Here is a 72,089-nt window from a genome sequence, read left to right as displayed (position 1 = left end):
CGCGGTTCACAGGAAGGCACCAACTTCCATACCTTCCACCTCCGAGGAGCTGGAGGGCGAACAGACCCCCGAGGATGATGAAGAAGACTTCCTCGCTCCCCGAACCTTCATTTCCCCCGAAGAATCAGATGCAATGAAATTAACAATTTAATAACTAGAGCAAGCTATTTTGATCGATCATCTCCTAGATCGGAAGGTATACATGGGAACGAGATTAACCCTCGAACTTAGGAAAAAACTCATGCAATTTCTTATTAATAACATCGATTGATTTGCTTGATCCCATTTAGATATGACAGGGATCCCGCCAGAAATAACCACCCATCGACTAAGTGTCGACCCCAGGTTAAAACCGATGAAGCAAAAAAATAGACCTCAGTCTGAGGTAAAACACGCATTCATCAAGGACGAGGTAACATAACTCCTCAAAATAGGGTCTATTGGGAAGGTAAAATATCCTGAATGGTTGGCCAATATAGTGGTAGTTCCCAAAAAGGGGAATAAGTTAAGAATGTGCCTAGATTATAAAGACTTAAATAGAGCGTGCCCCAAAGATTCATTCTCGTTGCCCAATATCGACCGCTTGATCGATGTCACTGCCGGCCACAAGATCCTCACTTTTCTCGGTGCCTACTCTGGGTATAATCAAATTCAGATGAACCCCGAGGATAGGAAAAAGACCTCGTTCATCACGAAGTACGGTACGTACTTTTACAATGTGATGCCCTTCGGGCTAAAATATGCGGGAGCCACGTACCAACGCCTAGTTAATAAGATGTTCGAATATCAAATAGGCAAATCCATGGAAGTTTACATTGATGATATACTAGTTAAGTCCATGTGCGCAGAGGACCATTTGACTCATTAGCAGGAGACATTTGACATTCTCAGAAGCTACAACATGAAACTAGATCCCGAGAACTGTGCCTTCGGAGTGGGTTCGGGTAAATTCTTAGGCTTTATTGTGTCAAATAGGGGGATCGAGATCAACCCGGACAAAATCAAATTCATCGAAGAAATCACGGTGGTAAATAACGTGAAGGCCGTGCAATGACTGACCGGGTGGATAGATGCCTTGGGCCAATTTATATTGAGGTCATCAGGCAGTAGTCATCATTTCTTCTCCTTACTCAAAAAGAAAAACAGCTTTGAATGGACTCCGGAGTGCCAATGTGCCTTAGAGGAGTTGAAGCGATATCTAACAAGCCCACCTTTACTCCACACCCCAAAGGAGGATGAAATGTTGTATTTGTACCTAGCCATGTCCGAGGTAGCGGTAAGTGGTGTACTGGTTCGAGAAGAACAAGGTACACAATTCCCTATTTATTATGTAAGTCGGACCCTGGGAGATGCCGAAACCAGGTATCTGCACCTAGAAAAATTAGCTCTTGCATTGATAATCACATCTAAAAAATAAAGCCTTATTTTCAATGCTATCGAATTTTTGTTTTAATGACATATCCTCTTCTAAGCATATTGCATAAGCCCGACTTATCGGGCTGACAGACCAAGTGGGCCATCGAACTCGGGGGGTACGATAACGAGTATCAACCGCGAACGGCTATAAAATCCCAAAATTTAGCTGATTTCGTTGCCGACTTTACGCCATCCCTCGTGCCCGAGGTAGAAAAAGAACTTCTACTAAGAACGTTCACATCTTTAGGGGTATGGACCTTGTTCACTGACGATGCCTCGAATGTGAAAGGGTCATGGCTCGGCATAATTCTGAAGCCACCTACGGGCGGCATAATTAGGCAATCTATAAAAACTGCAAGGTTGACTAACAATGAAGTCGAGTATGAGGCTATCATCGTAGGAGATAGGATGCAAAGATACTTAGACAAAATTCAAGTCACATTGAACTGCTTCAAAGAATGGACTCTGGTCCATATACCTCGAGAGCAGAATAGCGAGGTCGATGAACTTGCAAACCTGGGATCATCTGTCGAGGAAGATGACATACTCCCCGGGGCTGTTGTTCAGCTATCCAAGTCACTGATTGAAGAAGGCCATACCAAGATCAACTCCACTAGCCTGACATGGGATCGGAGAAATAAATATATCGACTATTTGGAAAGTGGGAAGCTACCCGCGGACCAAAAAGAGTTGAGGGCCCTATGAACCAAATCAGCCCGGTTCTCGCAAGACGAAAATGGAACTCTATATAGAAGAACCTTTGATGGGCCCCTAGCGGTATACTTGGGATCGGGGGACATAGATTACTTACTCCGAGAAATCCACGAGGGCACCTACAGAAATCACTCCGATGCCGATTCCTTAGTCCGAAATGTGATCAGAGCAGGCTACTATTGGGACATCATAGGGAAGGATACCAAAGATTTCATCCGAAAATGCGACAAATGCCAAAGATTTGCACCAATGATTCACCAACCCGGTGAACAGCTACATTCATTTTTGTAGCCATGGACATTCATGAAGTGCGGGATAGACATCGTCGAACCCCTACCAACGACACCAGGTAAAGCTAGATTTATTTCATTTATGACTGACTACTTCTCAAAATGGGTGGAAGCGCAGGCCTTCGAGAAGATAAGAGAAAACAAAGTCATTAACTTCATCTGGGACCATATCAAGTGTCGATACGGGATTCCCTCCGAGATAACATGCTATAACAGGAAGCAGTTCATCGGAAGCAAAGTAATAAAGTTCCTCGAGGACAATAAAATCAAAAGGATCCTGTCGACACCTTACCACCCATGCGCAAACGGTCAGGCCAAGTCCACAAATATGACCATCATTCAAAACTTGAAAAAGAAGTTAGAAAATACAAAAGGAAAGTGGAGAGAAATGTTACCCGAGGTACTATGGGCATATTGACCAACTCCAAAATCGAGCAAGGGAGAGACGCCTTTCTCTCTGGTGTATGGAACCGAGGATTTGATACCGATCGAGGTCGGGGAACAGAGTGCCAGATTTTGACATGCCACCGAGAGCTCAAACAATGAGGCCATCACTGCAACCCTCGAGCTATTAGATGAAAAGCGAGAAGCTTCACTAGCCCGAATGGCCGTCCAAAAATAAAGAATCGAAAGGTACTATAACAGGAGAACAAATCTCCGACATTTCGGAGTCGAGGATTTAGTCTTAAGGAAATTCACCCTAAAAACTCAAAACCCTAATGAAAGGAAGTTAGGCCCGAGGTAGGAAGGACCGTACCGCGTCCTCGGAGTGATCGACAAAGGGTCTAACAAGCTCATACCATGGAAGGCGAACAACTTCCAAGCAATTGGAGCATATCAATGCTAAAACTCTATTACTATGGAAGATACTGAAACATCCTCCGACTCAAAGACCTTAGGTTTAAAGTACGCATTGCACTCTTTTCCTTCGAGCAGATTTTATCCAAAAAAGGGTTTTACCGGCAAGCTTTTTACCGGCAAGGTTTTTAACGAGGCTACATTTATATGCTACCTAAGGAAGACTCAACAAGTATTTAAGGCTTCTCTCCAATCACCCTCAAATACTAGAGGGCATCCCCCCGGGAGATCGCCTCGCCGGAGAGATCAGAATAAGCCAAAGAGGGTCTTGATAGGAAGATGATGTATCGGGTCAAATGGTCAAATGAATCGTGTCTGCATAGAATAATCAAACCCTCGATGACGAAAACTATGTATACTTATGCCAAATAATCAAGGAATATTTTTTCCATCAAAACACTTTGTGCTTCAAAAAGGTTTGCTATTTTCACAATAAACGACCCCAGGGCCAAAAATTTCCTGAACACTCGAAAATTGACACTAAAATCTCGATGCCATAAGATCTCTGGGCTGGAAACTTCATGTTCATGAGCCCTCAATGAGGCAACATCAGGTTTACAAGGAACGGCTCCAGAGCCAAAAACTTTCGATGTCCTGGGGATTGTCGCCAACTGTCACCTCATCGAGCTATCAAAAACTCGAGGCCATAAGAACCCAAGCAGGCAGCCTCGAGCCTAAACACCCTCAATGTGGTAGTTCTAGAAAATGTAAGACCTCCATAAGGCATTATCAATAGTTCAGGTAGAAGGTATTGTACATGCTTGCTCGGTCGAGTTACTCTGGTTGAGCGTCGGTTGCGCTCGCCGAGGTTGGGGCGTGACATGATGCTCCTATTGTTGAATCAGTTTTAGTAATATGGAAGTTTCTTGATGTGTTTCCAGTAGACCTACCTAACATGACATTCAATAGGGATAGTGATTTCGACATTGATTTAGCACCGGCCATGTAGCCTCTCTCAATTCGTCCATATCATATGGATCCAACAGAGTTGAAGGAATTATAGGAACAATTGTAAGAGGTGTTAGGTAAGGAACTCATCAGGCCTAGTGTTACACCTTGGGTGTGTCGGTGTTGTTAGTTAAAAAGAATGATGTGTCTATGAGAATATATATTGACTATCGGCAGTTGACAAGGTGACCATCAAGAACAAGTATCCGCTGACGCACATTGATGATTTCTTCGATTAACTTCAGGGTGCCAGGGTGATCTCGAAGATTGACTTGTGATCGGGGTATCACCAGTTGAAGATTAGGGCTTCAAAAATCCCTAAGACTGCTTTCCGGACTCATTATGAGATTTATGAGTTTTTAGTGATGTTGTTTGGTTTGACTAATGACCCATAAGTTTTCATGTACTTTATGAATAGTATTTTCTAGCTTTATTTGGATTCTTTTGTTACTGTGTTCAGTGATGATATATTGGTGTATTCCCATAGTAAGGAGGAGCATGAGCAACATTTTAGGATCGTGCTCCATATATTGAGGGAGAAGAAGTTATATGCTAAACTTGCGACCACTACAGAGGCTCATTACAAAACTTGGTGCCGGTATTATACCTCATATCAAATAAACCTCTTCCAAACCTTCACAACGCTGCTAATGATGAATAAAAGATGTTGCGACTTGTAACCACTTATCGAATCAACAAGTCGTGGAGTTCTCTCTCTCGATAAGAACCATTGCCAAATTTTGAACAAGCTAATGACATTATTCATCCAAGCATACCTTATCTGAATCGTACTCTGCAAATTCAAGGTCCAATAACATCATCTATCCTAGTACATGCTGCTTGACTGACATGACATATCAATGTCATCTAGAACCTCATATGATGTGATCTATGTGTCAAACAAGCAAAAGCTCGGATATAACCAAGGATGGAAAGATAATACAAATAAGAGAACAATCCAACAAATTCTACAAACATAACAACAGAAGCATAACACCATGAATACATCCAACAAGGGAGAAACAAAACACATGAAATAAGCACAAGCAATCATATCCCAACGTACTACTATTGCGTTGTGCAATCCAATCCCACATTATACCATTATAGTGTGCAACTCAATCCAACACAACATCGTTGCACTGCACATGAAATAAGCGCAAGGAGTCATATCCCAACATACTACTATTGCGTTGTGCAACTCAATCTCACATTATACCATTACAGTGTGCAACTCAATCCAACACAACATCGTTGCAGTGCACAACCCAATCCAAACATAACAATCCATATGGGGATAGTCATTAAGCCAAAATTCTCATGGTCACCAAAAACACGTGTATCAACATCTAGAAAGAAAAGTGTATACACGTAATCATAAGGACACAGATAGCATAATTCACTATGAAAAGGAAAGCACAACTACAATGTGATAAGAAAATTAACATCTCATGAGCTATATTGCTCATATGTCACCACAATGCATAATAAGTGCCACAACAAGTGTGTGAATAATAAAGAAACCCACAACCCATCGTAGCATAAGAGAAGATCACATAACACAGATCAAGGCATGAAGAACATTCATTCTACCCAATGACACACCTATAGTAAATATTGCGTACGAATATGCAAATCTGATCTGGTGTAGAATGCACACTTAGATTAGGCCTACTAATAGGCCCCCGTACCATGTCAACCCATTCCAAAATAGGTAAATAGCCTTTTATAGGTCCACAGTGACCTATCCATAACACATACAATCAGCGTTCTAGTCCTTAACACATTTCATAATCCGGAACCAAAGGAATAGTAAGCCTCTGAGAGCATCCAATCTTTAAACCTCAAGAATACAAGAATTTTTGTACCTGATCTCTAACTCCCCACTTAAATTACTGACACATCATGCATACACAATCCCATCATGCAAAATACTTCCATAAGTCTTGCGCATGAAGTAGTAAAATCTGAACATCAATGGTTAGCAACTCCACGATTTGTATGGTACTAGTTAAGCATCTGCAAATCAATACATAGTGTATCTTCCACAACAAATACCCTTCTAAAGCAATAAAATATAATGCTAGCATTCTCTTAAATAAATGAATCTCCCTTAATGAACAACTGAAAGATCCACCAGCACGTCCCTATCTTACGACTCTTCAACACATCGGGACAATAGCCAAATATTTATAGCTCATGGCATCCCATCTGCAACATCACAAGCTATCAGTGTACAACTAATATCAAGTACCCAACATTGTGTATGAATCAAAGATAATGCAACTAGAGATTTAGGCTTCAAAGTAAAACAATTTCACATGGTAAGGAAAGAAAGACTAGAAGTTTTCTAGATTCCCTTATCCTCTCGAAGATAGGTATAGACGTCATCATACTGATCTACAAGACTCTACTAGACAGTTTCTCATGACTCATTGAAACTATAAACCTAGAGCTCTAATACCAACTCATCATGATCCAAAATTCAACCAAGTCATTATGACACCTAACTCAAACTGCTAGGTAAACCAATCATCAGATGATACAACAATAACGAGAGATAATCAATAAATAATAAAAAATATTGCAAAATTCAATAAACTCTCTCAAGGATTGGTAGTAGAAGTTTGAGAGACTAAGAATAAGAATACAACTTTGGTTTGAGGAAAGATACATCGTCTGTTTGAAATTTACATAAGCAGAAATTTAAGTCCTAAACTATCATAAATAAGAGGTAGCTTGAATCTGTAATATAAGTATGTCTTCAATTCTAGGTTTTGTCTTTCACATCTACTCAGTTCAAGAATCTGCACGCAATGTGCAGAAGTTTAGTATCAGCACAACTAATCAAATTTACTCAATAAGTATCTTGACTAACCTCTGTAAAATAGTGGCGATGTTTTTGAAGTGAAAAGATACTCCTTTTTTTTATAACATGTGAAACTCAATAATATGTATATTATAGAGAAGTGCCGAAACAACAGTCACTTAATAAGGAATATCAATAACAAAAGTGCACAAGTTGGGTAAAGGTAATAAAAAAGCTTTCTAATTAAATAGATCAAGTAAATACCTTGCACCAACTCCGCACACAAGGAGACATACACCATGTAGTGTGTGATCAAATACTCATATATAACAATAATCCAATTTCCTATCAATTGCTAAACATCATATTTATAAGTCAAATATTTTAATGTATGAGGATAACTTTCTTTTTACATTAATCTGACACTCTCCAAGTGTCCAACAACGCAGGCAAAAGTCCCATACACGTGTAAAATGTATCAACTAGCATATGAAGAGGATATGTGTGAATAAAACATGTAAAAATGCATGAATATTATTACGACCCAAACCAAAAGACCGCGACGGACACCCCGACCTTACTTGTCGAGCACCAACCTAACATATTCCTAACCAAACTATCATTCGTAATTGGGCCAAAAGGGCCATCATCAGATAACTTGAACATGCCATAAATAATACTCGACAAAGGACAACCCAAAAAAAATGAAAGAAACATCTATACACATTACATTTTTCTACAAGCCTAAGGAGTACATAAACATCATAAGGCTGGGACAGGACCTCGCCATACCTCATAAATATATGTACATAAGTATAATGACTCAAAAGCAACTCCGAAGAAATTGGAGTGCAACACCACCTTCAACTGAGCTGGTACCTACTAGAAGGACCAACAACCTATCTATCTTGAGATGTGGGCATAAAATACAATGTCCCCATACAAAAGGGACGTCAGTACGAATAAAATACCAAGTATGGAAGGAATATAATAATAAAAGGAGATATATGATTGTAAAAGAAAAATAAGAAACTTAACCTTGGCTCGATTTTACCATAGATGGCCATGATATCCATGAATGCAGTATATACGCGCATATAGTACCATCATCTTAAAAATACATATACGTGCATATATCACCTTCAAGCCTCTCTGAGAATCATCATCATAATATCGACTTGATCAGGGCCACGTCTATAGCATCATCGTATCATATATATATATATATATATATATATATATATATATATATATATATATATATATGTGTGTGTGTGTGTGTGTGTATGTGTGTGTGTGTGTGTGAGCATGTGTGTGTGCGTGTGTGTGTGTATATAACGCAATCGAAGCCACACACAGACTCATAGTATCATTCTATATGTGCATCTACAAGAGCCATAAAGAGTCATCATGAACTTATATAATGTCGTTACACCTTAGAACAATGTAATGAGATTGGCATCATTATCGTTATATGACTCTATAAAACTTATAAATTATAAGAATAGACTTTCTGGAGACAATTCTATTTGATCAAGAATCAATATAGAGGTTTCTAGCTAGTAAGAGTGGAGTCGTTATGGCATGGTGTCTCGTTTACGTTTTTTTCATATAGATCATTCCGATAAAAGAAGAGTAAGCCTTATCATACCTTTGCATTCTTCTCTCCAATCATCAACCAAGCTCAATTAGATATTTGTGCGTCTACAATGAGCAAAACGACTTCGTTGTCATCATATAATCTTAGTAAGTCTCAAATTTCCACAACAATATTCTAAAAGAAAATGGACAGCACCTCCTCTATTTATTCTACATCCTATAAGCGATTAAAAGTGACCAAATAGCCCAAACAATAGCAATACGATTCATAATGAGCTTTCTAATTGCTTTAATAACTATTTTGAGTGCCAAGCTTGATTTACGACAAAAAAATATAATCTGAATCCAATTTCATTTCCATGAATTTGCCTACAATGTATATAACATCCTACTTATGCTTACCATATCATTTTTAGCTCAAACATCATAAGAATAATCTTCAAAAATATTCCAAACTAGCACCTTAACCTTTATTGTCAATCTCTTGTTTTACATGTTTTATTCTTCAATCAACTTTCTTATCACATAGATAATCTTAACAACAACAACCATAATATAATCAAATTATTTCTCACAATTTTCAGCCTAACAAACCATATATATAGCCTCAACACAACCCACAAAAATGATTACAATTCTTTATGTCAAGTCAATTACTATCTTGTAGATTTTCACTCAACCAATTCAACCAACACATGATTAACCTTAAATACAACCAAGCATATGATTTACTTACTTCGGCAGTAGATACAACTTGAAATCCCTAGCTGGTAGGTCATAATAACCCTCAATCACACCACAACACTATAGGGGGTGGTTTGGTAGGATGTATAAGAATAATGCGGAATAAGGTGTATTAGTAATGTATGGATTAGTAATGCATGTGTTAGTAATGCAAGCATTAGTTGTGCATATGTTATTTCTTATCCACTGTTTGCTGTGGTGTATTAAAATTATAATGCATTTCATAATTTTTAAGAAAAATAGTTGTTTACAAAAATGCCCTCCATATTCTCTAGCTTTAAAGGACTTTAAGGACAATTTTGCCTGTAAACATACTAATGCATGCATTAATAGCCTTGGTATTATTAATGCTATGATTTTCTATGCATTACTAATGCATAGTATAATACCAAGTATGATGTATAACTAATACAAGTATTAGTTATACACATGTTAAAAAAGTGTACCAAGCAAGGTACTAGTAATGCATAGATCTAATGCTTGCATTATCTTTTCTAATGCCTCCTACCAAACAACCCCTAGGAGTGTTATCCCTCACCACACCTAACATTTGATGTTTAAATATAGTGTAATCACTCCGGAGTCATCCTTGAACCTTTGGAATCTATTTACGAGGGTTTGGAGGAGTGTATGGATGAAGTTGAGTGGAAAAATGAGCAAGAATGGATGTCCTAATCATTTTTAAAATAATGTAGTCGACCACTACCTAAGTAGGTCCCATAGGGGATTCTTGCACAGTCTTGTGGAAATTCTAATTGTGTTAGAAACTAGAATCGTGGATATTAAATATGGTAGGTGGGTAAATCTAAGTATATTGATAGAAAAGTTGAGTGACAACAAACCCAATTTCAGTTAATTTATGAACGCAGCATGCAATAACTTTTGCCGACTTTTGTTTTACAACTTTCTTGACTTCAAAACATAACATAAAAATATTATATAATTCAAGTACCTTAAAACACAACCTCCATAGCCTATTAAATATTCCTAGTTTTCCCCAAAAGTCCGGGTTATAACCTCTTTGATTCTTTTTGCCTCTAACCCCCACGATACTCTTATAACATCTGTTTTAACTCATCATTATCTTTGTAAAGGTCCTTAAAAGTTCCAGCTTATATTGATTAACTTAAGACATATTTCAATATTAAAGTACGTTGTGTAACATTCTTTCCCCTTTGGGAGCATTTGTACTTGAATGTTAATTCTTAGAGACTTGTGAAAATTCTGCCGGAGTCTCCTCTATACACTGGACTAGATCCAACTTGTACGCAGCCAGAAAACATACTTTACATGCCACACATGGGGAATGTCTATAACTAGCAACATTTGGCCTTACAGGAGCAATAATAAGTACCTTAAATAAAAAATAAGAGCTCACCTCGCGTCCTTCTAGTTTGAACCAGGTTGTGCTGTAATATATCATCTCAAGCCATATCTTCAGTTTGAAATCGGTGGGAGTATTTATATTTCAACTCCTATGCAGCCGACTTCCTATGTCATTTCTTCGATGGTCTTATTTTTCCATAATATCTTCATGGAGGTTACCTTTTCGGTCCATAACCTAAAGATCTATCGATCTAAGATAGCCGTTGGAATCTCCATATAGGATAGATACATTATAATATGAATATCATCTACTAGGACAACCCGAGAAGGGTCTCTAATGCGCTTTTGTAGCATTGATAATGAAATGACTCTAACTCTGGAGGCAATTCAAGCTCATAAGCTACTCTACCTATCCATTGAATAACTTTGTAATCCCCTTTATATCCCAGAAGAATCTTGCCCTTCTTACCTGATCTCATGATGCCTTTCATATGCAATATATTTAGGAATAGCAAGTCGTCTATGACTTTCCATAAGTTCGTACTTTAAGAATTATTAATCGATAAACTTGGCCATCGTACACTATTTGTTCTAAAGCTTTTATAAACAAATACAATCCTAACCCTGGCTCTCATAGTTCTCTCTTTACCTCTCTTAAGATTAGTTATCAACTTGGTACTTGTAACATTGCAATTCAACCCTTCTATCGCACCTTGTATAGAGATATATACTTCTACTCCTCTTGATGAGTGACTGATTTAGGATAGGCTTTAATCTCTCAACCTCGTATTCTAGTCTCCTAACTTATCCATGTGTTGTAAAAACTTATACTTGAGTATCATCTTAGCTCACTCACATTCTTGATCTTTTAAATTGTGGTACTTCTGTAAAAGCTAGCACATTTCTAATTTTAGCGTAGCTTTTCCTAACAGATACTTTTGAACTGAACATTCAACCCGGAGAGTCGTTCATCCATGTTATACTTTATAGTTTACGATCATATTTGAAATATCGACTACATGGTGTCGCTCATCTCAAATCATGTCTTCTTATTTCTGTAGTATTCTAAATTACAATGTTGTTGTCATATGTGTTCTATAATTGAATGGTAAACATCATTTTCCCTCGCCTGGTAATGCCTCGGGTCCTACAACAATGGGGGAACATATTTAGCATGTCATCTCCATTTCATCTGTTGTTATCTCTAAGGTTGGTACTCTTTTAACTGGCTTTATCATAAAGATGTTATAGAATATGTTCATTGTACTATCTTTATTATACTTCTGCGATTAAGTGTGATTCTGCAATGTTCTGATGCACGATCTCTATAATCATTATTTACCGTGAAAATGGTAATAACAAATTTTGTTAATGGGACTCTAAAAATACGTGATCTTTTTTTATGCTATTTGTTAGATGTGATGACCTTTTTTCTATGTTCCAAAGCCTTAAAACCTCTTTTAGCATCATCTCGATTTGCGTGCACTATCCGGGTGCATAGCCGGAAAGCCATTATGTGGAAATCTGTGAAAAATGATGAATTACTTTAAAATTAATTTAAGTTGACTTCTATCCACATTTCAGGTAAACAGACCTAGACCAGTGATTTAACGGTCTCGGAGGGTCCGTAGGAAAATATGGGACTTGGGCGTATGCTCAGAATCGAATTCCGAGGTCCCAAGCCCGAGAAATAAATTTTTTTAAAGAAAATTATTTTTTGTAATATTCTGAGTTTTTGGAAATGAAATGTGTTTAAAACTTGATGGTTTCGGGCCCGTATTTCGGTTACGGAATCCGGTACAATTCTTATATGTGATTTAAGATGTGTCCGTGAAATTTGGTAAGAAACGGAAGTCGTTTGAGGTGATTCGGACCCTTACTTGTGAAGATTGATACTTTGAAAGTTTTGAGATTTTTCTTAGATTTCTATGCTAAATTCGTTGTTTAAGAGGTTATTTTGGAGATTTGATCACACGGATAAGTTCATATAATATTTTTGAGTTAATATGCATGTTTGGTTTGGAGCCCTGAGGGCTCGGGTGAGTTTCGGATGGGTTTCGGAAGGTTTTGAACTTAGAAAAAATTGCATGTTTGTGCTGTCTCAGGTGCACATAGGGTTTGTTCTTCACATTTTCATGGTTCCACTCGCGAACGCTAAGGCAATTTTCCTCAGGTGCTAGTTTATTCTTCGTGAACGCGGAGCTTGGGACACGAACGCGAGGCTGTGGGGGAGTACCCTTCGCGAACGCATAAGGTTAAAGGCCTGGGGGAGGGTTTCACATTTGTTCTATGAGAACGTGGCCATCTGACCACGAACGTGAAGGATCTAGGAGCTGATGCTCCGTGAACGTGAGCTGTGGAACATGAACACGATGATCAGCTAGGCCTGACCCATCGCGAATGCGATGAAGGCCTACGCAGTGATTTTTAAACAGTAAAAGAACATACGAGATTTAACCCAAATTTCATAACTTCTTCTTCCAAACTCCAAATTGGGTGATTTTTGAAAGAGAACATCACCAAAACTCCATAGGTATGTAATCGTAGACTCATTTTCTTCAATTTCCATTAACACCCATTAGATTTCTAGGCCTAAGTCATGTTTTAAGTGTAGAAAATTAGGGATTTGGGTAGAGTTAGGGGTTTTTGTATAATTGGGATTTAGACCTCGTTTTTGGTCGGATTTTGGAACTAATTACATATTCGGGCTTGTGGGTGAATGGGTGATCGGGTTTTGGTCCAAACCTCGTGTTTTGACCAAGCGGGCCCGAGGTTGATTTTTGACATTTTGGGAAGAATGATAGGAAATCTATAATTAAGCATTGGCTATGAATTCTTTAGAATTTATTGTTGTTGTTAAATCAATTTGGACTAGATATGAGTTGTTTGGAGGTAAATTCTAATGGAAAAGTGGTGTTTGAGGCTTGAGTTGGCCGTGGAAGTTCGAGGTAAGTGTTTGGTTTAACCTTAGCTTGAAGGATTAGGAATTGTATCTTATTTGCTATGTGTTAATTGTGGAGTACGACTTATAGGCATGGTGATGAGTATCTATACGTCGGTGTCAAGCATGCCCGTGAGTCTTGTATTGTAATTTTTATGACTCCGTTGTGGTTTATTCGTGCTTCATATGAGGATTACATTATTGTTCCCTTGCCGGGATGTTGTTGTGATATTATTGTTCCCTTGCCGGGATGTTGTTGTCATATTATTGTTCCCTTGCAGGGATGTTGTTGTTATATTATTGTTCCCTTACTGAGATTCTTTTGTGATTAATGTTGATAAATGAAATGGGAGTGGGTTGCACACATGCAATGGTAATATATGGAATGGGAGAGGGTTGCACGCCTGCAATGGTGATATATGAAATGGGAGCGGGTTGCACGACGGCAATGGTAATATATGAAATGGGAGCAGGTTGCATGCTTCCAACGGTACTATAAGAAATGGGAGAGGGTTCCATGCCTGCAACGGTATCATATGAAATGGGATCGAGTTGCACGCCTGCAACGGTATTACATGTGTACTTGATTCTTAATTTCTTATCTTTTGCTGGTAATTTATTTATGGCGTTCCTTACATTTCTCTACTGTTATTTGTTACTTCCCGCAGCATGTTTCCCTGCCCAACTTTAACTATAATTTATCTACTTTTATTTGCGCTGTATATGGTTTAACTACATAGGTTTATTTGGTAGTCTGGTCCTAGCCTCGTCACTACTCTGCCGAGGTTAGGCTAGGCACTTACCAGCACATGAGGTCGGTTGTGCTGATACTACACTCTGCGTTGTGTGTAGATACTAATACCGGAGCATTTGGACCACAGTGAGGGTGTTGTCTTCAGTCCACGCAGGCGACCCAAGGTAGTCCTATAGACGTTCGCGGGCTTGGCGTCTCCTCCTATCTTTTCTCTTACTGTTTTTACTTATTCAGAGACAGACATATGTATTTTATTCAGACCTTGTTTGTAGTATTGTTAGACCGCCTGTGAAGCTGTGACTCCAGTTCTGGGTAGTCTTGTTTAAACAATTGTATTGGTTATACTTAGTAGATTTATTGTCTTTCTTCTGCTTGTCATAAATTCCACTGTCTTTAAATTATTGCTTGTAATTGTTAAAGGATTTAAAATGGAAAAAAGGTAAATTGTTCAAACAGTCGGCTTGTCTAGCTCACATTAGTAGGCGCTATCATGATTCCCGAGGGCAGGAAATCTTGGTCGTGACAAGTTGGTATCAGAGCTCTAGGTTACATGGGTCTCACAGTTTACAGACAAGCTTAGTAGAGCCTAAGGGATCGGTACTGAGACATTTGTATTTATCCCCCAGAGGCTACAAAGATAGGAAAAACTTCACATTTATTCCTTCTTGTTGTGCGGTTTGGTTTCTCAATGCTTATTGAATTTCTACTCTGTTATTTCACATATGGCGAGAACACGCGCTTCCTCATCCACTGACCAGTAGCTCGAGCCCCCAGTAGCAGCTCCTACGAGTGGCAGAGGGCGAGGCCGAGGCCGTGCTAGAGGACGAGGTAGGGACAGAGCTCAGCCCAGAGCAACAACACCAGTCGCGGAGCCTCAGTTTGACTTTGATGATGAGGTTCCAGCCAAGGCAGTTTCGTTGGGCCCAGCTCGGGTCCTATAGGGGTTTATTGCTACCCCAGTACTCCAGGATGCTCTAGTCCATCTAGTGTGACTTATGGAGAGTGTAACCCGGGCAGACTTGCTTCTTGTAGCACCAGCTGTCTCTTAGGATGGAGGAGGAACCTAGACTCTTGCTACTCGCACTCTGGAGCAGATGGCCCCCAGTTTTAGACTCTAGCAGCTCAGCCAGTTAGAGCAGTTCAGTTGGGTGTGGTAGCTCAGACCGGTGATGGAGCAGCTATGTCTGCCGACACTTTGTGGAGATTGGATAGGTTCACCAAGTTCTTCACTACTACTTTCAGCGGTGCATCTTCTGAGGATCCCCGGGATTTTCTAGACAACTATCATGAGGTTCTCAGGAACATGGGGATAGTGGAGACATATGGGGTCGACTTTGCTACTTTCCACTTATTTGGATCCGCCAAGACTTAGTGGAGAGATTATTGTTTGGGTAGACCAGCCGGATCGCTAGCTTTGACTTAGGAGCAGTTTACTCAGCTATTCCTAGAGAATTTTCTCCCCATCACTCAGAGAGAGGCCTATCGGAGGTAGTTTGAGCATCTCCACCAGGGTTCTATGACCGTTACTTAGTGTGAGACCAGATTCATCGACTTGGTCCGTCATGCTCTTATCATACTTCCCACCAAGAGAGAGAGGGGGTGAGGAGGTTCATTGAGGGACTTATTCAGCCGATTCGACTTCATATGGATAGGGAGACAGGGAGTGAGATTTCCTTTCAGGAGGCAGCTAATATGGCCAAGAGAGTGGAGATGGTTCTTTCGTAGGGAGGTGGTTAGGGGTCCGACAAGTGGCCTCGTCATTCAGGCATATTCAGTGGCACCTCGTTTGGAGGCAGGGATTCATATGGTAGAGGCCATCCTCCTAAGACTTTTCATTCAACACTTCAGGTTTCTCATGGTGCTTTAGGTGGCCGTGGTTCTCACATGCAGTATTTTGATCAATAGTCATACAGTACACCACAAGCTCTTATTAGTGCACCACCGCTTCAGAGTTTTCAGGGTCGCCAGCCCTAGCAGTCGAGGGCTTGTTTTACTTGTGGCGACATGAGGCACATTGCTAAATATTTCCCTCGAGCACCGAGCAGTTCTTAGCAGTAGGGTTCCCTTCATGTGGTACAGGCACCAGGCATTCCACCGCCTGCTCCGCCAGCTAGGGGTGGGGGTAGAAGTGCTAGAGGTGGAGGTAGAGGTATTATAGTTGGAGGTCAGGCAGCTAGAGGTGGAGGCCAACCAGTAGCAGGCCGTCCTACAGATGTAGTTCAGGGTGGTGGGGCCCAGCCCCAATGTTATTCTCTTCCAGCCAGGCCTAAGGCTGAGGCTTGCGATGTAGTTATCATAGGTACGGTTCTGGTTTGTAGTAGGGATGCTTCAGTGCTATTTGATCCATGGTATACATACACTTATGTGTCATCTTTTTTTGAGCCATATTTGGTCATGCCTAGTAATTCTTTGAATGCTCATATTTATGTGTCTACACCAGTGGATGATTCTATTGTAGTAGATCGTGTTCATCGCTCTTGTGTTGTTGCGATTGGGGGTCTTAAGACCCGAGTAGACTTATTACTACTTGACATGGTTGATTTCGATGTCATATTGGGATGGACTGGTTATCACCTTACCACGCTATCTTGGACTATTATGTCTGTCACACCTCCTCTTTCCTAGCCCCGGAAGGGTATAAGGAATTTTTTTCAATTTAAGTGACAATCGAAATGGGATTATTTGATTTAAAATTCATAGTCGCCACTTGGGATAATTTACGGTGTCCTAAGTCACCGGTTCAAATCCCGAATCGAGGAAAAAATTGACTTTATTTTACTATCCGCGAACACAGAAATCCGGGTAAGAAATTCTGTTAATCCGGGAGAAGGTGTTAGGCATTCCTGGGTTCCATGGTTTTAGCACGGTCGCTCAACTGTTATTATTAGCCTATTATCTGATTTTAAAACATGTTTTAGCCTATGTTTGATCTTAAATTATTAACCGCTTTTAATCATTTTAAGAAGATTCAACGCTATTTAAAACACGCCTTGGACCACACCACATGAAATGCACCCACGGTCCACGACATATTTTTTCTAACGTTGTTGAGATTTGGATTTGGGTCACATGAAATGCACACCCGAGTTTAAGGAAATTAATTTTTAAAATAGCGCGCCTAAAGCAACTACGCATTTTCAAATTTGCAAGGGCCATGGACAATTCAACTAAATGGCACACCTCGATTTCTAAAGGATTAACATATTAATTAGGCGAGGGCCATGCATTTGAGATTTTATTTGGCACGACAGTCCTCAATTTTAATTTTAAAGGGAATTCAAGCTAAACTTTTGAGGGCCATAACTGTGTCTTACTTAATACGGCACACCTCCAATCTACTTTTAAAAGCCTAACTAATTAATTAAGAATGATTTATAATTATTCTAAACCAGAACCCAAACTTAATTCATTTAAGCAAACGGACTACCATTAAACGAAGTCCGGTCCATTTCAAAGCCTGGGCCTAAAGTGAAGCCCTATAGCCTATCAAAGTTGCAAGGCTACCGAATTGCTGATTTCACAATGGCTTAAACTAAGCCCAAAAGGAGCCCAACTCTGAGGGCATACCATCGTCGCAAAGCTGAGACTCAGGATCGAGTCCTTTCAATAGCAAAATGTATACATTCGAATTCGTGATTGAAGCTGACCCCATATCGATTTTTACCGAAAATAAACCAAACAGAGTAAGAGGTGAAGCACCACTAAACCCTAACACCCTTTTAAAGAAAATCAATTCTTGAATTCAGGTGCTCTAATGATACCAATTTCACAGTATGACACTTTGACTCAAAAGCCCAAACTGACTTAAAACCATAACAGGAGAGTCTGAATTTCAATTAAAACTCATAGGTCCCAGATAGATTGATACTGTACAACCATGATCCTAAATAACAAATTCAGTAACTTAAAATCCAAACAAACCTATAGGATCATATATTGACTTGGAAGCCATTCACTCCTTACTTCATGAAATAGAATACTACATGATCTTTCAAATAGCAACACTCAAAACTGGATAAACTTCAACATGAAAGTTTCTGATTTCGGACTTAGGGACATCAACCTAAAAACGAATTCGAGAAAATTTACACAATAATACTGGTTTCATCAGACCAGAAAAGACCTGAAACATGCTCAAATTTGCTGAAATATCTATTACACCAATTCTCTACCACTTATACATGTGATCGGACACTTGAAATTCAGTTTAACAAAGCAAATGGAACAGAGCACTTGTCCAACACCATAACAAAAATCTAAAACTGCAGTAAACAAAAAGTAAACAATTCATATGAAACTATGTAGATTGATCTTCAAATGCTAACAAACTCAGCTATATTTTCAACCAAACTCCATGCTTTTCATACATGAAACCATGTTTATAACCTCACATGTCATTCAATGGTTCAAAGGCATACCTGTAAATGAGAAAGGAAATAAAGAAGTGCAGAATCAGTGGATAGCAGCAGAAAAAAAGAACCCAAGATCAATAGTAAAACAGTACCAAAAACCAAACGAAGCTCAAAACCAGTTTTTAAATCCTAAAGCTCAAAACCATTTTTTACTCAAATGCAAGAATCTATAGTTTTCAGGGGTTTTAATTAATAGGGAAGATCAAAAATCCAGAAATCAAGCTAAATTGGAGCAGTTTTAAACCAAGAATGCAAGGAATTCAGTGTTGTTTCAGAATTATCTCCAAACTTAGCCGTTTTTGTTTTTTCATGATTTTTATCTCTCAATTCTCCCCTTGAACCTCAAGTAAGGATGACTTTATAAGCAAGCTTCTAGGGCTACAGAAATAAGCTCATTTTTTGCACTTAAGATCTTTTGCAGTTTTGGTTTTTGCTCAAGTACCCTCACTTAAAAAAATAAGTTTTCCAAAATAACCCCAATCCCCAACTTCCTAGAGGTTTCCCAAGTATGTTAGGAGAGATTCCCTCACCTAGATTTCCTAATTTACCCCTTAAGACTCCTGTTTTTACCTTAAGAAATCTCATGGGTCAAATTCCCATTTACTTAAACCCCAAAATGAATGGGCTGTTCTTTTGAACATTGGTTGAAATTGAACCTAGGGGCCAATCTACAATTGATCCAACTAGATTCTGAGTTTACCAAGAGCAGAAAGTAAACACTTGTTTGGAAATTAAAGTTTAACTACACGACTGATTAATTACATAAACAAGCTAAGAGTGAATTAGGTTATTAAATTGAGACAACCTAAATAAATTAACTTATGAGACTAAAACAAAAGCAAAATCAAAGGTTCAAGCATGCTATTAACAAAATCAGAGAATAGACCTTTAAACCCCGACAAAAAAACTGAACGACAAAACGAACGCAAAAATTAATCTAGAGGAAAAACCTAAGCTCAGAAACTTGCTCAAATTTCAGTCTACTTCAAGAAAGATGAGAAGAAAAGAAGAGGAGTAGGACGTGAATCAAAAGTGAATAGAATAAAAGGACAAGGAAAGCTTTCTAACTAAACTAGACCACAACGCTGGACTCCCTGATTTAACACAATCAGTGTTAGTCACTTGTTCTTTGTTAAGAACAAATGACCAACACTGCTTATGCCATATTAGACTCGAAAATCTTGAAACCTCAGATGCTTGTGGTCATGCAAGCCATAGAATAAAAGGCAGAGCGATTTGGCTTTTATGACTTCGAACTTTGATTCGAGATTCGAAGGGATTGAGAGGGATTCGAGTGGAGCTATGTTGGGATTTGGAGAGAGGAGGGTGAGAGGGCTCAAGGGTATTATTTTTGGGTGGATTAAGGCAGTGTGAGGCGACGCCGTCGGCAGAGATAATGGAGGTTTCAAGGGCGGCAGGCTGTAGGGTTAAAGATGAAGGAGATGAAGTGAAGGGGTGATTGGAACTGACTTGTCTCTGAGGGAATTTGGAAAGTCTTAAATGACAATGGAGAGGCATTTTAGGCCGTTGGATGAAATGAGATGAAAGGCCAGGATTTATTGAAGCTATATTGAACTCAAAACGACACCGTTCTACCCCTATACTACGTCGTTCCTAGGTCTTGATGACTGACAACTTGGACTGGGTAACACAACAGATTATAGGACAATTCGACGGGTTAATGGACGGGTAATGAGTAAAATGATTTGGACTGGGGGGAAATTGAACTAAAAGCAGCCCAAACAGACTTTCTCTTTTTTCACTTTCCTTCCTTTTCAATTTTAAACCTTTTTTTTTCAAATTAAAATAAAACCTAAATTCAATCCTAAACCAAATTATCCCACCAAATTAGATTAATTACTGAACGTAATATTTACAAAAAAATAATTAATTACCAAATTCAAAGTTAAAAGGTTAAAAATGCAAAATGAGTCATTTTTTTGTGATTTTTTTCCTATTATTGTAACAAAACTAAATTATTAATTAATTTAAAAATGCAAAATTAAATCCTAAATGCAAATGCAATTTATTGTCTTGTATTTTCATGAATTAAATGAAATAAACGTGCACAGACAAATGCAAGCAATTAACAAAAAACAATTCTTCAAAATCCATGAATTTGCAAACAATGGGAAAAATTTATTTTGTTTGAATTTATGAAAATAATTCATATAGGGCAAAAATCACGTGCTCACAGCTGCCCCTCTTTTCCTGAAGACACGAAGAGTTTTTGTGCAAAGATAAAGTGAGCGGATACGAGCGATTTTTGCCTGTTTGAATACTCCATGCGAAGCATTTTTAAAAAATTTGACTGCACTCTGCTTCCGAGGTTGCCTACATATCCTAGGCTATAATGGAATCAGGTCAGTGTAGTTCGGAAAGTTTCGGTAGCTGGGACTACTATGAAGCTGGGTTATCACTATTGTTGCTGCTGCTACTGCTTGCTGAACTCCTTATTACACCAACACAAAGTAAAAGGAGCTAGACTAATTATGATCTATGCATTACAAGAATCCTATCTATATCTTCAAAATTGATCTTGCAGTTCTTGTTGCTCTGTTGACTCGTACTTTCCAGGTGAAATTCCTTTATTGCTGACTTGAATTGTAATCTGAGATGCTTTCCCTTTTTCTCCAGGCGGGTGCCTGATTGTCGAACTTGAACCGTTTTCCTTTGACCGCTGTTGCCTTCCCTCTGTTCTCTAGGTGGGTTCCTGATTGCTGAGCTTGAATTATCTTCCTTTCCTACGAAACTTGCCTTATTCTCCCTTTGTTCTCTAAGTGGGCTCCTGATTGCCGAACTTCCTTTGAATATTGTTGCTTCCCTTTAGTCTCTAGGTGGTCTCCTGATTACCAACACTTGAACTGCTTCCCTTCGTTCTTCAGGTGGGCTCATGATTACCAACACCTGAATTGCTGCTTCCCTTTGTTCTCCAGGTGGCTCCTGATTTCCAACACTTGAACTGCTTCCCTTCGTTCTCCAGGTGGGCTCCTGATTACCAACACTTGAATTGCTGCTTCCCTTCGTTCTCCAGGTGGGCTCCTGATTACCAACACTTGAATTGCTTCACTTCGTTCTTCAGGTGGGATCCTGATTACCATCATTTGAATTGATACTTCCCTTCGTTCTTCAGGTGGGCTCCTAATTACCAACACTTGTACTGCTGCTTCCCTTCATTCTCCAGGCGGGCTCCTGATTGCCAACACTTCAACTGCTTTGAATGTTACTGCTTTCCCTTCGTTTTCAAGGTGGGCTCCTGATTACCAAAACTTGAATTGCTGCTTCCCTTCGTTCTCCTGATTACCAACACTTGAACTGCTACTTCCCTTCGTTATCCAGGCGGGCTTCTGATTGCCAACACTTGAACTTCTACTTCCCTTCGTTCTCCAGGCGGGCTCCTGATTGCCAACACTTGAACTGCTTTGAATGTTGCTGCTTTCCCTTTGTTTTCCAGGTGGGCTCCTGATTACCAATACTTGCGCTGACTCCTCTGAAACTGCTACTTGTGAATCTGATTACAACAAAACAAAAGAAATTTTTCTGCCCCAGTTTGATATCGGGAACATCTGTGAGTGTTAATCGAATCATAGTATCCAAAAGCTCTAAGAATTTAAAAGCTAAATCCTATTATCCAGGAGGGTCCTAAACACTCCTAGTGAAATGACCATTTTAAAGTTAAATTATATCTTCTAAAGGCATGACTTCTGCTAAATCTTGTTATCTAAGAAAGTCTTAAAACTACATCCCATTTTCCATGAGGGTCCTGAAAATCAAATCTCATCTAAAGAACGACAACTTTAAGGCTAAATTATACTTCCCTATGGCAGAACTTATGCTAAATCTTGTTATCTAATGGAAATTTAAAAGCTAAGTTCCATTATTCAGGAGGGTCCTGAAAATTCGAATTGAATCCTATCCTAAGAATGAAAACTTCAAAGCCAACTTGTATTTCTTTTGGGTAAGACTTATGCTAGATCTTGTTACTCATGCATGTTTGAATTTTAAACTAGGTCCCATTATCTAGGAGGGTCCTGAGAATTTACGGTCAAACCTGTCTGGTGCTTGCTTTTCCTTGCGAAGGGCTTTTTCCAAAACAACAAGATTTTCTGCCCCTGTTTCAAATCAAAGTAAAATCTTGTCAGTTTAAAATGTGGTGGTTAGTTTGTGTCACTCTTGCTGAAGGTGGCCTCTTCGCTGTCGTGCTTTGCTTTGCTTGGCTACCCTGAACTAGCCCAGAGTTGTTTGACTTTCTGACTGATCCTCAACCGCAAGACCCTGGATAACCCAAATGCTCTATACCCAAGCCGTTGTTTTACACTTCTGACCCCTCTATCTGAACCGCTGCTTCTCCCATGAAATTACTAAACCATTCCAACATTAGAACTTTTACTGACACTTTATGTCCCACTTTACATCATACTATCTCCGGCATAATTTGGCCACACTGTGCTTTGTGCAATTTTGTCAGTTGGTAGTGAGCTTTGAAATCCTTTCTTATTTTCTTAAACACAACTGACATTGAAAACATCTTATAGAAATAAACCCAAAAGAAATGAAATGGAATGACTCTGTGAGTTAGGAATAAGGAAGGAAAATCCAAAACATGGATGACTGTTTGAAGGGGAAAAAGAAAAGAGACTTATCTGAGTGGAGCAGCTAGTACCAATAATCACGACATGCTTTTCGGATTAGTCAACCCAGTCTATCCAACCAATCGACTTTCATTTGTCATACTTTATGCCTCGAGATCTTCAAAACCTAATTCTTTCGCCAAGTCACAGACCTTGTTAGGCTTGCAATGCCTTGAAGGGTTTTCACCGACAAACCTCTCTCATTTGTTCATTTCTCAACTCACTTTTGCCTTACAGTGCCCGTGAGGGTTTTCACCATTAAGACTCTGATTTTTGACTTCTCTCAGCTTTCGTCGCCTTACGGTGCCCATGAGGGTTTTCACCAATAAGACTATCTCATTTTTCATTTTTCTTGCTTAAACTGGAGTGTTGCCCCTGATGTGAATCACATTTACTTGCTTGAAGTGGCATCTTTTTAAGACTAATCGAAAGGTCTTTCTTTGGACCGTAATGTGGGCTTTGGACGGGGTTAGAAAGAAAGGGTATCAAAAGGCTCAAAACAATTCAAATGGGTTAAAAATTATAACTTTTGGAGTCAGATTTCTTACAACACCCACAACTTTATGCCGCAATTTCTTTGCTTGGGGACCATTGAATTTTTATTTTGATGGGACCAAACCGTGAGGCTGCCTACGTATCCTTATAAGGAATCAGGTCGGACGTAGTTCAGGTCATAGAAATTACTTTGTTGTTGTGATGTTCGTTTCTTCTTTTTCTTTTTGTTTTTTTTCTTTTCTTTTTCTTTTTGTTTTTTTCTTTTCTTTTTCTTTTTCATTCTTTTATTTCTTTTTTCTCTCTTTTCCTTTACTTATCTTTTGCACTCGCGTTTCTGAGTTTTGCATACTGATTTCAAAAGAGGGGTATGAAAGAAAATAAATAAATAAGGCTCAAAGGGGTAACAACAGATAAAGTGTCTAGATAGCGGAACAAAATGCCTTCGTCATTCCAATCTTCAAAACATGCCAAATACAAACAAACCCAATTTTAAACCACAAAAATCATACATAATATCTTTTGACTGCATCAGAATTGATAGCTATATTGGACAACACTCTCGTTACGATAAACGACCCCTGCCAATTTGGGGCGAACTTGCCTTTAGCTTCAGCCTGATGTGGAAGGATGCGTTTCAATACTTGATAACCCACTTCAAATTTTTGGGGGTGCACTTTCTTGTTATATGCTCTTGCCATTCTCATTTGATACAACTGGCCATGACACACTGCTGCCAATCTCTTCTCATTAATCAAACTTAATTGCTCTAAATGGGCCTTGACCCACTCATCATCATCAATCTCGGCTTCAGCAACAATCCGGAGATATGGGATTTCAACTTCCGCGGGTATTACTGCTTTTATGCCATATACCAACAAATAAGGAGTTGCACCTACTGAACTGCGAACAGTAGTGCGATAACCCAACAACACAAAGGGAAACTTCTCATGCCATTGCCTAGAACTTTCTACCATTTTCCGAAGTATCTTCTTTATGCTCTTGTTGGCTGCCTCGACTGCTCCATTCGCCTTGGGGCGGTGTGGGGTGGAATTTCTATGCGTAATCTTAAACTGTTGACATGCCTCTTTCATCAAATGATTGTTAAGATTAGCACCATTATCCGTGATGATCACCTTTGGGATCCCGAACCGACAAATGATATTTGAGTGAACAAAATCGACCACTGCTTTCTTGGTCATAGACTTGAAAGTTTTAGCTTCAACCCACATAGTGAAATAATCAATGGCCATCAGAATAAACCTGTGCCCATTGGATGCTGCTGGCTCAACTGGTCCGATGACATCCATTCCCCAAGCAACGAAGGGCCATGGTGCCGACATTGTTTGCAATTCGGATGACGGAGAATGAATCAAATCTCCGTGTACTTGGCATTGATGACACTTGTGCACAAAACTGATACAATCTCGCTCCATGCTGAGCCAATAATAACCTGCTCAAAGAATCTTCTTTGCCACAACATACCCACTCATATGCGGCCCACAAACCCCGAAATGTACTTCGGTCATGATAGTCGTGGCCTGTCTAGCATCTATGCATCTTAACAATCAAAGATCTAGAGTTCTTTTGTACAAAACTCCTCCACTGAAGAAAAATCTACTTGCCAAACGACGAGTTGTTCTCTTTTGATCACCTGTGTCTTGTACCGGATACACCCCTATCCTGATATACTCCCTGATATCATGGAACCACGACTCACCATCAAGTTCTTCTTCCACCATGTACAGTAAGCATGCTGATCGCGGACCTGAATATGCAAAGGGTCAATATAAGCCTTATCTGGATGATGTAACATTGACGCTAGAGTAGCCAAAGCATCGGCGACCTCATTATGGATCCTTGGAATATGCCTGAACTCTACCGATCGAAACCGTTGAGAAAGATCATGCAAACATTGTCGGTACGGTATGAGCTTTAAATCTCGTGTTTCCCGTTCTCCTTGAATCCGGTGCACCAGAAGGTCCGAGTCCCCCAATACCAAGACTTCCTGGACACCCACGTTTATTGCTAACCTTAAACCCAAAATGCACACCTCGTACTCAGCCATGTTGTTGGTACAGTAGAAACGAAGTTGTGTCGTAACAAGGTAGTGATGCCCTGTTTCAGAAATAAGTACAACTCCTATCCCAATGCCTTTCATGTTAGCAGCTCCATCAAAGAAAAGTTTTCAACCTGTTCCAACTCATCGATGTGCATCACTTCTTCATCGGGGAAATAGGTTCTCAATGGTTCATACACTTCATCGACCGGGTTCTCAGCCAAATGATCGGCCAATGCTTGGGCCTTCATTGCAGTCCGAGTCACATAGATAATATCAAATTCCGTGAGCAAAATCTGCCACTTCGCAAGTCTTCCTGTGGGCATAGGCTTATGAAAGATATATTTTAACGGATCCAAGCGAGAAATGAGGTAAGTGGTGTATGATGACAAGTAATGCTTCAACTTCTGTGCTACCCAAGTTAGGGCACAACATGTCCTTTATAGGTGAGTGTACTTAACCTCATATGATGTGAACTTCTTGCTGAGGTAATAGATGGCTTGCTCCTTCCTGCCAGTGATGTCATGTTGACTCAACACGCAACCAAATGAATTATCCAGGACCATCAAATACAGAATCAAAGGTCTCGCCGGTTCTGGTGAGACAAAACAAAAGTGGGTCTGACAAGTACCCCTTTATATTATTGAATGCTTCCTGGCACTCATCAGTCCACTTGACCGTAGCGTCCTTCTTTAGCAGCTTAAAGATAGGCTCACAAGTTGTCGTGAACTGAGCAATAAACCTACTGATGTAGTTCAATCTCCCTAACAGACTCATCACCTCGGTCTTGTTCCTTGGAAGTGGCAATTCTTGGATAGCTTTGATCTTTGATGGGTCCAACTCAATGCATCGACAATTGACTATGAATCCCAATAGTTTTCCGGATGGAACACCAAATGCGCACTTGGCGGGGTTAAACTTAATATTGTACCTATGAAGCCTCTAGAAAAACTTTCTCAGATCTCTGACGTGGTCAGACCGCTTTCTGGACTTTATGATAACATCATCCACGTAGACCTCAATCTCCTTGTGTATCATGTCATGGAATATGGTCGTCATTGCCCTCATGTAAGTTGCCCCAGCATTTTTCAAACCAAAAGGCATGACCCGGTAGAAATATGTACCCTATGGTGTGATGAATGCCGTCTTTTCCGCATCTTCCTCATCCATTAAGATCTGATGATAACCCGCATAGCAATCCACAAAAAACCCATTCTCATGCTTGGCACAATTATCAACCAAAATGTGGATATTTGGCAGTGGGAAATTGTCCTTTGGACTTGCCTTGTTGAGATCACGGTAATCAATACACACTCTGGTCTAACCATCCTTCTTTGGCACAGGTACAATATTGGCTAACCAAGTGGGATACCGCGTGACTCGAATGACCTTTGCATCGAACTACTTTGTGACCTCTTCTTTAATCTTCACACTCATGTCAGTTTTGAACTTCCTCAACTTCTGCTTGACGGGAGGACATGCCGGGTCAGTGGGCAATTTGTGAACCACCAAGTCAGTGCTTAGACCCGGCATGTCATCATATGACCATGCAAAAATATCTTTGTATTCAACCAATGCTTTAATTATCTCTTCCCTGATTTGTGGTTCAATATTGACACTTATCTTAGTTTCTCTGACATTATCTGGGTCTCCTAAATTGATTGCTTCTGTATCATTCAGGTTAGGCTTGAGTTTTTCTTCAAAATGGTTTAATTCTTTACTAATCTCTTCAAAGGCCTCATCCTAATCATATTCTGATTCATCATCACACTATATTTCTTGGATTATTATTTCAAAATGAGATTGAGTTTTAAGACTGGGCCGAAGATTCCTCATGCATTTCATGCATTGAAACCAGCATAAAAAGAACTATATAGGGAAAAAAAACAAAAAAAAAACTATCAGGAATGATGGAAAAGGGAAATTGCATTTCATTAAAAATAAATATAACAAGGTTTATACATCCAAACGGACGAAACATAGAATCTGAATTACAACCCTGGAATAATCCAGTTAAACTGAAAGAAAATCAAAGCAAACTACCAAAACTCCTTCCGGGTAGGGAGATGAGTAGCCTCCCAATTGTTAAGCTTTGCACTCGTCCCAACAAACTGCACATCTGCTTTGCTAGAACCTTCTCCAACTTCCACCATGTTCACATCGTCGAACAACCTCTCAAAGCTTTTAATTAACTCTTCATCAATGTCAACCACCAAACTGGGAATTGTTGTCACTGGGCGTTTCCTGGTATCGGGATTGACAAACGACCTGGAGAGACGTGGGATAGGCTTTGGAAGTGCCCATGCCCTCTGTTTCAAATTTCTATACCTTTTCACATCTACGGCTGTGGGTTTGAATCCTAGACCAAATGTACCCAAGTTTTTAGGGAGGGACACCGGACGTATGATACCCTGTAGAGATGCACCCAGACCCTTACCAGGTACAAAGCCATTTTCAGCATTTCAAAGGCCACCATAACTGATGCGGCGGTTACCTTTGGAATTAGAACGCATTTCCCTTCTGTAATTTTCTCGACCGACACTGTTTCAAAAACTTGATAGACCCAGGGACCTTTATAATCTTCAACCTCAATGAACGGGACAACGACATCACTGTGAGCACACAAATTATCCTCGCAATGCATGGCGATTTCCTGTCTATCCCATTTGAACTTGACCATCTGGTGCAGAGTGGACGGGATTGCTTTGGCGACATGAATCCAATGTCGACCTAACAACAAATTGTAGGAGACGACTACGTCCAGCACCTGAAACTCCATGGTGAATTCCACCGGTCCTATTGTCAACTCAAGCACTATATCACCAACCGAATCTTTCCCTCCACCGTCAAACCCCCGAATGCAGATACTATTCTTGTGAATCCTCTCATCATCCACTTTCAAATTGTTCAGAGTAGAGAGAGGGAAAATGTTTGCACTGGAACCATTGTCAACCAATACCCTGGTAACCACAAAATCTTCATATTTCACCGTAAGATAGAGGGCTCTATTGTGCTCAGTACCTTCCACAGGCAACTCATCATCAGAGAAAGTGACCCTTTTCAACTCAAATATCTTGTTGGCGATCTTTTCCAGATGGTTCACTGAGATTTTGTCGGGAACGTGAGCCTCATTCCGAATTTTCATCAAGGCCCGACGATTCTCGTCTGAGTGGATTAACAATGACAACAACGAAATCTGAGCAGACATCTTTCTCAATTGCTCTACGACGGAATAGTCTTGTACCTTCATTTTTCTCAGAAACTCCTCCGACTTTTCTTCTGTTACCGCTTTATTTACTAGAACTGGGTTATCTTTGGAGGTTTTAGCATTTCTTAACTCTTCTGAGGCAAAGCATCTCCTTGAATGAGTTAATCCATGGGCCTCGTTGACTTCTTCTTTCACTTCCTTTCCCTTGTAGGTCACTGTCACCCGTTCATAATTCCACAGGATAGCCTTGCTGTTGACTATCGGCAACAGGGTTACAAGCTTGATGATGAGAGGATCCGTACGGGCACCCTCTACAATTACGATAGGCTTGTTTGCCACTCCTGCCAAAACCACTTTTGACTTTTCGTATTTTGCTGCAACATCACTTGGGGACCCTTTCTTGACTACCACAAATGGTTCACCGTTTGTCCTGTTCACTGATCTCTCAATTGTTGGTTTTTCAATTGGCTTGACCTCACTAGACCGAATCATCATGACAGTCTGTGTAGGCTTCTTGGGCTCCCCTCCCTTATGTACTATCTCGATCATGTTTGTCTCCTGATAGGTTGGTAGTGGGTTCTGGTTGATATTGGGTGCCTCTGGGGTTTGGACTTCAATCCGGTTAGTGTCAATGAGCTCCTGGATGGTATTTTTCAAGTGCCAACACTTCTTCGTATCATGCCCCGGAGTACCAGAACAATATTCACAGCTTATAGAGTTATCAAGATTCTTTGGAGGCGGATTTGACAATTTCTACTCAATTGGCCTTAGCATATCGAATTGCCTCAGCCTGTGGAACAAACTGGGATAGGACTCTCCCAATGGGATGAAGGTTTTCTTCCACTGCAACCTCTCATTTTTAAATGCTTGATTGGGCCGGAAACCTAGGCCGGTAGGGTTTCGGTAGGCTCGTAAGGGTGGGTGAGAATTTTGTGGAGCTAGGTAGCTATTTTGTGGGGCTGGTGCATGCCATTGTGCATAGGCAGGAGGTTAAGTGTATGTTTGGGCGTGGTGGATAGAAAAATCAGGGTCTAGTGATGGGAAGTAATGCTGGGGTGGATTATACGGGGTTTGGGTATCGGTTTGGGGGTGGGATCGAGGCTGAATATAATGGTGTGACGGGTCCCTAGGTCCAAACCATGATCCCAAATTAATTGTTGCCACATCTTCTTTCTTCTTCTTTTCGATTACTCCCCCAATACCATTCTGAATGACTTGGGTAGTTGCCTTAATAGCCGAGTAACGCAGGATTTTGTTTGACTTAAGCCCTTCTTCCACCATGCCACCCATCTTTACTACCTCGTTGAAGGACTTGCCTATGGCCGATACCAGATGGCCGTAGTAAGTGGGCTCCAGGAACTGCAGAAAATAATCCACCATTTCACTCTCTTTCATCGAAGGGTCAACCCGTGCCGCTTGTTTTCTCCAACGAAAACCGTACTCCCTGAAACTTTCACTAGGCTTCTTCTCCATCTTAGTCAGAGACAAACGATCTGGAACAATTTCGAGGTTGTATTGAAAATTACAAGCGAATGCCTGGGCCAAATCATCCCATGTATACTATCGGCTGTGATCTTGATGAGTGTACCACTCCAATGTTGCTCCGCTCAGACTCAGGCTAAAGTATGCCATCAATAGATCTTCTTTACCACTGGCTCCTCTCATTTTACTGCACAATCCCCTCAAATGGGCCACCGGGTCTCCTGGCCCGTCATACAGATCAAATTTGGGCATTTTGAATCCCACTGGCAGTTGAACATCAGGAAATAGACACAGATCCTTGTAAGCCACGCTCACCTGGCCTCCCAATCCCTGCATATTTCTGAATGATTGTTCCAAGATTTTAACCTTCCTGAACATCTCCTCCTGTTCTGGATTTTTAGGTGGTTTCTCTGTCTCAACAGGGAGGTCAAAATAAAGGGTGTAGGAGTAAGGTTCTGGGGCTTTGAAAGTAGGCTCCGGGGGATAGTATTGGTTATCTTGGGTTTGGAATAGAGGCTCACTAGAAGATTGGTGGAGCGTAGCGGGTGGGGGTGCCACGAAAATAGGGGTTGCTGGTGGAGGAGGGTATGGAACTGGTTTGGGTGGTGGAGCTTGTGGTGTTTGGGAAGTGTTGCCATGGTAGTGGTGGTAAATGGGGAAGCCTGGAGATGAGTCAACAGTGGGAGGTTCCTGGGATTGAGCCAACGGCGGGACGAAAGCAGGGTTGGCAGGGTACGATGGTGGTGGATGACCTTTCACCCATGCCTGGTATATCTCTGCCATCTGTTGTTTCACCTTATACACTTCCTCTTTCAGATTAACATCAGACTCCACCCCCTATCTCGACGGATCAATAACACTTGCATCAAGTTCTTGGTTAGTCATGATCAACTTGGTTTTGGACTTGGTATTGTACAGATGATTTGCCAGAATGCCAAACAGACTAACCACTTGCCTGTACTGATTTTCAACAACAAACTTGATAGTGATTAGAGCTTAACAGATAGGCAACCACACATTGGGGATGCAATGCACCTAAAAAGTTAACCATTTCTATTATGCATTTGATCGGTTGCTTGCGTCATCCCGGCTTTCCTTAGTTCCATTTTGCAACTTCTCTCTTTTCACTCCTACCTTTCTTTGCTTGATTTCTCGTTGTTCTTTATTCCTCATTTTCTCTCTTGTTTTGCCATTGTTTCCTTCTTACAGTTTCTTGTTTTCTATTTTTTATCTTTTTTTCCTTCCCTTTTTTTCATTTTCTTTCCTCTTTTTTTTTTCTTTTTGGTTATGATCGAATCCTATGGAGATTGCCTAAGTATCATGACCGCGCATGAATCAGACCAAGCGTAGTTTTGGGGGATAAGGGTAAAAACAAATAATAAAAACATTTTGGGATTTTCAAATTTTTCATAAAATGAAAAAGCTTTTTGATTATAACGACTCATCCTACCGAATTTAATCATGAAACTAACAGACTCGAAAAAAAAAGGAGCTAACAGACTTCAACAGAAAAGTGAAAATACAGACTCGACAACAGACTAAGAGACTCCAACAAGGAAAATGAAAAATACAGACTCAAACAAAAATCATGAATACATTAATGCCTCAACTGCTCCTGGGGCCCGCGGGACATCAGTCGGTCTCGCCACGAGCCTACGTGCCAAATACCCTTGGAGATGATAGAGATCCTTTATTATCTGGCGGGCAAAGGTCATTATAGTGGCGAAGAACATGGATCTGGTCATGTCCTCACACTCAATGCATTTCATTGTGATGTAGTCGGCAATCCTTCTGACCCTTTCTCTTATGATGCCCTTTTCTTGCAATAAACGCCCAATCTGCTGGGCCCTAGCTTCCAAAGTTTGTACATCTACATGATTTTGTTCTTGAACTTGTTGCAGATCTCTTTCTAATTGTGCCATTGCTGCATAACAGTGTTCTCTTTCTGCTTTAAAGTCTTTTGCCTTCTTGATCATTTTGTTCTCAAGGACGGTGATCTTTTTATTCAACCCCACATCCTCATTGTCATATTTCTCTTTTAACTGTTTAACCAAGCGCGCTCATTCCTCCGCATTCTTAGCCAATTTTGTTCGAGCCCTTTCTAGTTCACCTTTTGCCTTGTTCAGATCAAAACCATACTCACTCACCTTCCGTCTAAGGTTATCTATAAGCTTTACATCTTTTGCACTTCTGACGGGGTTTCCAGCTGCTATTTTCATTTCCCGAATTTGGGCTCGAAAGGCGCCATTTTCTTTGGCTAGTTTTTTCTTTTCACCCTCATCCGCGGTGGCTTGCAAACTATTCTCAAATTGAAGATCTTTGACTTGCTTTTCCAGCTTACTTATGGTAGCCCTATACTCATTTTCTTTGGCCAACCAATCCCATTGTGCCTGCGCTCCATCGGTGAATTGTTGGACATGGGGCCTTTTTGCGTGCCGTTCGGGCTCTAGATGGGTTTGGGATCTTTTACCATACGAAACTGTGTAACTAGGCTCCAACTTACCTCTGGATAGATATCGCACCTGGGTCTTTGGCTCTAAGAACCTACATTGATGCCAAATCCGACGCACCCTTTCTTTTGGGAAAGCATCTTTTGGTTCCAACTCAATGACCTGCCGACTCAAGTCCTCGTCATGTAGGATGGTCTGGTATCTGCCTAACTGACGTAGAACTCTATGCGGGGCATAAGTCTGGATGCTCCGGAGGCCTATCAATAGAAGGAAACACACCTCGACCGACATATAAATGACCTCACTGACCGAGAGCTAACCGAATGTCCATTCTATCTTATTTGCAGTCATGGAGCTCAAGTGTGCATACCATGCTTCCGTGCCATTCGAGAACTGATAACCCTCCACTTGTTTTTCATGTTTTTCAATGCATTCAAGACCGGTCATGCCACAATTCATGTATCCCGGATGGTGGCAAAGGTGTTCCTCTATCCAGAGTTGTAAAAGCATATTGCATCCTTCAAAAAACGTTCCCCTTCTCGGCAAACGGTTAGGGCTCGGTAAATTTCCGCCAAGATCATTGGTACAATGGTGCCATTTGCCTTCCTAGTCATGAAGTCAGCTATCCCCACAAGCCCCAACTGTATGTTTCCATCTTTTCTGGGACAAATTAAAACACCCAAGAATGCCACTATAAAAGCTAATCCTCGCCGAGCCTCCCACTTATCTTTGTTTCCCAAGTGAATAAGACCGGTATCTGACATCTCAAAACCGCGGGGATTCCTGTAACACTGGTATACGAAGTAGAAGGTACAAAATCCTTTGGCCAAATTTCAGTCTTGAACTTCCCGACTGATGATTAACAGGTCCAAAAATTTGTGCAGAGTTACTATTCTAGGTGCCACCGGGTATTGATTTCTAAGATTCCATTAAAACCAGTGTAGCCTGCTATTTTCTCAAGCGTAGGAGTTAGCTCAAAATCAACAAAGTGGAACAGATTATGTGCTGGGTCCCAGAAGGGTGTCAAGGCCTCAATTATATCTTTCCTCGGCTTAATCTTCAGAAGACCAACAAGACCTCCCAAAGCTTTTATCACAATTTTTCTGCTGACCTTTCCCAAATCATGCCACCACATATGTAGTTCTAATGGGATCTCCTCGCAGACTGTGAAAGGTTCATTTTGAATTGTGCTCATCCTGCATATTTGTTTAAGGTGATTGATTAAAAGACCGTGATTTACTTTGACTCCAGAGAAAACACTCATTTTTCACAAAATTTTAAAACAAAACATTCTTGCGAATACAGCCCTTCAGCACCTCAGGATAATGATAAAAAGAATAGTTTTTAGGGATGTTTTTGTTAGTCAACCAAATTTTTTTTAAAAAAGACCTGAGTGCCTATTCTTGCAAAAACAGCCTTCTGGCGCCTTTTGGGGTATTTTTGGCTATTTTGAACAACAATAGCGCCACCTAATTACTTATGACAAAACAACGACACTTCATATATTCTTGGTTATTTCATTGCAAATGTAGTTGGACCCGATGTGGGTTGACTACGTATCACACATCCGGTAAGAATCAAACTTGCTTAGTTCGGCCAATTTGACGCAACAGAAAACACAAACTTTTTGAAACAACTATTTCTCTTTTTTTTAGAAAATTCGGTAGAGTTTCGGGGTATTTTGGACACCGGGTTTTTAACAGGCGGGTAATTTCCTCTCTCTCACGTCAATTTGGTTTGTCTCAATTTTCCCTTATTCTAGAAGCCGGTCAACATGCAGTCTGAATCAAATAAATGTGAAAGTAGCAAGCAAAAATGCATCAGGATTGTCTTTTGATTTTAGGTGCACCTGTCCTAGATGGACCCAACCCCTGTGTTGAGTCCTTGAAGTCAAAATGCACATGATGCAAACAAGCGTTCCTACTAGGGATCCGGCGTGAGGCTATGTTATACTAGGTTTGAAAACCTGGGTTTATTGTTCTAGACCTGGCTTACCTGAGCAGACAGCTCGAACCGAGGGAGGAGGGCAGCGTACCGGGAATATAGAAGCTTCACCGGCTTTGCAATTTGTCTGACCCTCGTTCTAAATTTGGGATATGACTCTAACAGAAGAGAAGCTACACGAAGTGCACCCTTCTCAAATGATTTAGAAGAATTAGAGAGAGAAGTTATTCATAACAATTTATATATAGTTCAACAATATCAAAGCGCTAAAAAGTAACATTTAGCACATTAGGCCTAATCATGTAAATAAAACCAGATAATAAATAAAGCTAACTATAACAGATATTCTAAGCTCAAATCCTGAACCCTGAACCAGAGATTCTGGGTTCGATCCCTAGCAGAGTCGTCAGAGCTGTCACACCTCATTTTTCCTACCCCTTGAAGGGTATAAGGAGTTTTTTCCAATTTAAGTGACAATCAAAACGAGATTATTTTATTTAAAATTCAGAGTCGCCACTAGGTTTGACTCTGTTTTATTTAAGGAATTTTGTTAACCTGGGAGAAGGTGTTAGGCATTCCCGGGTTCCGTGGTTTTAGCACGGTCTCTTAACTATTATTATAGGCATATTATCTAATTTTAAAACATGTTTTAGTCTATGGTAGATCTTAAATTATTAATCGCTTTTAATCATTTTTAAGAAGATTCAACGCTATTTAAAATACGCCTTGGACCACGCCAAATAAAATGCACCCGCAGTCCGCGATATATTTTTCTAACGTTGTTGAGATTTGGATTTAGGTCACATGAAATGCACACTCGAGTTTAGGAAGGTAATTTTTAGAATAGCGCACCTAAAGCAACTACACATTTTCAAGTTTGCGAGGGCCATGGATAATTCAACTAAATGGCACACCTCGATTTCTAAGGATTAAAATATTAATTAAGCGAGGGCCGCGCATTTTAAGAGTTTTGTTTGGCATGACATACCTCAAATCCAATTTTAAAGGAAATTCAAGCTAAACTTTTGAGGGCCATAACTGTGTCTTACTTAATACGGCACACCTCCAATCTAATTTTAAAAGCCTAACTAATTAATTAAGAATGGTTTATAATTATTCTAAACCATAACCCAAACTTAATTCATTTAAGCAAAAGGACTACCATTAAACGAGTTCTGGTCCATTTCAAAACCTAGGCCTGAAGTGAAGCCCAATAGCCTATCAAAGCTGCAAGGCTACCGAATTGCTGATTTCACAATGGCTTAAACTAATCCCAAAAGGGAGCCCAACTCTGAGGGCATACCATCGTCGCAAAGCTGAGACTCATGATCGAGTCCTTTTAATGGAAAAAAGAATACATTCGAATTCGGGATTGAAGTTGACCCCATATCGATTTTTACCCAAAATAAAGCAAACAGAGTAAGAGGTGAAGCACTACTAAACCATAACACCCTTTTAAAGAAAATCAATTCGTAAATTCAGGTGCTCTAATGATACCAATTTCACAGTATGACACTTTGACTCAAAGCCCAAACTGACTTAGAACCATAACAGGAGAGTCTGAATTTAATTAAAACTCATAGTTTCTAGATAGATTGATACTGTACAACCATGATCCTAAATAACAAGTTCAGTAACTTAAAATCCAAACAAACCTATAGGATCATATATTGAGTTGGAAGCCATTCACTCTATACTTCATCAAATAGAATACTACACGATCTTTCAAATAGCAACACTCAAAACTGGATAAACTTCAACATGAAAGTTTTTGATTTCAGACTTAGGGACATCAACCTAAAAATGAATTCAAGCAAATTTACACAACAATACTGGTTTCATCAGACCAGAACAGACCTGAAACATGCTCAAATTTGCTGAAATTTCTATTACACCAATTCTTTACCACTTATACATGTGATCAGACACTTAAAATTTATTTTAACAAAGCAAATGGAACAGAGCACTTGTCCGATACCATAACAAAAATCTAAAACTGCAGTAAACAAAAAGTAAACAATTCATATGAAACTATGTAGATTGATCTTCAAATGCTAACAAACTCAGCTATATTTTCGACCAAACTCCATGCTTTTCATACATGAAACCATGTTTATAACCTCACATGTCATTCAATGGTTCAAAGTCATACCTGTAAATGAGAAAGGAAATAAAGAAGTGCAGAATCAGTGGATAGCAGCAGCAAAAAAGAGCCCAAGATCAATAGTAAAACAGTACCAAAAACCAAACCAAGCTCAAAACCAGTTTTTAAATCCTAAAGCTCAAAACCATTTTATACTCAAATGCAGGAATCTATAGTTTTCAGGGGTTTTAATTAATAGGGAAGATCAAAAATCCAGAAATCAAGCTAAATTGGAGCAGTTTTTAACCAAGAAATGCAAGGAATTCAGTGTTGTTTTAGAATTATCTCCAGACTTAGCCGTTTTTGTTTTTTTTCAGGATTTTTATCTCTTAATTCTCCCATTTAACCTCAAGTAAGGATGCCTTTATAGGCAAGCTTCTAGGGCTGCAGAAATAAGCTCATTTTTTCACTTAAGACCTTTTGCAATTTTGGCTTTTGCTCAAGTACCATTACTTAAAAAAATCAGTTTTCCAAAATAACCTCAATCTCCAGCTTCCTAGAGGTTTCCCAAGCCTGTAGGAGAGATTCCCTCACCTAGATTTCCTAATTTACCCCTTAAGACTCCTGTTTTTACCTTAAGAAATCTCATGGGTCAAATTCCCATTTACTTAAACCCCAAAATGAATGGGATATTCTTTTGAACATGGGTCAAAATTGAACCCACGGCCCAAACAACAATTGATCCAACTAGATTCTGAGTTTACCAAGAGCAGAAAGTAAACACTTGTTTGAAAATTAAAGTTCATTTACACGACTGATTAATCAAATAAACAAGCAAAGAGTGAATAATGATATTAAATTGAGATGACCTAATTAAATTAACTTATGAGACTAAAACAAAAGCAAAATCAAAGGTACAAGAATGTTATTAACAAAACCAAAGAATAGACCTTTAAACCTCGACAAGAAAACTGAACGATAAAACGAACACAAAAATTAATCTAGGGGAAAAACCTATGTTCAGAAAGTTGCTCGAATTTCAGTCTACTCCAAGAAAGATGAGAAGAAAAGAAGAGGAGTAGGACGTGAACCAAAAGTGGATAGAAGAAAAGGACAAGGAAATCTTACCGACTAAACTCGACCATAACGCTGGACTCCCTGATTTAGCACAATCAGTGTTAGTCGCTTGTTCTTTGTTAAGAAAAAATGACCAACACTGCTTATGCCATATTAGACTTGAAAATCTTGAAAACTCGGATGCATGTGGTCATTCAAGCCACAATATCAAAGGCAGAGCGATTTGGCTTTTAGTGCTTCGAACTTCGATTCGAGATTCGAAGGGATTGAGAGGGATTCGAGGGGAGCTGTGTTGAGATTTGGAGAGAGGAGGGTGAGAGGGATCAGGGGTGTTATTTTTGGATTGAATAAGACAGCGTGAGGCGATGCCACCGGCGGAGATAATGAAGGTTTTAGGGGTGGCAGACTCTAGGGTTAAAGATGAAGGAGATGAAGTGAAGAGGTGATTGGAACTAACTTATCCGTTGGATGAAACGAGATGAAAGACCAGGATTTGTTGAAGCTATATTGAGCTCAAAACGACGTTGTTCTACCCCTATACTACGTCGTTCCTAGGTCTTGATGACTAATTAGTAACATATCAGATTTTGGGCCAATTCGACGGGTTAATGGACGGGTAATGAGTAAAATGATTTGGTCTTGGGGGAAATTGAACTAATCCCGGCCCAAACAAACTTTCTCTTATTTCGCTTTCCTTCCTTTTCAATTTTAAACCTTCTTTTCTTTTCTTTTTCAAATTAAAATAAAACCTAAATTAAATCCTAAACCAAATTATCCCACCAAATTAGATTAATTACTCAACATAATATTTACAAACAACTACTTAATTACCAAATTCAAAGTTAAAAGGCTAAAAATGCAAAATGAGTCATTTTTGTGATTTTTTTACTATTTATGTAACACAACTAAATTATTAATTAATTTAAAAATACGAAATTAAATCATAAATGCAAATGCAATGTATTTTTTTGTATTTTCATGAATTAAATGAAATAAACGTGCACAGACAAATGCAAGCAATTAACAAAAAAATGCTATAAAATCCACGAATTTGCAAACAATGGGAAAAAATTTATTTTGTTTGAATTTATAGGAATAATTCATATGGGCAGTCCTGCTTATATTCCGATCGGTGAGAGACCGCTTGCTTTGGATGTTCCGGCTTTCGCCAATCAGTTCGTGAGGTTGGATGTTTCTGGGCCCAGCCGTGTATTAGCTTGCACCATGGCTTGTTCTTCATTATTGGAGCGCTAAAAGATGTTTTTAAGGCCTCAGAACATAGAATTCATTTTAAAACAAGTGATGACTTTTGATTCATCACAATGATGGAGTTCTGAGATTGTAGGGTCGAGTTTGTGTGCCTAATGTGGATGGACTCCAAGAGTTGATTTTAGAGGAGGCTCATAGTTCCCGGTACTCTATTCATCAAGGCGCCTCTAAGATCTATCAGGATTTGTGGCAGCATTATTGGTGGCGGAGAATGAAGAAGGACATTGTTGCTCATGTGGCTCGGTGTTTGAACTGTCAGCAGGTTAAGTACGAGCATCAAAAGCCCGATGGTTTGTTCCAGAAGATTGAGATTCATGAGTGGAAGTGGGAGCGTATCACTATGGACTTCGTTGTTGGACTCCCACGAACTCAGAGAAAGTTCGATGCAGTGTGGGTTATTGTTGATAGGCTGACCAAGTCAGCACATTTCATTCCTGTGGCAGTCTCCTATGCTTCTGAGAGGTTAGCTGAGATCTATATCTGGGAGATTGTTCGTCTTCATGGTGTGCCCGTGTCTATCATTTTGGATTGAGGTACGTAGTTTACCTCACATTTCTACAGAGCAGGTAAGCGAGATTTGGGCACACAGGTTGAGTTGAGCACAACGTTTCATCCTCAGACGGACGGGCAGTTCGAGCGGACTATTCAGATTTTGGAGGATATGCTCCGAGCTTGTGTCATTGACTTTGGAGGCTCATGGGATCAGTTTTTGCCTTTAGCAGAGTTTGCCTACAACAACAACTACCAGTCGAGTATCGAGATGGCTCCTTATGAGGCTTTGTATGGTAGGCGATGTCGGTCACCGGTTGGGTGGTTTGAGCCTGGAGAGGCTCAGTTTTTGGGTACGGATCTAGTACAGGATGCCTTGGACAAGGTTAGGATTATTCAGGATAGGCTTTGCACAGCTTAGTCCATGCAAAAGAGTTATGCCGACCGCAAGGTTCATGATTTGGTTTTCATTGTCGGTGAGCGGGTATTGCTTCGAGTGTCGCCTATGAAGGGCGTGATGAGTTTGGAAAGAAGGGCAAGCTTAGCCCTAGGTTCATTGGCCCGTTTTAGATTTTTGATCGAGTGGGAGAGGTGGCTTACAGACTTGCATTGCCGCCAAGCTTATTAGTCGTGCATCTAGTGTTTGATGTGACCATGCTTCGGAAGTATCACAGCGATCCATCCCACATGTTAGATTTCAGCACTATCCAGTTGGACAAGGACTTGTCATATGAGGAAGAGCCGATACCTATTCTAGAACGGCAGGTTCGTCAGTTGAGATAGAGAAGTTTCCCTTCTATTCGTGTTCAGTGGAGAGGTCATCCTGCTGAGGCATCGGCCTAAGAGTCCGAGTCCGATATGCGGAGCCATTATCCCCAGCTTTTCCCCGACTCAGGTACTTCCTTCTTCTATCCGTTCGAGGATAAACAGTTGTTTTAGAGGTGGAGAATATGATGACCTAAAAGGTCATCACTTGTTTTAAAAACAAATTCTATATTACAAGGCCTTAAAACCCGCTTTCAGCATCACCTCGATTTGCGTGTGCAGTTTGGGCACATAGCCGGAAAGCCATTATGTGGAAATCTGTAAAAATGATGAATTTTGACTTTAAAATAAATTTAAGTTGACTTCGGTCAACATTTTAGGTAAACGGACCCGGACCTGTGATTTGACGGTCCCGGTGGGTCCGTATGAAAATATGGGACTTGGGCGTATGCCCAGAATCGAATTCCGAGGTCCCAAGCCCGAGAAATAATTTTTTTTAAAGAAAATTGTTTTCTTGAGTACTTATGAGGTGATTCGGACCCGTAGTTGAGAAGATTTATACTTTGAAAGTTTTCTAATTTTTCTTAGATTTCTATGCTAAATTCATTGTTTAAGAGGTTATATTGGCAATTTGATCGCACGGATAAGTTCATATGATGTTTTTGAGTTAGTATGCATATTTGATTTGGAGCCTCGAGGGCTCGGGTGAGTTTCAGAAGGTTTTGAACTTAGAAAAAATTGCAGGTTTTTGCTGTCTCAGGTGCACAGAGGGTTTGTTCTTTGCGTTTGCGTGGTTCCACCCGCGAATGCGTAAGGCAATTTCTTCATGTGCTAGTTTGTTCTTTGCGAACGAGGAGATTGGGACGCGAACGCAAGTCTGTGGGGGGAGTATACTTCGCGAACGCGTCCAGGCACTCGCAAACGCATAAGGTTAAAGGCCTGGGGGGGAGGGGTTTCACATTTGTTCTACACGAACGCGTCCATCTGACCGCAAACGCGAATGCTCCAGGAGCTGAAGCTCCGCAAACGGGAGCCGCCGAACGCGAACCCAAATTTCATAACTTCTTCTTCCAAACTCCAAATTGGGTGATTTTTGAGAGAGAACTTCACCAAAAATCCATAGGTATGTAATCTTAGACTCATTTTCTTCAATTTCCATTAACACCCATTAGATTTCTAGGCCTAAATCATATTCTTAAGGGTAGAAAATTAGGGATTTGGGTAGAGTTAGGGCTTTATGTATAATTGGGATTTAGACCTCGTTTTGGGGTCGGATTTTGAAACTAATTACATATTCGAGCTCGTGGGTGAATGGGTGATCGAGTTTTGGTCTGAACCTCGTGTTTTGACCAAGTGTGCCCGGGGTCAATTTTTGACTTTTTGGGAAGAATGATAGGAAATCTATAATTAAGCATTGGGTATGAATTCTTTAGCATTTATTGATGTAGTTAAATCAATTTGGACTAGATAAGAGTTGTTTGGAGGTGAATTCTAAAGGAAAAGTGGTGTTTGAGGCTTGAGTTAACCGTGGAAGTTCGAGGTAAGTGTTTGGTCTAACCTTAGCTTGAGAGATTAGGAGTTGTGTCTTATTTTCTACGTGTTAATTATGGAGTACGGCATATAGGCATGGTGACGAGTATCTATACGTCAGTGTCAAGTATGCCCGTGAGTCTTGTATTGTAATTTTTATGACTCTTTTGTGGTTTATTCGTGGTTCATATGAGGATTACATTATTGTTCCCTTGCCGGGATGTTGTTGTGATATTATTGTTCCCTTTGCCGGGATGTTGTTGTCATATTATTGTTCCCTTGTCGGGATATTGTTATTATATTATTGTTCCCTTGCTGGGATTCTTTTGTGATTGGTGTTGATAAATATAATGGGAGCGGGTTGCAGGCTTGCAATGGTAATATATGAAATTAGAGCGGGTTGCATGCCTGCAACGGTACTATATGAAATGGGAGTAGGTTGCAGGCCTGCAACTGTATCATATGAAATGGGATCGGGTTGCACGCCTGCAATGATATTACATGTGTACTTGATTCTTATTTCCTTATTTTTTGCTGGTAATTTATTTGTGGCATTCCTTACATTTCTCTACTGTTATTTGTTACTCCCCGCAGCATGTTTCCCCGCCCAACTTTAACTGTAATTTATCTGCTTTTATTTCCATTGCATATATTTTAAATGCACAGGTTTATTTGGTAGTCTGGTCCTAGCCTCGTCACTGTTTTGCCGAGGTAAGGCTAGGCACTTACCAGCACATGGGGTCGGTTGTGCTGATACTACACTCTGCACTGTGTGCAGATACTAATACCGGAGTGTTTGGACCGGAATGAGGGTGATATCTTCAGCCCACCGCAGGCGACTAGAGGTAGTCCTACAGACGTCCGCGGACCTTGGTATCTCCTCCTATATTTTCTCTTACTATTTTTACTTATTTAGAGACAGACTTATGTATTTCATGCAGACCTTGTTTGTAGTATTCTTAGACCATCTGTGAAGCTGTGACTCTAGTTCTGGATAGTCTTGTTTAAACAGATGTATTGGATATACTTAGTAGTTTTATTGTCTTTCTTCCGCTTGTCATATATTCCACTGACTTTAAATTATTGCTTTTAATTGTTAAAGGATTTAAAATGGGAAAAGGTAAATTGTTCAAACAGTCGGCTTGACTAACTCACATTAGTAGGCGACATCACGACACTCGAACCGAGAGATCAACTACTTTGGCCTCAAACTGACTGGTGAGGGGCCTCGAGACCAATGCCTGGCCTCGAGGTCTATGCTTGGGATCGAGCTCGAGCTATCGGGGATAGCCGGTGAGGAAATAATAGTTAGGATATAATTTAGAGAAAGCTCTATATGGCCAATATTAAGCAATAAGTGAAGAACAAGTATGAAAGCAATAAATGAAAGAGGCAGCCTCGAGCGAATAAGTTAGAGAGAAAAGAGAAAAATATTTGTTATTGATCTTGTGTAGAGTAGTTGGAGCAACAACAACCCTTTACAAGGTGATGAGGATCCCCTTTATAGGAGGGGAATCCTGTCATAGTACAAAATACATTAAATTATAAAGGAAGTGGGATGAGACAACTAACTAGCTTCGTGATATAGACGTAGACCAGTGTCAGACTGCCCTGGTAGACTTAACCAGCCCCGGACGCATTTTTCGGAAGCATTCCAAGCTCGTTGGGGTCTCGGTCAACATTATCCCCAGGTCGGGTGCCGACAGATCTTGAGGGAAGTAGTCGGCTCAAGGTCTCGAGCCTCTGAGGTGATCTTCTGAAATACTTTACCAACAACAAATCGGTCCCCCTGATTTCGCCGTACACAATCATTTAGGTATAATAACCGAACTCCTGATTTGCATAATTGATGTAACTCTCGAGCTTCATCTTCTGTCTCAGCCTTTAAGTAGGCTTAAGTTGTCTTCCGAACTGTGGCTCAGTGTATTAATTAGAACATTAACCTTTTGTGGACATTATGGAACATCCATGTTATAATCTTCTAACAATTCAAGCCTTTGTCTATGATGCAGACTCTATTCATTCTGTTAATGATATATGGATGTCTCATATAGCTGTAAAAATGTCAACTTATATATTGCATGGATAATAGTCTAAAACCATATGTGCATTCATAACGTAACTAACTCTAGGTCATAGATTGAATAATTCGTTTCGTCCTTCTCAGCTATCTTTTAACTTAATTAATTAAATTGCTTGGACGCTCTTCTGCTTATTGCATAAATACTTGGCTTATCTTAGTGCCTATGCATGGTGGAATTTCGTGCAACTCATATGATGTTGGATATTACTTTTAATCCCTTTCATTAGTTACAATAGGTGCCACTTTCTACAGGATCTAAATAAATGCAATCTTATTCCTTTCACCCTTTTAGTCCATTCTTCTTTTACCATTCTATATTTACTTGAACCACTTAACTTCCATTTAACACCATATCACACCATCTTCCCCCTTTAGGGGAGTATTAACACTTACCCATGAGAGTGACACCTAGTGTAACTGGCACACTTAGTCCCTTAAGCTTAACTTTACTCAGTGCTTGCTAAAGCAAGGCGTCTTCCTAGATGTCCTTTCGAGGTTATTATTCCGTTGTCCATTCAATTATTTCCACAACGTGGTCTTTGAAATTCTCATGAAGTCGGCTATTATCGAATCCTCCAGTCCCTACTTCATGTTCGATTTACCTTGTTTACTAGTCCCTACTGATTTCTATTACTCTAGGGGTATAACGTAGCCTTCTGGTAATGACGTTGGAGTCACCAACTCATTTCCCGAAGTCAAAATATAACTTTATGGTTTATATTCTTTTATAGTCTCAAGGCATGTCTCCTCTTGTCTTCTCCTTTAATTGACTATAGAATTTATCATACTATCATATTATCATTTACCGTTATCACCAATTTATTAAATCTTTACTCATAGTGTTTCATTTACTCCTCTTACTCTCCTGCTAATTTTTCTGTCTATTACTTTATTTTGAAAATTCAACAAAACACTCTTTCATTTTAATCCCCCCTTCATTCAGTTTTATTCTTCAGTCGCTTAATATCGCTTCTTCACTGAAAATACGAATTACACTGAATTGAATACTTATCCCATATACAAGAATTCTAAATCTTTGATGCTTTTAAACACTCGACAAGTTATACCAAACTATACAATTCTAGAGTACACCGCTTATGTGCCTCATAACAAGGAACTATCCACATTTTTATAATATTATTCAAAAATGTCGTCTAGTTCTAACAATTTGTCCATTGCCTAGAATTACTTTAACCCTTATTAAACCCTGAAATTTCCTTTCATTTCCAAGGGTATGTCTATTGTTTCCTATAAGTCATAAGTTGGGTGAATGCTAGTAACTGTAGCTTTTCACTGCTAGAAATGAAATTGTAACGCTTGTTTCCCCTGTCTTAACTCCAAGTACTTTACAATATGCTCTATTGGGTACCTAGTACTTCCTTTACCTTACATCTTTTACTTTCTGATGCTCTCATACCTTGCTATTCACAAGGTGTGTTAGATATTCCCATCTTAGGGTCTTACGCAAGAATTTGCACATCCGGCATGCACGAGCTGATAGGGCCTCAAACTGGGTCACATCGTCAAGAACTCTCTCTTTAATAGCACCCTTACCTACTGATATATTAGCCCTCTAGCTAGTTGTAATCTTTATAACTGCAAGCATCTTTGTATCATTCGAAAATATAAGTCCTGGCTCAAACTCTTATGACTCAGCTCTATAACGCGGTTTGGATTAAAAGAAGGGTAATAGACTCCTAAATTCCTTGTTGCTTCCTATTTATATAATGTGGTGCAAAATACATCTATAAGAAAACTCTAGCAGTCAGGGCTTATAGACTCCCTAGGAAAGACCTACTCTAATATCAAGTTTGTCACAACCCACACTGGAGGACTGCAACTAGCACCCGGGCCTTACTTCTCGAGCACCAACATAATGCATCCTTAACCTTACTATCATGCGTAAATGGGACAGGAGGGCCATCATGAGATAATCTAAACATAACATAAATAATACTTGATTGAGGACAACCCCAAAATGATATACATGAGATATACGGGCTTATAAGGCCGAACAAAACATCTATACGCATAACATCTGTCTACAAGCCTTTAAGGAGTATAGGTCGGGATAAGGCCTTGCCATACCCATAAACATATGTACATAAGTATATTGACTCAAAAGGCAACTCCGGAGCAAGTGGAGTGCAATAACACCTTCCGCTGAGCTGGTACCCAATTGGAAGGACTAGCAATCTGTTTATCTGGACCTGTGCGCATGAAACACAGTATCCCCAAGAAAAAGATTCGTCAGTATGAATAATGTAACGAGTATGTAAGGAACCGTGCTCACAAAGGTACCCCTGTACAAATTTATTAAGTGGCCATAGGCCATTATTTCATATTGTGGACCTTATATTTATAAAGATGCAATTTCTCTTGTATATTTTCATACAAAAATTTGGTATAAATGATTTCTACTCATTTTTAGTATTGATTCAAGAATCTATATGAATTATTAACACCAAAAAAATAGAATTTTAAGGTTAATTTTTAGGGTTTTGTCTGCACCGTAAGAGAGAGTATTTTGGGAATTAGGTATCAATTCGGACGCTTGATTTTTGAATCTAATCACATATTAGGACTCGGGAGTTTAGGGGTCATTGGGATTTTGTATTGGTTCCAGATTTCGGGCACACAAACCTGAGTTGACTTTTGTCGACTTTTGAGGAATTTTCAAAGATCAAATCTTTATTGATAAATATTTCTTCCTATGACATTGGTTGACTTTCTTAGATGATGTTTGGTTAGATTCGAGCCGGTTGGAAGTGATTTCTCAAAGAATAATGATTTTGAAGCTTTTGACTAGCCCGGATGAGGTAAGTGTTTGCTTAGTTTTGGTTGACAAAAATTTTCCTACTAATTGATGCAATTTGCTACGCATGGGGGTAATTCATATATGTGGTGACAAGAATATATAAATATTCCATAGGTATTCATATTCAGGGTAGATTCTCGACTACTTTATGCCTTGTTTGGATTGTGTTCCACTTGCTCTATGCTCTACTTGATTAAATTATTACGTGCTCTCAGTGCACTATGCTAGAGATAATTCTTATGTTAATGATACCTTATTTTGAGCATTATGAAATATTCTTATGATCATTGATATACTTAATTCAGACGTGGTCACACATATATTATAAACACACATTCCTACTTGTTATTCTTGTCTTATGCCTTAAATTGATGTATGACTACTTGAGTTTCCTTACCAATGTTAAAGACTATGATTTGATTTTTGATTCTTATTTGAGCATAATGATTATTTGGATGAAGTATTACATGTTGGGTCTGTGGTCATACATATATACAGGAATACATCCTACCTCGGTATCATCCCTTGTATACATACATACATCCATGGATGATTATTTTTATGTCCATGTGTAATATATATGCTTAAAACTTATTCATATACATAAATCACTACATATGATTATTGCATAAGGACTGAGGTTATGGCATGAGGTTTCTATCGTGCAGTGCATGAGGCTTTGGTCGTGCAACATGTGGATATGTATCTTTCCCCCTTAAGTCGCCCTCTCATATTTTTCTTTTGAAAATGTACATGCAGATTGTGAAAAATTGACGGGTTCTGGTTGAATGTGATCTGCTATCTTTTGTGATGAGTTATTGAGCAAATATGTAGAAGCTTGTCCACTCAAGTGATCCTTTGTGCATATTCATATATTTTTTTACATGTTTTATCAACGCATTACATATATATATATGCTAGTTGGTATATTTTACATTTGTATGAGACTTGTTAGTGAGTGGTTAGATACTAGGAGAGTGTTGGATTAATGTTAAAAGAGAGTTATCATCATACATTGAAATGTTGGACTCATTTAAAGGTTTTATTAACATTATATTTAGAAATTGATATGAAATTGGATAATTGTTATGTACATACACTCAACAATCATGTATTTGTATTTGAGCACACACTAATTGGCGCATGTATCATTTTTGTGTGAATTTAGTAGAAGTTGTATTTGCTTGATCCAATTAATTGTCAAAGTTTGTTTATTCCAGTTACCCAGCTGCTGTCACGACCCTAAACCCAAACCCGATCGTGATGGCGCCTCTCGTGAAGACAAGTCTAGCCAATTAAACGCAATTCACTTTTTAAACAGTTAAATTACATAAAAGAATTCTAAAACATGATATAGCAATACTGACTAGCGGAAAATGTCAATAAAGTGCGGAAGTATAACCCAACACAGCCCTAACCGGGGTATCACTAGTCATGAGCGTCTATAATACCCAATACAAGTCTGAAAGGTCTATAACTAGTACAAAAGTCTGATAAGAGATAGAAATGATAAAGAGGGAGGAACACGGGTCTGCGGACGTCAAGCAACTACATCGTGAACTCCGAATATCTGTCGGGAGCTCTCAACTTGCACTGGCAGGATCATCAACGCCTGAATCTGCACACAGGGGTGCAGGGAGTAAAGTGAGTATTCCAACTCAGTGAGTCACAAATGTAAATAACGATTGAAAGTAAGAAAACAAGTAAGGCACATGGCATTCTATAGTGAAGCAGTAAAACCATTTAAAAGCAGTACAATAGTGGAAAGTCAAGTAAAATCCTCTTTCAACAAATAAACAAGTAATTGACAGGTAATTAAGGTAGAGTAAACCAATAGAAGTTCACCCCTCGGGCATAGTATCACCACATCCGCCCCTCGGGCAACATCTCAAAACAATAACAGCCCTCGGGCTCAATCTTACATCACAGTGGGTACCCGCGCTCACTGGGTGGTGCACAGACTCATGGAGGGGTCCCTTACGGCCAAAGCGTAATAACAAGCCATCTCGTGGCATAAAATAGGCCCTCGGCCTCATATCAATCAAGCCACCTTGTGGCATACATATCTCAGGCCCTCGGCCTCATATCAGCATCAGTGCTTCCTCACAACATAGGCCCTCGGCCTTACTCAGTCAAAAATACTCACAAGCCCCTCGGGCAATAGTAAAATAGTGTTTCTCAGCCCAAACATCATTTAAAATATCATTTAAGTCTTAAAACTGAGTAAACATGGCTGAATATGAAAACAGTGGAAAATAACATGATTGAATTCAAGTATAAAGTCAAATAGTGAGGAAATATCAATAAAAATCCCCGAAGGGTTCAAATAGTTGGCAATAAGCCTAAATATGGCATTCAGCCCAAATAATGATGACAACAAATAGTTTTCGCTCAAATACACGATAAAATAGTCATTCGGGACTGACTAAGTCACAATCCCCAACAATGCATGACCCCACTCTCATTATCAAGCATGTGCCTCACCTCAATATAGTACTAGGATGTGCAATCCGGGGTTTCAAACCCTCAGAGCATCATTTACAATCATTACTCACCTCGAACCGACTAAATCTCTAGCTCGCGTCGCCTTTGCCCATCGAATCGACCTCCACGTGCGTCGAATCTGTCCAATATCAGAACGAGTACATCAACATATGCTAAGGGAAGAAAGCCCAAGCAAAAACAATCAACAAAGGGCACAAATCCCGAAATTACCAAAACCCGACCCCCGGGCCCACATCTCGAAAATCAGAAATTTTTATATCAATAGATTTCTCATCTCCCCACGAGTCTATGCATATCAAGAATACCAAAATCAGAGTTCAAATGGCCCCTCAAATCCTCATTTTAAGGCCTCTTAAACTCAAGCCCTAATCCCCCATTTTTAGCCCTTTAATTCCTTTAACTACAGCCTTAATCCATGAAATACTACCATAGAAATGTGTTTTAGGTCCAAAAACCTTACCGTAATGAAGTTCCCTTGAAATCCCTCTTTTAAATCGCCCAAAAAAAGCTCCAAGCCGAAGTCCAAAAATGGTGTAACAACCCAAAATTTGCGAAGGACTCTTTTTAATTCTTCTGCCCAGTTGTTTCGCATCTGCGGCCCCATCGCCGCTTCTACAGTACCACATTTGCGATAAATCCTCTGCTTCTGCAAAATTCACTTAAGAGTCCAAAAGTAGCATATGTGATACACCTTCCGCATGTGCGACTCCGTAGATGTGGCCATCCTAACCGCTTCTGTGGTTCCTAGTCCGCTTCTGCGGCCAATCCAACGAATATGCAGCGCCGCACATGCGGTCCCCAAACCGTATGTGCGAAAACACCAGAAGCAACAAAACTTCAGCGGCTGCAATAGCATCTCAACTCCTCCGTCAACCATCCAAAATTATCCCGAGGCCCCCGGGACCTCAACCAAAAGTACAAACATAACACTTTACCTTATTCAAACTTGTTCCAATCATCAACATGCCTCAAACAACATCAAATCTACCAAATCACATTGGATTCAAGTCTAAGTTTCTAAAATCTTCCGAAATACGCTTTTGATCAAAAATTCAACCAAACCACATCCGAATGACCTGAAATTTACACACACATCCCAAATGACATGACGGAGCTACTACAACTCTCGGAATTCCATTCCGACCCCTATATCAAAATCTCGCCTACCAACCAGAAAGCGCCAAAATATTAACTTCGCCAATTCAAGCCTATAGCTACTCCAACCCTCTAAAACCCATTTCGATCATGCTCCTTAGTCATAAATCACCTTCCGAAACTAACCGAACTATCAGAACTCGCATTCGATCCCTCTAACACATAAGTCAACTTTCGGTTGACTTTTCTAACTCAAACTCCCTACGAGAGACTATGTGTCTCAAACCTTACCAAAATTATTTCGGACTTGATCCGACCAACCCGATACCATAAAACAAAGATGACGAAGCATAAAGAAGTAGAAATGAGGGAAACAGAGTGGTAACTCATGAGACGACTGGCCGGATCGTCACATCCTCCCCAACTTAAACAAACGTTCGTCCGCGAACGAATCAAGAAACATACCTGAATCCTCAAACAGGTTAGGATATCTGCTCTGCATCTCCCTTTCGGTCTCCTAGGTAGCCTCCTCCATGGGCCGACCTCTCCACTGCACTTTCACTGAAGTTATATCCTTTGACCTCAACTTTCGAACCTGACAACCCAAAATAGCTACAGGCTCCACATCATAGGTTAAATCATTATCCAACTGAACCGTGCTAAAATCCAAAACATGAGACGAATCCCCAATATAATTCCGGAGCATAGAAACATGAAATACCATATGCACACTCAATAAGCTGGGTGACATAGCAAGCTCATAAGCCACATTCCCAATCCTACGAAGCACCTCAAAAAGCCCAATGAATCGCGGACTCAATTTCCCTTTCTTTTCAAATCTCATAACATCCTTCATGGGCGAAACATTCAACAGAACCTTCTCGCCAACCATGTAGGACACATCTCAAACCTTCTTGTCCGCATAACTCTTTTGCCTTGACTGTGCTGTACGAAGCCTCTCCTGAATCACATTCACCTTTTCTAAAGCATCCTACACCAAATCCGTCCCCAATAGCCTAGCCTCACTAGGCTCGAACCAACCAACTAGAGATCCAAACTGCCTCCCATACAAAACCTTATATAGAGCCATCTGAATACTCGACTGGTAGTTGTTATTGTAAGGAAACTCTATAAGCAGTAGAAACTAATCTCATGACCCTCCGGAATTAATGACACAAGCATGCAACATGTCCTCTAATATCTGAATAGTGCGCTCGGACTGCCCGTCTGTCTGAGGATAAAGTTGTGCTCAACTCCACTTGAGTACCTAACTCTCGCTGCACAGACCTCCAAAACTGCGATGTAAACTGAGTGCCCCTATCTAAGATGATGGAAACTGGGACACCATGCAAACGAACAATATCCCGCATATAGATCTTTGCCAACCGCTCTGAGGAATAGGTAGTACATGCAGGAATGAAGTGCGCGGACTTAGTCAGCCGATCCACAATCACCCAAATAGCATCGAACTTCTTCAAAGTCCGTGGAAGTCCAAAAACAAAGTCCATAGTGATCCTCTCCCACTTCCACTCAAGAATATCCATCTGCTAAAGCAAACCACCCGGTCTCTGATTCTCATATTTTACCTGCTGATAGTTGAGACACCGAGCTACGAATCCCACAATATCTTTCTTCATTCTTCTCCACCAATAGTGCTGCCTCAAATCCTAATACATCTCTGCGGCACCCGGATGAATGGAATATCACGAGCTATGAGCCTCCTCCAGAATCAACTCCCGAAACCCATCCACATTGAGCACACAAATCCGGCTTTGCATCTTCAACACTCTATCATCACAAATGGTCAAATCTCTTACATCATCATGATGGACTCTATCCCTAAGGACAAGCAAATATGGAATCATCATACTGACGCTCTCTGATGCGATCATAAAAGGAAGACCGAGAAACCACACAAACTAATACCCGACGAGGCTCCAAAATATCCAACCTCATGAACCGATTGGCCAAGGTCTGAACATCAACTACAAGAGGTCTCTCCCCAACTGGAATATATGCCAAACTCCCCATACTCACTGCCTTTCGGCTCAATGCATCTGCCACCACATTGGCCTTTCCCGGATGGTACAATATAGTGATATCATAATCCTAAAGCAACTCCAACCATCTCCGCTGCCTCAAATTGAGGTCCTTCTGTTTGAACAAATGCTGAAGACTGTGATGATCAGTAAACACCTCACAAGATATGCCATACAAGTAATGCCTACAAATCTTCAATGCATGAACTGTGGCAGCCAACTCCAAATGATGAACAAGGTAGTTCTTCTCATGGTGCTTCAACTAACGAGAAGCATAAGCACTAACATTACCCTCCTACATCAACACACAACCAATACCAACTCTCGAAACATCATAATACACGGTATATGAACCTGAAGTTGATGGCATGACCAATACTGGAGTTGTGGTCAAAGCTGCCTTGAGCTTCTGAAAGCTCTCCTCACACTCGTCCAACCATGCAAATGAAGCACCTTTCTAAGTCAACTTGGTCAAGGGCGATGTGATAGATGAGAATCCTTGAACAAAACGGCGATAATAGCCTGCCAAACCAAGAAAACGGCAAATCTCTATGGCTGAGGACGGTCTAGGCCAACTCTGAACCGCCTCTATCTTCTTCGGATAAACCTGAATTCCCTTGTTGGACACCACGTGCCCCAAGAAAGCCACCGAACTGAGCCAAACTCACACTTGTAGAATTTTGCATAAATCATCTCCTCCCTCAATCTCTGTAACACAACTCTCAAATGCTCCGAGTGCTCCTCCTGACTACGCAAATATACCAGAATATCACCAATGAAGACTATGACAAACGAATCGAGATAAGGCCAGAACACGTTGTTAATCAAATGCATGAACGCTGCTGGGGCATTGGTCAGCCCAAAAGACATCACCAAGAACTCATAATGACCATATCGGGTCCCAAAAGCCGTCTTAAGAATATCCGAGTCTCTGATCTTCAACTGGGGATAACCTGAACGGAGATCAATCTTGGAGAACACTTTCTCTCCCTGAAGCTAGTCAAATAAATCATCAATATGAGGCAAATGATACATGTTCTTAATTGTTACCTTGTTTAATTGTCTATAATCAATGCACATTCTCATTGTTCCATCCTTCTTCTTCACAAACAGAACCGGCGCACCCCAAGGTGACACACTAGGCTGAATGAACCCCTTATCTAGGAGTTCATAAAGCTGCTCCTTCAATTCATTCAACTCCCTGGTGCCATACGATACGGAGGCATAGAAATGGGTTGAGTGCCCGGCACCAGGTCAATACCAAAATCAATATCCCTGTCCGAGGGCATGCCCGACAGGTCTGCAGGTAACACATCAGGAAAATCACTCACAACTGGGACAAAATCAATACTGGGAGCCGCAGCTCTGACATCCCTCACAAACACTAGATTTGAAAGACAACCCTTCCCAACAATACACTGGGCTTTCAAGAATGAGATAACTTTATTGGGAATATAATCAGTCACACCTCTCCACTTAATTCGTGGCACACCCGGCATAGCCAATGTGACTGTCTTAGCATGACATTCCAGAATAGCATGACACAGAGATAACCAATCAATGCCCAAAATGACATCAAAATCCACCATGCTTAGTAGTAATAAAATCCACTCTGGTCTCTAGACCCCCAATAGTCACTACATACGACCGGTACACATGGACTACAATTACAGTATCGCCCACCAAGGTAGATACATGAACAGGTAAAGCAATAAACTCATGGGGCATACCCAAATAATGAGCAAAGTATGATTACACATAGGAAAAGGTGGAACCGGGATCAAATAATACAGAGGCATCTCTATGACAGACTGAAACAATACATGTAATGACACCATCTGAAGCAATAGCATCGGGTCTGCTTGGGAGTGCATAGAAATGGGCCTGACCGCCCCTGATCGACCTCACCCTCTAGGGCGACCCCTAGCTGACTGACCCGCCACCCCTAGCTGGTTGAGCAGGTGGGAGTAAAGAAACTAGCACTAAAGCCGATGATTGACCCCTCTGCTGGGATGAACTAGCAAAATGATGAGGACACTGCCTCCACATGTGACCCATCTCACCACACTCAAAACAACTCCCAGGTGCTGGAGAAGGGGACTAAAGGGAACCCCTCGCACCGGAGTGACTAGCAGATGCACTCGGCATAGAAGAGCCCTAAGCTAATGGAGTACGAGATGAACTCTGAGGTGTAAGGGCACTAAGTGATGACTGGCCCTGCTGAGAACCATGATAACCATGACCCGAAGATGCCCTACGATAACCTGGGCGAGCTGGCTGAGTAGGCTTGAATGAATGGCTTCTGTTGTGCTGAAACTGGCCCCTCGAAGGAGCACCACTATAGCTTCCAGATCCTCGAGGCCTCTTGGCCTCCCTCTACTCTCACTCCTGGCGATGAACAGACTCAATATCACGGTCAATATCTACAACCTCCTCAAAAGTAGCACCAGTCACCCTCTCCCTGGTCATGAAAATATGGAGTTGATAAGTAAGACCATCAACAAACCTCATGATCCTTGCTCTATCTGTCGGGACCAACCAGATGGCATGACAAGCCAACTTAGAGAACATCAACTCATACTACAACATGGTCATCTCCCCCTGTTGCAACCACTCAAACTACCTACGCAACTCCTCTATGCGGGACTGCGGCTATACTTCTCCAGGAAAAGAACGGAGAATTGTTGCCAGGAAAGGGGTGTTGCACCAACATGCCTATGCCTCTCAAAATCCACCCACCAAGTGAAAGCAGCTCCTAAAAACTTATAAGTAGTAAAAGCGACCTCGCTGGTCTCCAGAATACCTGTAGTACGAAGCATCCTATGACACTTATCCAAAAAGCCCTGGGCATCCTCGCCCTCTGCACCACTAAAGGTCGGAGGCTGCAATCTACCAAACCTCTCCAACCTACGCTGCTCATCCTTTGGCATGACAGGGACCACATAGTCCTGAGCAGCTGCAACTGGCTAGGCTGGATGTGCCTCCAGCATCTGAAGTCCTTGCACGACCTGCTCAGGTGTGCGAGCGGCGGGAGTCTCATTGCCTCCCCTGGCCTAAGAAGTAGTTGCGGCGGTAGTGGCTGAAACCGCTTGAGCAAGGCTAGTGTAAACTGTTAAGATCTGTGCCAAGGCCTCCTGAAGACCCGGAATCATGATGGGCACAACTGGTGCCTGAGCTGGTGCTGCAGGAGCGTCCATAACTGGGACCTGATCCTGAATTGGGGCAGCTGGTAAATCCACAGGTGCCGCCGTCGCTGCTCTGCCTCTACTATGACTACGACCACGTCCATGACCTCTGGTGGCCACAGTAGGTGGTACTGGTGGTTGGGGCATGTCTCTTTTGTGTGTGAATTTAGTAGAAGTTGTATTTGCTTGATCCAAATAATTGTCAAAGTTTATTTATTCCAGTTACCCCAGTTGCTGTCACGACCCTAAACCCGAACCCGGTCATGATGACACCTCTCATGAAGACAAGGCCAGCTAATTAAACCTAATTCACTTTTTAAACAATTAAATGACATAAAAGCAGTCTAAAACATGATATAGCAGTATTGCGTAGCAGAAAATGTCAATAAATTGCAGAAGTACAACCCAACACAGCCCTAACCGGGGTGTCACTAGTCATGAGCATCTATAAAACCCAATAAAAGTCTGAAAGGTCTAAAACTAGCACAAAAAGTCTGATATGAGATAGAAATGATAAAGAGGAAGGAACAAAGGACTGCGGACGTTAAGCAGCTACCTCGTGAACTCCGAATGTCCGCCGGGAGCTCTCAGCTCGCAATGGCAGGATTAACAATGCGTGAATCTGCACACTTGATTGTAGGGAGTAAAGTGAGTACTCCAATTCAGTGAGTAACAAATGTAAATAATGACTGAAAGTAAGAAAACATGTGAGGCACAAGACATTCTATAATAAAGCAGTAAAACCATTTAAAAGCAGTACAACAGTGGAAAGTCAAGAAAAATCCTCTTTCAATAAATAAACAAGTAATTGACAAGTAATTAAGGAAGAGTAAACAAATAAATTTTGCCCCTCGGGCACAGTATCACCACATATGCCCCTCAGGCAACATTTCAAGAACAATAACAGCCCCTCGGGCACAATCTCATATCACAATGGGTACCCGCACTCACTGGGGGTGTGTAGACTCCTGGAGAGGCCCCTTACGGCCCAAACACAGTAACAAGCCATCTCGTGGCATCAACTAGGCCCTCGGCCTCATATCAATCAAGCCACCTCGTGGCGTACATATCTTAGGCCCTCGGCCTCATACTGAACCTGGTCGTGATGGCGCCTCTTGTGAAGACAAGGCTATCCAATTAAACCCAATTCACTCTTTAAACAGTTAAATTACATAAAAGTAGTCTAAAACATGATATAGCAGTACTGAGTTGCGGAAAATGCCAATAAAGTACGGAAGTACAACCCAACACAGCCCTAACCGGGGTGTCACTAGTCATGAGAATCTATAAAACCCAACACAAGTCTGAAAGGTCTACAACTAGTACAAAAGTCTGATATGAGATAGAAATGATAAAGAGGGAGGAACACAGGTCTACGAACGTTAAACAGCTACCTCGTGAACTCTGAATGTCTGCTGGGAGATCTCAACTCGCACTGGCAGGATCAACAACGCCTGAATCTGCACACAGGGTGCAAGGAGTAAAGTGAGTACTCCAGCTTAGTGAGTAAAAAATGTAAATAACGACTGAAAGTAAGAAAACACGTAAGACACAAGGCATTCTATAATGAAGTAGTAAAACCATTTAAAAGCATTACAAGAGTGGAAAAGTCTAGTAAAATCCACTTTCAACAAATAAACAAGTAATTGACAGGTAATTAAGGTAGAGTAAACAAATAGAAGTTCGCCCCTCGGGCAACATTTCAAGAACAATAACAGCCCCTCGGGCTCAATCTCATATCACAATGGGTACCCGCACTCATTGGGGGTGTGCAGACTCCTGGAGGGGCCCCTTATGGCCCAAGCACAATAACAAGCCATCTCGTAGCATCAACTAGGCCCTCGGCCTCTTATCAATCAAGCCACCTCGTGGCGTACATATCTCAGGCCCTCGGCCTCATACCAGTATTAGTGTTTCCTCACAACTAGGCCCTTGGCCTTACTCTGTCAAAAATACTCACAAGCCCCTCGGGCAATAGTAAATAGTGTTTCTCAGCCCGAACATAATTTAAAATATCATTTAAGTCTTAAAACTGAGTAAACATGGCTGAGTATGAAAACAGTGAAAAATAACAGGACTGAGTTCAAGTGTAAAGTCAAAACAGTGAGGAAATATCGATAAAATCCCCGAAGGGTTCAAATAGTCAGTACCAAGCCCAAATATGGAATTCAGACCAAATAATGATGATAGCAAATAGTTTTCGATCAAATACGTGGTAAAATAGTAATTCGGGACGGACCAAGTCACAATCGCTAATAGTGCACGACCCCATGCTCATTATCAAGCGTGTGCCTCACCTTAATATAGCACTACGATATGCAATCCGGGGTTTCAAACCCTCAGAGCATCATTTACAATCATTACACACCTCAAAACGGCTAAATCCCTAGCTCGCAATGCCTTTGCCCCTCGAATCGGCCTCCACGCGCGTCGAATCTATACAAAATCAGAACGAGTACGTCAACATATGCTAAGGGAACAAAGCCCAAGTGAAAACAATCAACAAAGGGCACAAATCCCGAAATTACCAAAACTCGACCCTGGTCCCACATCTCGAAAACTAGAAATTTTTATATCAATAGATTCCTCATCTCCCCACGAGTCTATGCATATCAAGAATACCAAAATCGAAGTTCAAATAACCCCTCAAATCCTCATTTTAAGGCCTCTTAAACTCAAGCCCTTATCCCCCATTTTAGGCCTTTAATTCCTTTAATCCATGAAATACTACCATAGAAATGTGTTTTAGGTCCAAAATTCTTACCTTAATGAAGTTCCCTTGAAATACCTCTTTCAAATCGCCCAAAAGAAGCTATAAGCCGAAGTCCAAAAATGGTGTAATAATCCAAAATTCGCGAAGGACTCTTTTTAATTCTTCTGTCCAGTTGTTCTGCATCTGTGGCCCCATCTCCGTTTATGCAATACCGCATTTGCGGTAAATCCTCTGCTTCTGCGGAATTCACTTAAGAGTCCAAAAGTCGCATCTGCGATAAACCTTCCACATCTGCGACTGCGCAGATGCGGCCATCCTGACCGCTTCTGTGGTTCCTAGTTCGCTTATGTGGCCAATCCATCGCATATGCAGCGCCGCACCTACGGTCCCCAAACCGCAAGTGCAAAAACACCTGAAGCGGCAAAACTTCAGCAGCTGCAATAACATCTCAACTCCTCCGTCAACAATCGGTAATCACCCCGAGGCCCCGGGGACCTCAACCAAAAGTACAAACATAACCCTATACCTTATTCACACTTGTTCCAATCATCAACATGCCTCAAACAACATCAAATCTACCAAATCACATCGGATTCAAGCCTAAGTTTCTAAAATCTTCTGAAATATGCTTTTGATCAAAAACCCAACCAAACCACGTCCGAATGACCTGAAATTATACACACACAACCCAAATGACACGACGAAGCTACTGCAACTCTCGAAATTTCATTTTGACCTCTATATCAAAATCTTGCCTACCATCCGGAAATCGCCAAAATATCAACTTTGCCAATTCAAGCCTAAAGCTACTCCAACCTTCCAAAACCCATTCTGATCACGCTCCTAAGACATAAATCACCTCCCAAATCTAACCGAACCATCGGAACTCGCATTCGAGCTCTCTAAGACATAAGTCAATATCCATTTGACTTTTCCAACTCAAACTCCCTCACAAGAGACTAAGTATCTCAAACCTTACCAAAATCATTTCGGACTCGATCCGACCAATCCGATACCATAAAATACAGATAAAGAAGCATAAAGAAGTAGAAATGGGGGAAATAGAGCGGTAACTCATGAGACGACTGGCTGGGTCGTCATAGTTGCACACCTTTATTATTGATAATTGTTATTTTGTGTTGGTCTCTTTCGATGCTTCTCTGTATTTTACATGTTATTGAGATACACAGGTGATACAAAGTGAATATATTTTGACTTAAAAACTTCATCACTACTTTAGGGAGGTTAGTCAAGATAGTTACTAAATACATGAGTTCAGTTGTACTCATACTATACATCTGCACCTTGGGTGCAAATTCTGGAATAGAATTGATATGGAAGACGAAGCCTTATATTGAGGACATATTAGCACTCCAGATATAAGCTACCAGTTGTTCATGGTAGTTTAGAATTTATATTTTTGTTTATATAAATTTCAAATAGATGATGTATCTTTCTTCAAACTAGAGTTGTATTCTTACTCTCGGTCGCTCACAACTTGTACTACTAGTCATTGGTATAGTTTTGAATTTCGTAGTCTTATTTAATATTTATTGACGATATCTCATTATAATTATTGTTTGGCTTACCTAGTGGGTTAGGTTAAGTGCTATCACGACTTGGTGGGATTATGGATCGTGGCAGTATATCATGACTGTTATTAATCACCTTCTTCTTTACTAGATAACAAAGATCTAGTAATCCAATCCATTGCTGCTACTTTTGTAAGTGTATTCACACTCCCTTTCCCTAATGACTTGGAGCTCTCTAAATTATTCTTCTATTAATTAGAGTTTCTCAGATTCTTATCAATTTCACGTCCTTCAACACACTATTATTTCCTTGTTGCAGTTGGATTTAGTTTAGCATCATATGTCATATCTACACCTGCAATCCCAACTTCTTTCTGGAAAGGGATACCCATGTCAGTTGCATCGGATTTTAGCTCATGCCTGTGAACTAATTCCTTCTTTATATTGGCTGAGTCATTATTTTATGTAATCCTCTTCTCAACTTGACCAACAGTTTACACTGCCCCATTACGAACTATATCCCATGCCTCTGAGTCATCCAACTTTTATTCTTCTTCTTCTTCCACTAGTTCTTCATATTGATTTGTGATTTATATGGTCTTGTTAGAAGCGATAGGAAATAAAAACCTTACTCACAGTTACATCATCCTTTTCTTTGCCATATCCTTTAGTAAAGACTCAATTATCTATGACTTGATTCCATTGAACAATGTTACCTACAACCTTACCACTTTATGAGATTCTATCTAGGAAGTTTTGTGAAATCAGATCTTGCCCATGATATCATCTTCTATTCTGATGTTGCTCGATCGTATACCTATCTTGGTAAAACTTCTCAACACCATCTTTCACTACTGGAATTAATTTTGGGCTTAAAACTCGACATTCAAGCTTATTATGTTCTTATAGCTTACACTCTCTACATATTTTGATAAATAGCCATATTTGATCTTCACCATTCTAGTTCTTGACTCTCCATTCTTCTCATTGACAATGTCCATCCTTACCTCATTAGGGTGCTCTGTAAATAAATCAACTAGGACCTTAACTCTTTTATATCTTGGCCTGGTTTATTTATTGTAGCAATATCCAATTGAAAAGCCTTCTAAACATCAGAAGCTAAAGTAAACAAGCATTCATTTATAAAGAACGATGGTAACAATTTTGGGAATAAAATCCAAGTCATCGCTAACGGAGTTTCCTCATTCAATTTAAATCTAGAGTAGTATATCAAGGGTCTCATCTGATAGGACATACCATCTTTATCCTTAATATAATATACACACTTTGAAGTTAGATTCATAAAATCTTCAAACAATAAAGGTCGGATCAAGACATGCCTCTCCTTAAAATACCTTACTTGGCAGCTTCCTTTAAATCCACGTTGAGTAAGAATAGCTTTGCATAAATATTCTACCGCCAGCCATCCATAGAAGAATTTTTTCCACCACAGCAAGATTTATAATCTCAATTACCTCTGTGCATTTGACTTTCTCCTCACTCCACTTCACGTAGGGAACTCTATATTAAATTGTAATAGGTTTGATTGGGATTAAAGAGGGTTTTTTGGTTGGACGTGTGCATGTACGCATTTTTTGAACTAGGTTTGAAGATTTTTCAGTAATCTAAGGTAGTATTAGGGTTTGTTGTTGGAGTTAGTGTTCTCAATGGTGGAGTAGGTGACTTACCAGCCACAATTCTTGGCTATCCAGTGGCCGGAACAGCGTTCATCAGCTAGGGTTTAGGCTTCAATAGCTAGGGTTATCATGAGGGAGAAGAAGGAACTTGTGCTCGTCGCCTCCTAATTTTTGTAGTAAGGAAACAATTGGCTAAGTGCGGTATGACCCTAATTTTAAACAACAAATATCTATGCTTTACTTTGGATGATACTGGAATCCTTTATGTGTCGGAATACAAATTGTAAGGCACACAATAACATAAAGGTAGTAAAATGGGAATAGCCACCTAATCATACTTTTAATCTAAATAGTGATGGATGTAGCATGTCAAATACTTGAATATTTGGGAAAGGGGGTATTTTAAGAAACCATATGGGTGAAATGATTATGTCATTCTCATCATTTTATAGAATTGGATCAAACAATAGAGATATGGCCTAACTATCATGAAAGGGATTCAATCGTGTGTCCACAATTAAGTGAATAAGGTGATCATTTAATCTGATTCTATACTTCTGGTGAACATGATCAAAAGAACTATTGCGATTCATGAAAAATCAAGGATATAGTAGATAACATCAAAGTTATCATGAAGAAAGGAGACTTCAAGGTCAACCTTTGCTTTAGTGTGGCTAACAATGTTAGGGATGCTCTCTTGCAAACTTCGCTGCCACTAATACTGGAGAGGCACTCTTCAATAAGGCTATTTCGTTACCTAGAACTGTTAAAGCCTTATTGTGTTATGTTTACAATTCTAATAATGATCAATAACCTTAAAGAAGCCTTAACTAATATTATATTATTATATGCAGATTTTGGTGAGCAACAACATTGCTAAAAAGAATATTGATCTACTCAACAACTATGTATCTTGAACTATGGCCTTACATGGTAAATAAATCAGTCAACCTAAGAAGAAAGGAATCAATCAATAACTGATCAAGATTTTCAAGTGTGCAAAAAGGGACAAATCACGGACAGACCAATAAGTGTTAACCAAGATCCTCAATCGTGCAAGAATGGAGGAAATCACGGACAACAATCAAACTTACAAGATTCAGCAGAAGCTCAAGCCAAGAAATCCAAGAAGGAATGATGAAAGCAATCCACCAAGATTGAAGCAATCAGCCAAGATTATCTCTAGTCAAGGAAGCAATTCACAAGGAAAGAGAGACGAATCTAGCTACCATTTCAAGCTAGATTCATGAGGCAAACCTTGGCTCTTTCTCTTAGAACTACATGCCTTACAAGGAAAGGATTCCTTAAACAACTCAGTACAATTCTAGAAGTCAAGGAAGCAGAAGAGTCATGAAGCTATAAAGGAAGAAGCAGACGAAAATTGAACTTCACACACTAAAAAAACTATTGACTAAGCCTTTCTTGTTCTTAGTACAAACATTCTATTCTTGAGTCTACAAGTATCACAAAAGATAGGAAGAAATAGAATACAAAAAGATCACTGTTGCTGAAGATCGTTGATGGTGAATGCACAAAAACCATCATTTTTGTAATCCTTTATCAAAGATCTAAGAGAATACTTGTGACCCAAAGGAACTAGACGTAGGTACGACACCGGTACTGAATCAGTTAAAAACTGTTGTGCCTTCATTACTTTTTTATTAGTCTATTTCATTCTTAAGGAAATTATTCACTGTGCAAAACCTAGTCAACTAAACTAACACTTAGTCAACTAGAATTTTTATTGGTTACAATTCACTCCTCCTGTACTTTCAATTGGTATTAGAGCAAGGCTCACAAACTTTTCTTAACAGCTAGTCAGTTAAAGATCATGGGATCAAACAAAGTCTTTGGTGTACTATTTCAAGAAGGAACCTCTCAGGTACGACACAGTCGGTCGTTTCATGAGTTATCACTCTGTTTCTCCCATTCTTGCTTCTTTATGTCTTTTTTAGCCGTATTTTGTGATATCGTGTTGGTTAGTTTGGGTTCGCAGTGGTTTTATAAAGAAATGAGACACTTAGTCTCTTTTGAGTAAGCTTGAGTTGGAAAAGTCAACTAGATATTGACTTATATGGAAAAGGTCTCAGATGTGTATTATGATGGTTCAGATAGCTTTGATAGGTTATTTGGAACTTAGGAGCATGATCGGAATGTGTTTTGGAGGTCCGGAGCAGATTTAGGCTTGAATTGACAAAATTAGAATTTTGGCATTTTCCGGTTGATAGTGGAAATTTTGATATAAGAGTCGGGATGGAATTTTGAAAGATGGAGAAGGTCCGTTGTGTCATTTTTGACGCGTTTGCAAAATTTCAGGTCATTTGTACGAGGTTTGATAGACATTTTAACCGAATTCGAATTTCAAAAGTTTTTGGAATACTTAGGCTTGAATTAGATGATGATTTGATGTTTTGAGCAATCCGAAGGTTGGAAAAAGTTTGAATAATGTTATGAGATGCGTTGGCATGTTTGGTTGAGGTCCCCAGGGTCTCGGGTGAGTTTCGGGTGGTTAAACGTATCAAATTCTTATTTTGAAAGTTACAGATTTTCTTTCAGTTCTGCAGCAGAGTTTTTCTCTTTGCGAGAGGACCCTCTCGTTCGCGAAGAGTTGCTGAGTGAGGCTGGCTAGTTTCCCTTCGCGTTCGCGATGTTGGTCCCACGTTCGCGAAGGTTGAAGCTAAGTGTGCATCGCGAACACGATGTAGGTCCCGTATTCGCGTAGAGTAGTTGGAGCGGCTAGGTCCCTTGGTAAATGTTCATCATGTTCGCATAGGTTCAGTCGCGTTCGTGAAGGCTTGGAGGGTGGAAGCAATGTGTTCGCGGAGGTGAGGTCGCATTCGCAAAGAGGAGTTTTGGTCAATGTAATTTTTGTGCTTTGAGAATGCGAGGCTTTGACCGCGTTCGCGAAGAAGGGATTTTTGGCCTGGATAGAATGTTTAGATAGGCATCTTCGCAAATTTGAAGATTTTGGAGAGGGATTGAAGAGGGAATCGAAGGGAAACATGTGGAGGTAAGAATTTTGAATTCAATACGCGATTCTATGATGAATTCTACCTAATTAAACATGAAATTAGTGGGATTTAAAGCCAAAATTGGGAAGTTGGGTTTGAAATTGGAGACTTTGATTTGAGGATTTGAGGGGCCTTTTGTAGTCGAATTTTGATGTAGTTTGTATGTATGAACTCGTGAGAGTGTAAGGATTCTAGTTTTGTTTTTCTTATCGAAATCATGGTCCCGGGGGTAGGGTTTGGTCAACTTCGGGATTCTTGATGTAATTCGATTATTTTTGCATAGGCTTCCTTCCATTAGAATATATTGATGTCATGATTCTGTTTTGGATAGATTCTATGCAAGTTGAGGCCGATTTGATAGGCAAGAGCGTCGCGGAGTAGGGATTGTAACTTGGTCCGTCCCGTGGAGACTATATAGTTGCATAATTTGATATACTGTATATGATATCCATGGGTTTAGAAATTGGTTTGATAACTTGGGATGAATGCCATGTTTGGGGCTTTTGTGCCGACCTGTTTAGACCTTAGCAGTATATTTACTACTTTTCTCACTCTATTTGATTTGAAAGCATATCCTCAATCAAGTTTTACCTGTTATTGTTTAAATCCAGTTTCATCACTCTACTTCTTAATATATGAAAACAGTTTGGGCTGAGTTTTTCTTATTTTCACTAATATGCCCGAGTGGCCTTGAGATTAATGACTGAGGGAGGTTGAAGACCTAATGGTGATGATTATATATATATGTTATGGATCGGGCTGCATGCCGCAGCAATATAAATATGGATCGGGCTACACGTTGCAACAATATATATTGTATCAGGTTGCGCGCTGTAGTAATATAACGCTTGGGCTATAGGAGCCCCTCCGGAGTCTGCACACCTCTAATGAGCGTAGTCGACTATAAACTACAGACCGGGCTGCACGCCGCAGCGGTTATTATTATTATTATTATTATTATTATTATTATTATTATTATTATTATTATTATTGTGAGGAGGGATCTTCAATCGGAGTCCTGAGGGAGAGTACTAATTCACGAGAGATAAGTCATGAGTGACGGAGAGGCTTGTCCAAGAGGCTATACTTATGAGTGATACCTGGCCCGAGGGGCTTGTTTGTGACATTTTCGCTACTTTCACTCTTCTTTTATACTGAGCCTCTGTTGAAAAATGTTGAATAAATATTTTCAAAGGACTTTTAACTGAAATTGGAGTTTTACGAAATAACTAGCTATTTAACTACAGATTTGACTTGATATTTCTGTTGAGATTTCTTATATGATTTTAAATGCTCGTCACTGCACTCAAACTTTATTTACTTTAGTTACTTACTGAGTTGGTGTACTCACATTACTCTCTGCACCTTGTGTGCAGATCCAGGTACCCGAGCATCATAGTGAGAGCTTCCAGCACTCTCAGAGTTTTACCGGAGATCACAAGGTAGCTGCACAGCATTTGCAGCCCTGCTTTCCTCCTTCCTATCTTAGTATTGTGTATTTCAGACTTATTTTGTATTATTCTGACAATGTTTTGGTTGTACTTAGATGCTCATGACTAGTGACACCGGATTCGAGCCGTGTTAGTATATTTTGTACTGGTTTCCGCACATTTCTGTTGATTTATATATTACATATGGAGAATTTGAGACTTAATCGGTTTTAGAAAATGATTTTTATAAAAAGAATTCAATGTGGTAAATGTTGGGTTGGATTGCCTAGTACTGTGATAGGCGTCATCACGACTGGGGTATTCGGGTTCCTGACAAGTTGGTATCAGAGCCTAGGTTACATAGGTCTCGCGGGTCATGAGACGGTTTAGTAGAATCTCATGTATCGGTATAGAGATGTCTGTACTTATCCTCAGGAGGCTACAAAACCTTTAGGAAAAACTTCACATTCTTGAAATTCTTGTCGTGCGAATCTATTGTTCTAGTACTAAACTTCTGTTATTCTATTCTCTCAAAGATGATGAGAACATGTGCTACCGGTTAGCACGGACGACCACCAGTACCACCAATTGGGGCCACTAAAGGTCGAGGTCACAATCGAGGTCGTGGTAGGGGCAGGGGCATAGCCCGAACAATAGCTAGGGCAGCACCTGCAGATCCACCAGCCGCCCTATGGATCAGGTCCCAGTTACGGACGTTCCAGTAGCACCAACTGAGGCACCGTCTGTGCCTATAGTAATTCCAGGACTTGAGGAGGTCCTAGCCCAGATTCTATTAGTGTACACTGACCTGGCTCAGGTGGTCTCAGTTACTATGGCCGCAGCTACTTCTCAGACCAGGGGAGGCACTCAGACTTTCGTTGCTTGCACACCTGAGCAACTTGTGTAGGGACTTCATGCACTGGGGGCACCACCAGCCCAGTCAATTGCACCGGCTCAGTGGTACCAGTTATGCGTGATGACGAGCAACATCGATTGGAGAGGTTTGATAGACTTCAACTTCTAACTTTCAGTGGTACACGGGGCGAGGATGCCCATGGTTTATTGGACAAGTGTCAGAGGATTCTTCGTACAACGGGTATTATGGAGACTAGTGGTGTCGCATTCAGTACCTTTCAATTTTCTGGAGCTACCTTTACTTGGTGGGGGGATTATGAGAGGCGTAGTCCTATTGATGCAGTGCCCCTTACCTGGCAGCAGTTCTCCATTCTCTTTTTGGAGTAGTATGTGCCATAGTCTTGCAGAGAGGAGCTGTGCAGGGAGTTAAGCAGTTGCGTCAGGGAAATATGACTGTGATGCAGTATGAGATGAGGTCCTCAAACATAGACCATCATGCTTTTTGGTTGGTTCTTACGGATAGTGAGAGGATTCGGAGGTTCGTTGATGGCCTCACATATTAGGTTTGGATTCTCATTACCAGGGAGAGGGTGCCAGGTGCTACTTTTGAGGAGGTTGTTAACATTGCTCGCGATATTGAGTTAGTTTGTCGCCAGGAGCGAGATAAGAGGGAGGTCAAGAGGCCTCGGGGATCTGGTAGCTTTGGTGGTGCTCCTTCGAGAGGTCAGTTTCAGCACGGCAGAGGCCGTCCATTCAAACATGCTCAGTTTGCTCGCCCAGTTTACCGTGGGGCATCATCGGGCCATGGTTCTCATAGCTCACATCAGGGCCATGCATCACTCAGTGCCCTACCATCCCAGAGTTTGTCCCGTGCTCCATGGTTCCGGGTTCTTCCATGCAAGGTCCTTCTGCTGGTCATTCCGGTGCTAGGGGTTCACTCCAGGCCCCATTTCCCGCACTAGGGAGTTGTTACGAATTTGGAGAGTTTTGACATATGAGGAGGCACTATCCTCGTCTTCTTTAGGGTTCGTCTCAGCAGAGGAGTCAGCCCTCGACTTCAGCTCCAGTTACTTCTGTTTACCGTGAAAATGGTAATAACAATTAAATTTGTTTATGAGATTCTAAAAATACGTGATCTATTTTTATGCTAGTTTGTTAAGCAGTTGATGCTATGTATGTGAGACTTAGGAATGAAATAAGAGCATGGAGCGAAGTGATAACCAAACCGATAGGCCAATTATCAGGGCCTCAAGCTTGTCGATTCAGGGCCTCGAGGTCGATTCTGGAGCTCGGCAGGGAGCTATAGAGGGAGGTCGTGATATGACCAATAGTTATGATAAAATTAACGGAGGCTCTTTATGGCCAATGACAAGCAATAAATGAAGAACAACTATGAGGATAATAAATGAAGGCAATAATATCAAGAGAATATGTTAGAGAGCAAATGGAATGTTCTTGTATTTTTCGTGTAGAGCAATGGGAACAACAGGCCCTTACAAAGTGACAAGGATCCCCTTTATATAGGAGGGGAATCCCATCATAGTACAACAAGAATTAATTACAAAGAAACGAAGATAGGACCGCAAGAAGACATCCTGATTAAGGGCTAGGGTAGTCCTGTCAGTCATAGTCACGTGCCTTAGGAATTCCCCATTTCTACCGTGGCCGAGGTCAACATTGTCCCAAGATCAGTCCTCAACAAACCTCGAGAGAGGAGACTCGATAATAACCTTGTATCCTCGAGACTTTGAGATGGTTTTCTGAGGTGCCTCGATGTCGAGAAATTGAGCTCTCAGATTTCACCGTATACAGATAGTCCCCACGTTTTTAGAGAGGAGTGATGAGAAATGATTATGAGCTCTTTACCCGAGGGCATCGTCATTATGACGTCAACCTATCAGAGCATTAAATTCCATGTCCAAAAAACCGCGCAGGGGTCGCCATCAGATGCGATTATCAAGAAGCCCACGAACCGCTACCAGTTTGTCCCTTCCGCTTCCCACACAGCTCCTATAAAGGCACCAATTGTTGGATAACTTTCACTTTCCCAACTACTTCAAATTTACAAATCCAGAGACATCCCAACTTGCATCCTTTCTTCTTGCTTTCTCAGAGAAATCTCACCATAATCATGGCTAGAACCTCCAAGAGAGTTCCTTAGAAGGACGAGGCTACCTCTTCGTCTCGAAAATCTAATGGGAAACCCAAAGAGATACCTACCTTGGAACAATGCACTCCCTCCAAACTTGATATGTCAAAAAGACTTTACCATCAATACCACTTTATCTACACCGGGCCGATGTGAGCACGTGTCCTAATACATTATTGTCGTGACCAACCTAAAAATGGTGAAGATAGACTGCTGATGGGATGAGGTAATGGAGGTGGAGATTCCCAGCCCTGATGAAACTTTAACGGATCACAAGGCTGGCTTCCTTTATGTGTATACTTACCCGTTCACTTTGGGTCCTGTCAATTCCTCTGAATCCTCTCTCCTCGAGATAGATCCGGTTATCCTCAATTTTTGTGACAAATATCGAGTGATGCTCGGCCAAATCTATCCTTCTTTCTAGAGGATAGTCTTGATGCTCCACCATTTCACCGAAGGGATTGTGGGCGAGACCTTTACCCTCAACCATTTAATTAGGTTATACAACCCTCGATTTTACTGAGGTTTGATCAGGCTTCACCGCTGATCCAAAAAATCATTTTTCTCGAGCACCGACGAGGGGAAGGATGGAGGATGGATGAGTAGGTTCGTTCGGTTGAGAACCTCGGACATAATTCCGGTCGGGAGGATGCCTTTTACAGAGAAGTGAAACACATAGCGTAAGCTTTTTTTTGCCTTAGTTACGTTTTGTGATCTACTTTCCTTTCTTCCAGAATAATGACCTTTTTGTGTTTCCTGCAGCCACCGCCTGGTACCCCAAAACGGTCTCAAACTTGCCAGGGTAGATCAAATGGTTGGACACCGCGCTCCCGTATCTTGTTTGGTTTTGGACCGACCTGGCTAAGAAGCTCTGGGTGGCCAAGAATCATGGTAAAGTTTCCTCACCACCTATGCCTTAGATTTATGTTTCTCCCCATATCCTTTATGCCGATAAATTATGGTTATTGTGATCGTGCAGGCCTTGGTGAGAATATGCTAATGAGGCTACCCCATGGTGGAGATACGGAGACTTCGGATCCCAGCAAGGGCAAGAAAAGGAAAGGTAAGGTGATTGTCGATCCTCCAGTGGCAAAGAAACCTAAGTCACGTGAGCCTCGAGCCATTACTAGGACCTCGACTTTATCTTTTGGAGCAAGTCCCAGTGCTGAGGACAAGGATGATAATGACGATGATGATGATGACAAGTGTTGCTTAGCACAGAGGACAAGGTCGAGAGCTGGAGCCTCGCAGGTGCCTCTACCCAAGGCTGCTGAATTGGGAACTGCTGACTCAGGTCAGTCTCGTATGTTGAAGACCCTCGAGGAAGGTGTCAAAGTATACTCGGATCCCATGCATGGGTTTGGTGTAGTTTCCGCTGGGGGGACCGTTGCTGCTGACCCTAAAGGATCTAGACCCGGAGTTTTTCAGGAGCAGGAGTTTCCCATCGGGGAAATTGGTGACATAGATGATTTCATTTCAAGCTCTCGATTCTCGTCAAGGGAGCTAAGGGATATTCAATATGTGAACGCCGCCAAAGCTGGGGGTTCTCTCAAAGGAGGAGGCACGCTTGGAAATATTCCTGACGATGTTAGCGAGAACATCGATCTTGATGCTCCCGGCTCTGTCAAGGAGGCGGAGAGGTTCATGCAGCAGGCGATAGATGCTTTAAGTATATTTCCTTTAGTCTCGGGCATCTTTATTCATTCTTATAACTCTTCTGTTTTTCTGTAGTGCAAAGAGATGTATGATCATGCCCTCTCCAGGCTTAACGAGGAGCTTTCATGCTGTGAGAAGGAGCTTGAGAAGCTGTCCTCAAGACTGCAAGAGTCAGAGCCTTGTTCTTCCCGGAAGGAGAAAGAGTCAGGCAAGCTCCGGGCTACTTTGTAGGGAGTACTCCAAGAAAAAGATGTCATCGCCGAGCAGGTGTTTTGTTATGGATGAGTCTTTCCTTTGTCCCCATAATTCGATACTGAGTGGTTTACCTTTATTTTTGTAGATCGAGCAAAATCACTCGCAGATTGGGTGACTGAATGTGGAGATCCTCGGGCTGAAGAAGCAAAATGAGATAGTGACCTCAGAGTTGGCGTCGACCCATGATCTTCTCAAGGATGCTCGATAGGATATTACTGTGATGGTTACGGCCAAGTTCGAGTTCGAAGGAAATGTTGCTACTTACCTGAAGGATGAAGCCACAACGAATTAAATAGCCTGTGACGTATCGATAAAGGCCTAGCAGAAATTGGCTCGGGCCATCGAACATGCTAGGGCGGAGGAGAGGAGGAAAACCTTGGAGGAGATCGAGGCCGGAGGCGTCGATCTGTCAGTTGGAATTGAGGAGGCCCGTGTGATGGAGAGAAAGTTGGCACTTTTGATCATCCCAGACGAGGATCCTAGAGATGATTCCGAGGGTAGCGTCAATGAAGAGTAGGCCTTGTGTCGCTTTTGCTTTTTTTTCTTTTTTCTTTCTGTGGATGTATTCCCGGGGGAGTAAACCTCATAAAGACGTCCCTTGTGAATATATTTTTGGCAATGGAAAAAGGGGTTTTTCTTCCCCAAGTCTTTCTATTCTTTATATCTTTCTACTCTCACGGAGCCAATCTTTTAATTGTAATATTAGTCCTTTAGATCCCATTGTTGGAGTAAGCGGGACCCCTGAAATCGGATCTTATATCTAAGCTAGGTTGATATCTTCTTTGGGGCCGATTCTTGTGAAAGAAAGAAGCCCAGAGGTCTCGATACCTCTCGAC

The sequence above is a fragment of the Nicotiana tabacum genome, chromosome 16, assembly GCF_000715075.1.
Source record: "Nicotiana tabacum cultivar K326 chromosome 16, ASM71507v2, whole genome shotgun sequence".
Lineage (NCBI taxonomy): Eukaryota > Viridiplantae > Streptophyta > Magnoliopsida > Solanales > Solanaceae > Nicotiana > Nicotiana tabacum.
The sequence above is the reverse complement of the archived record's forward strand: the minus strand, read 5'-3'. Positions refer to the sequence as shown.